This window comes from Peromyscus maniculatus, chromosome 4, assembly GCF_049852395.1.
Source record: "Peromyscus maniculatus bairdii isolate BWxNUB_F1_BW_parent chromosome 4, HU_Pman_BW_mat_3.1, whole genome shotgun sequence".
Lineage (NCBI taxonomy): Eukaryota > Metazoa > Chordata > Mammalia > Rodentia > Cricetidae > Peromyscus > Peromyscus maniculatus.
This window is the reverse complement of record NC_134855.1, coordinates 40,541,769-40,613,857: the sequence shown is the minus strand read 5'-3', so window position 1 is coordinate 40,613,857 and position 72,089 is coordinate 40,541,769. Positions and strand designations below refer to the sequence as shown.

The window sequence follows — 72,089 nt, the reverse complement described above, 5'->3', positions numbered from 1 at the left end:
GGAATTATAACTGAGCCAGGCAGAATGATATGTTTCCATAACCCTGGTACTCAAGAGGCTGGAGCAAGAGGATTGCCATTTTCAAACCAGATTAAGCCACTGGAAGAAAGAGGAGGAAGAGGAGAAGAAGCACAAATTCAATAGCACTTGAGTAACCTTTTTCTTCCTCCTTTTTGTATTTTTATTTCAAGTTCTCTTCTTAACTCTATTCCCTTGAAATATTTTCCCTTGGAGATATCATCTACTAGCTTGCTATTCATTTTTAGTGACTTAAACTCTTCTCTCTTTTGTGTACATTGTGTCCATGTTCTTGCATACGTTATTCCTTGTAAAAAATTTCCATGCCTTTTTGAAAACATACAAACACAAACACAGTAAACATTAACATACAATCAGACCAGACTGTTTTTCACTCACAACAATTATGGTTTGTGATGCGTTTAGCATGAGCATTTTCTTGATCACTTTAAATGCATAAGGATTTTCTTATGGATTCCCAAGGTACATTCCTCTTGTGATATTGCCAAAGCTGCTCTATGCTTGGGTTATTGGTGTGATTATTTTGTTTTGTTTTTCTCTACCAAACTCTAGATTCAAAAAAACAAAAACAAAACAACAACAACAACAAAAAAACTGGTAGATATTGGTTGTCTTGTGTCAATAGTTAAATCATTTAATCAACTCCATAAACTACCCATAAATAGGCAATTTTTTTTCCTGCAATGACCACCTTTATTTTCTTGGTGGAGTTTTCTAAAACAGTACCCCTGATGTCGAGCTGTTTTTCCACAGAGTTAATCTAAGTCCCTCATCCTGATGTTAATCTCTTGGTTTTATCTCACTGGAAATGAAGAACAGTCCGGCAATGTAGCCTATGTACAATAGTTCCCCATAGGGTTGAAGATTTATTAAATCTCCTTTCAATCTTGTTCACTTTCCCCATTCTCAAGGCAAATAATCTCACGTTTATCTTCTGATAAGACCCTGAAATCATGTCACAATTCACACAGTGTTCATGTACCCAGACATTTCTATCGATGTTGAAAACATTCCCTTTAATCGCAGCCATAGTTTATGAGATCTAGTTTATATAAAGTTTAGATAGCAAGAGATTTGCCTTTCTGTATCAGTCTGATATTTCCTAGCATACCCATGTGTTACTGTGAGTTCAACAATGTGAAAATACAATTAATTACCATTTACCAGAGCTTTACAGGCTTTTTTTCTTTGGGATTCCAGGCTGCTGCCGGCAAGTGCAAATTTTGCTAAGAGCAACTTAGTCCCAGTCACCTTAATCTAATGCTCTCTAGGTGGTCAGTCTTCCAATATTTTGTCATATAAAATTATCTTCTGGGAAGAAAAAACACACAGAAGAGGTCAATGTACAATAATAGAGAATTTCCAGAGGATTCTCTGATACTGAACAACCTAGGGCTGAATAAACTAAAAGCTCCTAGGGAATGTACCAATTATTTTAGTGTTAGCTTACTGCTCCTATGAGACAGATCCTTGAATTCCAGGAGTGTTGATGTCTTATGAAATCAACTGGCAGAGACACCAGGGAGAAGAATAGTCCGCAGATAGGAAACAGGCAGACAGAGGTAAAATCTTGCCTGGTTTCCCACTGCCTACGCAACAAGAACCTGGAAGTTCTTAGGTTTTAGCCCTTAGTATGTCCACCTTAGCATGCATAAACAGCATATTTAAAGAAATGGTCAGGACCTCTGCCAAGCCGACTTAATCATAAGGAATTTGTTGATGTGGATAGTTTGTCTTCATGAGCTTCAAATTTATTCTAAGGAAATAAACCCACTTTCCAATAAGAAAGAATTATCATAGAAAATTTGAAGGTTGGGGGTAATTCTGTGTTTAACTTCTGGTACACAGGCACCTAGGATTTATGACTAGGGTCAGCATAGGTAGAGATGCTAGAGTTCTCAAGATGGAAGTACAATCTTCTTGCTACATAAAACGAAGAACAAAAATGATGCTTCAGTGATGTATTCTATTGCCAAGGAAACTGTGATGGCTGGGCAAAATAAACTAATGAAAGAAACAATGAAAAATCACTTCTACTTAAGTGGTCTACAAAGTTGGATTATGCTTACCCTCAAGTGTGCTAAAGTGATTAATTGAGTCTTGGGAATATTTCTTTTAAAATATTACAATGTATGCACTGAATAAAATATATACAATATTAGCACAATGGCATGTAGATTAACACGGAAAACAGTATTATGGATAGTATATTATAAAATATGTAGTTGTGTCTTGGTATATATGTATGTATTGATACATAAAGTACCATTCCATACTCAAGCATTCACACATACATATATGTATATATACCAACAAGACTTACATGTCAAATATTTGGTGTGTTCTGCTCAATGCCTTCTGTAGAACCAATGTACAAAAGTAGTCACTAATAGATGGTTGGAGTACCTATGACATTAGGTAGTTAACAATCTAGTAACAGAAACATTGTTGTGGATGTAAGTCAATCACCCATTCATGTATAAAACAATCATTGAGTGTTTGTTGTGTACTAAATGCTCTTAGGTACTTTACTTAAATCTTTTTTTTTTTTTAGTTTTAAAAAGTTGGTTTCTTCTTATAAGAGAAAAAATTTTCACTAGTTAACAGGCAAACAAAAATTTCTGTATAACAGCTAATGTCTATCTATGCTTTTTCATTTTTATTACACCTGTTTTTATTGTTTAGCAGCAAAACCAAAGATTTCTACTGAATTCTGTAGAACTTGCTTTTCCATAGTTGTAGCAAATGGTGAGCAAGGGAAAAAAAGATAATTTAGAAAGGAGGAACTCTTTAATTGGTTTTACCATTTAGAAACTGCTGATGTTGTGAAACCAACAACCATGACATACTGCACCTGCTGATACTGTGAATTTCTAGGAAAATGAACTGCTGGGGCATTTTTCACCTAAAGCCTGGGTTACCTTGAATCATTATTATAGTGGGAGGGAACGGAAAGTATGAGCCTCCCAAAGACAGATCTAGCTTGACTGTACCTGCTCAAGTTCCCGCTCAGAATCAACATAAATACCTACTTTTGCTTCTACTCATCCTTTATGGTCATGTTCCCTACTTCCTTTTCCAAAGCTTAAAAATAAAAGATATGGTAAATAATTAGCCTCATTTAAGTTTCACTTGAAAAATATGTGGAATCAGAAGGAAAGTAAACATTGTTAGCCAATAGAAGTTCTCCCAGAATCCTAAAGGTGTTTCTAAAAGAGAAATATATATGTACTATGTTGATTTTGTAGACCTAATAATCAGCTCCTGAAGATCAGAGGACTCCGGCAGCTGCTGGCAATCACAACCAAGCTTGTTATCAATAACAAACTTCCAAAAATGAAAAACAGTAAAAAAATAAACAATACAAGAGAAAAATGAGGTGTTAAAAGATGTGCCTATTACAACCAGATACAGGGAAATCATTGGAAGTATACTTATTATTCCCTTCCAGTGGGCGTACGTGGTCCCACATTAAAAGTAGGGAACAGAGACTGACATTTTAAATTAAAAGTTCAGTGTTCCATGGATGCAATCTGAGCACCTTAAAACTATTACAACTTTTCTTTCTACTGACAACTGTAGGAACTATTACTTTGTTTAGTGATTTGTATTACATGTATTTATATTTATTAGTGATTGTATGCTAGAATCTGGCAAATTTTGAAAGTATTTCTCAAAAGAAAATAACATCAATGAAAGTAACTAAAGAAATAAATGCATACATTGCTAAACTTATTTTATGAGTGACGCAGGGTATAAATCTAATCTTTTTTTAAAAAAAATCAATCCTTTCATAAAATTGGCAAAATAATTTGATATCTGAGTTCCAGATTACCTTTCTCAAAAATAAATGATTTCCAGTCGATATGATGTATATCAATAATCCCAGCACTTGAGAAGGGTAAGTAGGGTGATACATTGTTCAAGATAGTCCTTGGCTAACTAGTGATTTTGAGGCCAACCTGGCTACATCTGTCTCAATAAATAAATAAATACCCCTATTAACAAGTAATTATATAATTTGTATTACCTATTTTAGTGGCATGTATGTGAAACCTTTCTTTACAAGATCTTTAGAAGCATGGTTAAAAAGCAAAAGCTGCATACAACTGTGGTATATAATGCAATATTTGGCTATCCATGCACACACACATATGGAGAGAGAGAGAGAGAGCAAAAAGCAACTGCCACAACCATACTTTTCAGCATAACCATTACTTCTTTCCTCAGTGTGGAAAAAATATTTAAGATCTTCTCCCAGGAATTATTAAGCCCCACTACAGGTTAACTGTCATTATCTTGCTTTATTACAGAGCTTTAGAACCAATTTGTCCTAAATAAAACTGTGACATCTCCTCAAATGCATCATTTCTTTCTTTTAGTTTGTAAGGCTGTTTAATCTACCATTTGTATGGAAACCTACTTAAAGGTCCCCTTTCAAGCCTCTGAAGTGACAGAGGGCCTAAGGTACTTAATGACAAGTGAAGAAATGTACTCCTGGCTTTAAGTTCCCAATGAAATGTTTTCCTAAACTAAGTGACTAGAGAGTACTCAGATTACCTCCAAATTGTCACCAGTGGGAAACATAAAACCCAAATGCCTAAAAAACTCATTAAATGTCTCTCTTTGACCAAGAGTTATGTCTCCCTGTTGAGTCTGACTAATAAAAGTTGTAATTAATCTGAAAAGAAAAACTTGTAAAAGACAGAGGGAGTTTAAGTATTTATTCCCTGACTTTTTTGTCATGGAAGCTATTTCTATTATCAATTGTAAGACAGCTGGGTCAGCTACTCCATCAATAAGTTTAATTTCATTAACTTGAATTCATCCTGAAGCTACAGACTCACCTACAAGGAAAGCCACACATGCTGTAGAATTATGTCCTGTGAGGAAAAGAGGAGGAAAAGCATTGTCAGCCCATAGAAATGGGAGGAAATAAAAAAAAAACAAGATTTATAGTCATCTGATTCAGAAAGCAAGTTTGATAATGAAACAAGCAGAAAAGAATTCTTCTCTGTAAAATGATCGGAATGGGTGATCGTTACCTCATTTCTAGAAAAAAGGAAAGCATAAAATTTTCTCAGATCTCTTTCAGAATGTGATCTCCCTATCTTCAATATTTGCCTGGAATACCAATGCAGAATGGGAAGAGAATGAATAAAAACATGCCATGATACTGTTTAATGGCTATCAAATAATTCAGTTTCTCTAGGGAAAGGCAGAAATGGGACAGGCCATCAAAATCTAGTACTTGAAGGCTAATAACAGTGCATTTCAACAGCTCAATCGTGCGAATTACACCTGCCAGCTTCCAGACTAAACATGACAGTTTCTATTTTCAGTCTACAAGTAGATTGTCATTTCCATTTCCATTTTATATGATAGAAAATGAAGTTTTAATTTAGCTAGTATTAAACAGAAAATCCTGCTTTGGGAAGGCTTCGTCCAAGCAGCTGTTCACACAGACTGCAATAATCTAGTGGAGTACAGAAACCGTCAAGAACACCAAACTTTTTCTGTTATTTCATTATTCATGTACCTCCACTTCTTGCTAAGAGGATTTCTGTGATAAAATAGCAGGCCAGTTTGGAGAGGAAAGAGTTCAGTTGGCTTACAGCTTACAGTCCATCACCGAGGCACTGAGAGATGATAAGGCAGTAATTTAGAACAGGAACCTGAAGCAAAGACTAGGCAAGAACACTGCTTACTGGCTTGCTCTCCATGGCTTGCTTAGTTTGCTTTATACAACCCAGAACCACCTGCCCGGGGGCAAACCACTCACAGTGGGCAGGGTCCTCCCACATCAATCATTAAACTAGAAAATTCCCCACAGGCCAGTCCCTCTTCCCAGATGACTCTAGTTTGTGTTGAGCTGACAGAAAAAAAAGTAACTGGCACAAGAGGTAAGTCCTATGTATATGGAATAATTGGCATTTTTAGACTATTGAGATAAATATTAGTCATTCTTTACTCATCACAGTCTGGGTACCTCTCCTACATTGAAATCAGCCTGTTTTAGTTCATTCATGTTAACCAATATATCATATGTCTAAAGAACTGAAATCAGACCATGAGTTAGTAAGTTAAAACTGGGCATTTTAGAAGGTGAGATGGAACGTTTTTTCCACATGTAGAGATTTAACATTTTAAAGGTTTATTCATTTTATTTAATATGTACAAGTGTTTGTCTGTATGTATGAGTATCATGTGCGTGCCTTGTGCCAACACTGGTCAGAAGAAGGTGTGAGATCCATAAACCTGGAGTTATAGGTGGTTGTGAGCTGTGAGTGCTGGGAACCAAACCTGGGTCCTTTGAAAGATCAACAAAACCTCTTAACTGCTGAGACAACCCATGTGGAGGGAATTAAAAATCCACAGACAATGACAAATCAAATGTGACAAAGTAGCTTATTAATCTGTGGTATGTACTGACTATAATTACCCACACTTGGATGAGAGGCACATGATTCAATGACTAGTTTAATTTAAATTTGGATCCTCTAGGAAAAACTCTGTGATCTAGTTACAAAGAATGTCAACATTAAGATGGGAAGCTTGAGTTGATACAAATACCAGACTATTAAATTCAAAAGGGTTAGTTAGGACTGGAAACGCAGGCTGTGAAAATTTGGAACAGTGAAAACTGAGAAAAGTTGAGCTTTTATTCTTTTCTCAAACTTACTAAAATAAAGTTGGTACCTGTTGTTTCCTGAGGATTGAAATGATATGCTCACAAAGAGGAGAATGCAGGTGGTATTACCAGAAGGCTCTGCATGAGACAAGATAAAGAAAACAGAGAGGAAGATGGGAAGGATCAAGTCTGGAAGTTTAAGGGGAGTTGGGTCAATGATACTGGAGAAAAGGACTTCTGCGTGTGCTGATCTGAATAATCACAGTTGGATGGGTGGTTGAGCGGCAGCGTGTAAATCTCAGAGCAGTAGTCATCACCACACTGCTGGAGGGTCTGCGATGTTCACAGCAATGATGGAGTCGCTGAACAAGTGTGATATCTTAAGGAACGACATTAGGTTCTCTGCATTTGCTAGACTTAAACTGATAGACCACAAACTTTCAGAGAAAGTTTATTTTTAAACACTGCCCATTTTTACCTTGAGCTGCTTTCTGGTTTTTAATATTTTTTAAAATTATAAGTTGTTGTTTAAAAAAGGGGGGGTATCTTTGTTTCATTTCATTGCCATATGGGAATTTTGAAAAGCAATTGGAAGTTTCTCTGGAGTGACCTTAAATCTGTTCATCTGGCCTTCTATAAATAACAAAATGAGCACATCAGGCACAGAGTGGATGGGGACACTGTCTTCAAAATTTCTCTAGAAAATGATATACCTCTTGGAGTTTTGTTGGTTGGTTATTAGCAGGAACCAGATGGAGAATTGCACTCTCTCCCCAGGACACTAATAGAAACAAGTTCTGAGATTTGTTTCTGAGTTTTTCTTGCTGAAATATGTTCTAACATAACCTTCAGGGCTCAAATTATCTTGACATTTCTCTATGAAGCAGTCAATATGCATCAGTGGCCTTGGTGTAATTAGGTAAAGAAACTTACCTCAATTACTGTATTTAAGCTTTATATTCTTTGCAATGTGCTACATAGCCAAACTCCCTGGAATGTCAAGGCCATTTCCTGAGCTAAGGTTGAAACTCGGTCTGCCTGACTTTACTGAAGTGGCTTCCAGCTTTGACCTTTACAACGTGTGAATGATTGTCACAGACGATACAGCATAAAGGTTTAAAAAAAAAAAAATAACAAGCTGTATAGTGGTGATATTTTAGAATTAGGACACATTTTCCCTAGTCTCTCCATTTTCCTCAAGAGATAATATGCCTGATTCTAAGACTAAATAAGACTTGACTGTGTGTAATTTTTAATTTTCACATCATTTCTCTTCCATATAAATTCGCTCTTGCTCATTTTCTTTAAATTTTGAAATGATTATTTTACTTCATGAAGATAAGCTAATAATCCTTGAATCTAGAAGTCTGCACATAACTACATATTTCCATAAGTAAAAGGTAGTTTACTTACAGCCATTTAGGATAATGTGCACCAAGACCCACATTTGGTTGTTTACTATGAAAATAATCTCTTTTTGATAGATTTTAGCAAAGAAAACAGCACAAATGACCCTGACGATTCTACAGACACAATAAGACGTTTTCAGAGTTCCAAGAAGCATTTTGAAGAGAGGAAAAGCAGATCGTCATCCTTCATCTCCTCCATCGATGATGAACAAAAGCCACTCTTCTTGGGAACAGTAGATTCTACACCAAGAAAGGTGAAAGCAACCAGACTCCATGGTGAAGAAACAATGCCCCCCTCAGGAAGAATTCACACAGATAAAAGAAGTCACTCTTGCAAAGGTAACTGAGCATCCGTGGTCTCTCCTCATTGCTAGATGGGAAATGATTGCTTTTCAGAAACTAAGAACTGCACAAGCCCAGGTTCATCTGATGTTAGACCCGAAGTTAACCTGTATGTCCCATCTGCCCAAAGACCAGGTAACTTCCTGGGATTCTGGGAACTGTAGTTCTTGGAAAAATAACAACAAAGCATCCTGTAAAAGAACGATGCTCTATGGGTTTTGCCCATGTAAGTTCTTCCAACACTTGTCTCAAGGCCACTTACCTGGAAAGTTGATGGTCAGGTGATGGTCCTGGCCAAGTTCCGTCTTTGTCAGTATTTAATATTTTTTAATAAAAGCTTGCGTAAATTCAGCCAAAATGGTGGCACTGTTTTTTTCTGGAGAATTTCGGGATTAACACTAACCCATTCAATTCATGAAATGTTTTAAATGTCTTAAGATTGAAGGACATCCATAAAGAGTTTGCATAATCCTACAATAGTGTTCCCCAAAAAATTTTAGTTCGGGAGGTTTTTATGGCCAATCAAACTTAGTGTAAGACTAAGCACAGTGTTGTCGGCAGCTTGTTGATTACAGGAAGAAAGGATCAGAGGCTATTTGCTGAAAGCTAACAGGTCAGTTTTTAATATTCACCCTCCATACCAGTTCTTGACTTCAGCATTAATAACTTTATAATATGGAAGCTCCATCCAATTACAGCACAATGTAAACCAAACAGAATTGTGTTTCACTGTGGATTAGAAGGAAGAGAAATGTCTTGACACAAAACATAGTCTTGATAACATTCTTGTTTCACCTCTCCCCTGAAAGGAATAACAAAATACAAAAGATTTGTTGTAGAAAATACACAAGAGCTGAGCAGCATGCTTTATTTTTCAGACTTTATGATAAAGGACAGAGAACAACACTTTTTAAATGCTACAGGAAGAACAATCAATTTTCCAGATCTATATATCTAGCTAGATCTTGCTATTTAAGTCAACTTGGAGATGTGGGTCAGACTACTTGGATTATAAAAATAGCTCTGCCATCCTATATGACTTTGGGTAAATGATTTGACCAACAGCAGGACCCAATTTATTCATTTTTAAGATAGAAATAATTTTATCTAACCAACTGATTATTATTATTAAACAATATAATCTGTAAATAAAATTTTCTAGGATCAAATCCTAAGCTCTATTTAATATTTTCTACTAGGTTTTATTTTCCAACTATTTCTTATTTAATTTAAATGTGAAGATTAAAAAGGCATCATACAGGACTGGAGAGATGGCTCAGTGGTTAAGAGTATTTGCTGCACTTGTAGGGGACCTGGGCTTGGTTCCTAGTTCCCACATCCATCTAGTGGTACATAAATGCATATAACTCCAGTTCCTGAGGATACATTATCCTTTTCTGGCATGTGCTACACATGCATGTGCTACACATGCAGACAAGCAGCACACACATATATACACATAATAAAAACAAACACATATTTTAAAAGACAATATCGTGAAACATTAAAAGATTATAACAAAAAGAAAGAAAACCAGGATGCTCTGCTGGGAGGAAAGAAAAGTATTTTTCACTGAAAAGGTAGACACTACTCACCATCATCATCATCATTCCACAGGAATGCCCAACAACAAAGTGTTGTTGAGTGCAAGATGGTTAGGCTTTCTAATTTCCCAGAGTTCCTTTCCCTATCATGTCACATCAGCTTTTATCATGATGTCACATGGCAATAAGCTAAGAATTTATGCAAATGTCCTCTAGACAACCTAAAATCTTGATGAAGTGCATGGAAATAGTATCTCATTCATCACAGGGGAAGAATAGAATATTAGATGTGATTATCAAATGTCCCATTTTAGTTATTTATGAAAATGGATTCTGGGTAGTACTAAAAATAGAAAACAGGTTGTATCCTGTAAGTCAAAGTTCTGAAGAACTAACTGAACAATAACTACTATGTGCAGAATAATTGTAAGATGATTTTTGTAAAAACATGTTTTCTCCTTGAATATTAGGCTCTCAAGTGACAAGTCATTAAAGATATTTTTGAGGTTTTGACTTTATAATGATTCTCTTTGACAGTGAATTCAAATGCCTTTCATTTCATAATTTTTCTTCTTCCAACTTTTAATTAACTCTTTTTTGTGCCCAACAAATTATATTTTCAGATGATTTTAACATCTCCAAATACCCATGTTTTCAAAATTCATAATGTAATCCACATTCAAGTCACAAATAATTATCTTGATAATGCATAGCTATCAAGATAAGACATGCAAATAGGCATGCCTATTGACAAATGAAATTGATGACACAAAGCTTCAGTCAAGGTGACATGCATTTAACATGACTAATTAATATAATTAACCAGTGAAGAACTTAAAAACTTGATTCCCTGCAAAGATCACTCCACAGAAACTTTCCAAGTGCAATGCTATATATTGTAATGAACTTCAATATGCAAGTGTAACGACTGCAGATCCAAGTGCTGCATTCTGACAGGGTAGTTGCATTAGCAATGGGCAGCAGTTTCACTCCCTTGTGTTCTGAGACTTGTCATCCCAAAGAAGGGTTTATTTAAGCAAAACTTTAAAAAGAAAAAAATGAAATTGACTCTGGCCTTCCTAACGCTGAGGTCAAGTATAGACTCCAGTGAAACTGTGAACCCTGAAAATGAAGGTTTACCCTCTGTTCATCCATTTGCAGAAATGTGTCTTGCAACTATGGCAACATTTTCCAAGGCAACCAGTGCAGATACTGTCTGAGCTATTTTTAGAAAGTGTCTACAAGGATGCTCATTTGATTAAGACAACTAACCAAGGTTTCTCCCTTTGAACTCTTTCTTTTTTTCATTCTGCCATTAAAACAAATTAACCACATATCTCTAAATTTTAATTAAAAATTAAATCGTAATCAAGGAAGCTTCAGTCTCACAGTACACATTTTATTCATTTCTACTCAGATAATCCTTTTTTCAAGCATCAAAGAAAAATACTATCCTCCATAATTTACTGCATGTGATTCACCAGCATCGTTTAAAAATCAATGTGTTACATGATTGTAAAATGAGGGGGCTGTTAAGCAGAGGCAGAAATTCAATGAGGTTACTTGGCATAAAGCTCATGAGGACCTTACATAGCCTTCCATGCAATCCGTTCTCAGTCTCTCTGAAGAAATGTTCCTACAAAAACTGGCTGTGGAGAAAAAGAGGGCACAGTCCCTGGCATCTCCACATGCTGATTTAGCATCACCAGCACAGAGCAGAAGATCTAGTTTACTAGATGTAGACACTGTGCTGTGGTTTTGCATTTTAAGTTGGTTCAAATGTCCCGTGGACAAAAAACAAATCACACTTCTCAGTGAAATCTGTGGCTTTACCTTTGTATTCACATTTCTTCCTGTCCGGCAAAACTTGAAAAGAAGCAATACAATGACACTGTAGAAAAACGTTGAACACCAAGATCCTGCAGGCTAAAGATGCCATAATCAGGAGCCTTCTCTGGATATCACAGGGAAGTCTCTGAGGTCTGTTAGCCATTTCCACAAAACAAGGAACCTGGCCTTGTTTTTCACATGCTGTCTTTGGTTATGTTAATTTCTTCCTTATAGCCTCCCCTACTGAGATAGAAATAAAAAGCACATCATTAGAGACTTTTTTGTGCATTCAGTGATAAATGAGAGGGAGAGAAAACCCAAGGAAAAAGAATAGTTTTCTTTCTTTCTTTCTTTTTTGTTATCTGCTTAGAAAGGGGGAGTACAATGCACCCCCCAGTGTGCTTTCAGAGAAGCCATAGGAAAGGAAGTCTCACAGTTCTGTTCCCTATTTCTAGAATCAGAGCTAATCCTGCCCAATTTAGATACTTTCGGTCCTTTTTTTTTAAAATAGCTGAGGATGTAAATTCCTTATCTTTATGTAATAACTTTCCTTGCCGTTTAATCATAGCTACTTGTTAAGACTTTCTTTTAAAATGTCTCTCCAACCCAATTGCATTCCATAACCCAGAGCTACTTCCATGGGAAAACAAAGACCCACTTGAGGTACATCTTCCCTCCCACCAGCTCTCCCATGAAAGAAAAAAAATGCCCTTTTCTTTGTTGCTGAGATAATCTTCCACATCTAGTTCCATTTCTTCACTGGTTTTATTTTCTTACCCTTCAGACATTTTGTAGAAGAAAGTGGATTCAGAGCATTACAACTCTTGATAAAAATGAGGAAGAAGGTAGTATACAGAGATTTTAGGAGAACAATACTACAAAAGGTTCATAAAATGACTCATTCTATGAAACACGATCACATCATTCTCAATTGAATTCTTTAGGGTCACAGTCTTTGTCTTCAGTTCCTGATGCTTAGCAGAATCTGGAATTTAACACCCGGCACACCAGAAAAGTAGAATTGAGCACATAAGAAGTTTGTTCTAAAGTATATTAACATGAAAAATATTAATAACAAAAGATTCACATGAAGAAAATTCTAGAAAGCAATGTGATTATATTAAATACAGTACAAAAGTATCTTTAAGGAAGTTGAAGGCATGGAACAGTAGCCGAGGACCTTTAAGACTTCTTATCTAGAGACTGTGGCTCCTTGGCTCAGCACTGGGCTCTGTTGGTCTAAGGGAAACACCCTGAAGAGCCACACTTCTCTCTTGACCTTCTTGGGCTCAAGCAGAACCATATATGTGCAAATTACCTTATGGGTAGGGGTGCTAACAATCTTATGTTTTGGGTAAAGCAATGCAAACCAAACGTTATTTTCTCCCAAATTTAATAGTATAACAAACAGCATGGCTGTTGGATCACTTTGAATTTGTCCATCATGTCTTCTCAGCACCAATAAAAAGATGGAAAACATAATAACCTGAAAAAAAAATCTGTTACAGAATTTGAATCCTATGAAAAGAGATGAGGGAGGTAAGATAGGCAGCTTAAGGCTAAGATTCTGCTACAATTTGGAGAAGGTGGTTGTCATGTCCTTGAAATCCTGTGGTTCTCTCTGTTTTGGATTATGCCTGGAGATACTAATAGGTATCTTTGAATCTCCAGTAGTAGGTTTCTCTGCCGACACAATAAGCCAGATGAAGCCATATTAAAAGTCCATGTTTAATAAGCAAAGTGCCCTCAGGTGACTCTCCAGCCCCTGCCCCCCAGAAGTGAGGTGGGGGAGGGAAGACGAGAAATCATATGGCAGGTGTAGGGACCAGAGCTTAAATACCATGTAGATGCAGTCTTGAGCAGCTCCTGGAAAGGAGCCGCAGGTTGGGGAGCTTTCTGAGAAGAGCGGGATTTAGAATGGGGTGGAGGGTTATGAGGCAAAGGGGAGCTTCCAACTGAACAGATCCTCCTAGTCTGCCTTGCAGGTGTCTTTGTATTGCCAAGGCAAAGGGGCTTCCAAAGCAGCTGACATCTGTCTTCTCTCTCCCACAGATATCACTGATACACACAGCTGGGAAAGAGAGCCTGCCTGGGCTCAGCCTGAAGAATGCAGTCCCTCAGGACTTCAGAGAGCTGCCTGGGGGATCTCTGAGACTGAAAGCGACCTCACCTATGGGGAAGTGGAGCAAAGGTTAGATTTACTTCAAGAGCAGCTTAACAGGTAAATGAGTAGTTGAAGCAAAAGCGGAATTTATTTATGTACATTATGTTAAATAAAGAATACCGAGGAACACTAAATTTAGAAGACTTTTGCCATCAAGCACCCCATATTTGCTTACCATTTGTATATCATTTGCACTGGTTGCCTTTAAAACTCCTTTTGCCCTCAAAATAATTTACATTTCACTTCTTAACTGACAAACTTCCTTCTTTTAATCCTTGTATATTATTTAGTTGTTCCTGAATTAGTCCTAAGCTATGACATTTTAAAAAAAAAATAATTATTAAGTCAACTTTTCAAAAATGTTAATGTTTTTAAAAGCTCACAAGCTAAAGATGAGGGACTTGCTCCCTCATCCTTTCCTTTGATCTAGACAAATATAATATGAGGAATAATTTTAATTTTGGGGAAAAAGGTAACACTTTATTCAAGCCTGTATTAGTTCTTTAAGGTTATATTGGTCAAAAACATCTAGAAGAGACAAGCAAGTCTCTGAGTGCTAACCCTGGTTGATCTGCATGGCGAGTTCCATACCAGCCAGGGCTACAATGGAGTGAGATTCTGCCTCAAAAGAAAATGTTAGATAAAGACTCTGATAGCTGCCCTGAGTGTGTTTGGAAATTTGCTTTATATGGTGTTGACTTCAAGGTAAGTATCTCAAAGGCACAACAGGATTTATTAAAGAGGCAAGAATGGGTAATTAATGCATTTCCTATAAGCCTTGTGAAAAGCATGCTACCTGAAACCTGATTATACAACTTTTTTTCCTCTCTGACACACTGGTCTTCCCTGTCTGTAGTGTGGACACAAGAACCAGAGTTTAGCTTTCCCTAGACAGACCCACAGACAAAAACTAAACTCCTATATAAATGGCATCTGCTGCCTCTGTCTAAGATAAAAGGGATGGAGCACCATGCCATGACTGTCGCCTCTTCTACAGTCACAGAATTTACTGGGCTTTTATGGATAAAGCACACAAAGAGTCACGATAAGTGTTGCTGGAGGGCTTCTCTCCAGGTTCCCCAAGCCCCACAGTCCCACAATCCACGTATAAAATAATCACTCAGACGCTTATATCACTTATAAACTGTATGGCCGTGGCAGGCTTCTTGCTAACTGTTCTTTTATCTTAAATTAACCCATTTTTATAAATCTATACCTTGCCACGTGGCTGGTGGTTTACCGGCGTCTTCACATGCTGCTTGTCCTGGTGGTGGCTGCAGTGTCTTTCCCCTCTGCCTCCCGCTTCCCAGAATTCTCCTCTCTCCTTGTCCCACCTACTTCCTGCCTGGCAACCTATTTCTTGCCTGGTCACTGGCCATCAGTGTTTTATTTATATAGAATGATATCCACAGCACTTCCCCTTTTCTTCTTTTTTTAAAAAGTAAGGTTTTAACTTTAACATGGTAAAATTACATAAAACAAAACAATTATCGAGCAAGAATTACAGTTACAATACTAAAGATGTCCTATCTATCTTATATTTGTGAGTTTAAGGTTTTATATCTAAATTATCTTTTATCATAACTGAGGAAATTACAACTATCTAGTTTTCAACCACATCAAAGACCTGAGAAGGAACATAATGGTACCTGAGAAATGGTAGATGGATGCAAGCAACTTTCGGGAATCTTGCAAAAGTAGACCAAGACAGCTGGCAGCCTGGACAGTCACCCAATGTTTCTCAGCATTGTTGGTGCATTTAAATTGGCTACAGGCCTAGAGTATCTGACAGACCATTTTCAGAAGCAGGAATTCTGAGAGACCATCTTACCCTGTCTTGGCAGAGTAGAGTGGTCGCTTTCCTTGTGTCCCGCTTGTCCAGAAAGGACAGTATTATATTTGTACTGTCAGCCGTCAAGGCAAGGGTAGTTCTTTGCCCAGTAGGCCATTTTGTGCCAAAAAGACAAACTTCCAAATGGAAATGTCTTAGAAGCCCAACATTCTCTCGGGATCAATTGGTGCAGCCAGGAGCAATTGTGTCTCACGTCAACAGAATTCTAAGTTATTTAAATGCCATATTCTCTAGGTCTATGAAGTGTTTGATGATTACCTATCTATCTGAAATATATTTATGTATACCTAGAAGACTCAACTAACATGGCTACAGATATGATTATCATAGATGACTAATTATTAATCTATTTTTTAATTATCCATTACAATTTTAAATGAGTTACATAAACATAATACCTCAAACAAGAATAGAAATATATATACAGTGTAACAAAATTAACTTCAAGTTTGTATCAATAAACTAAAATTTATACCAATGTAAAACATTTTAAACATAAACTAAATCTATACCAATGTAAAACATTTTAAACAAGTTGTTCTTTAAAAGTAGGTTCATTAATCTACCCTTTTATCTTATAATCTCTATATCCTCCTATATATCTATATCATATCCCCTTTTCTTTTTTAGAAAGAGATCACATTTATAATCAACCTGTTTTAAATAAAAATATTGGGTTTTTCTCTGACCCACACCAGAGGGCTCTTCTGATTTGGGACACAAGAATCTCTTAACCATTTTTTTTTTAAAGCAATATGTCTGGGTTTAGAGGGGGAGTGAGCCAATTCCACCTCTAAAGCCAGCTTGGTATATTTGGGAATTTGGGCGTAGCATCTCTTACTACTTCCTGCTGGAGGGGGGCGCTGTATCTTATGGGGACGCAAAGAAAATTTTAGGCCTATGGGGTAGTCCATGAGGCTGTATTGTGTGAACCAGTTGCCTTGAAACCGCTCTGGATGTTGGATCATCTGGGCCATGGTGTCATCGGAGACCTTTCAGGGGGTCTTGGCTGGTCAAACCTGATGTATCTTAATCTGGAACAAATCCACAGCCTCTGGCTTTCTGTGGAAACAAAAGCAGAATCTCTTTTCCAAAGCAACATATCCTTAAATCCAAATTTTGAAGTGAAGGTACCTTTAAAATATACATTTTGGCATAACTCAACAGCTTTTGTAATCAAATGTTTTTCTTCAGTTACGAATATCAAAGAGAACATAATCCAGATTCTCTGTGTGGTAGCCATCTTTACGTGGCTTATGTTTTATATTACCTCGAGCCTATTGCTTTAAGCTGCACCATTGTAAGACTGAAACAGCGCTGTGGCTGCTGGCTCCACCCACTTCAGCTTCCCAACATGGTGGTGGTACATTTTCTGCCAGCTTGAGGAGCCATCAATTCTCAGAAATAGTAGGTCTAAGCTTTTATCAAAGCAGCATGTAGTCCAGAAACCTCTCTCTCTCTTTTTTTTTTTTTTAATACTAGTAAAGACTAAATCTACCACACAGTGTAATGTGCTGCTGGCAGACGCCTCATTCCCACCATACTGTCGGTCAAACACACACGCCAGGAACCCGCCAGTGTTCAAACCTGCATCTTGCGCTGTCTAGCTGCCGGTATGAGACAAAAAGCAGGAACCTGGTTTTGGCTCTGTTTAGAATTGGTTATTAAATATTGTCAGATTTAAGGTGGAAACTCAAGCCGTTGGGCGCCATTTGTTGCTGGAGGGCTTCTCTCCAGGTTCCCCAAGCCCCACAGTCCCACAATCCACGTATAAAATAATCACTCAGACGCTTATATCCCTTATAAACTGTATGGCCGTGGCAGGCTTCTTGCTAACTGTTCTTTTATCTTAAATTAACCCATTTTTATAAATCTATACCTTGCCACGTGGCTGGTGGTTTACCGGTGTCTTCACATGCTGCTTGTCCTGGCGGTGGCTGCAGTGTCTCTCCCCTCCGCCTCCCGCTTCCCAGAATTCTCCTCTCTCCTTGTCCCACCTACTTCCTGCCTGGCAACCTATTTCTTGCCTGGTCACTGGCCATCAGTGTTTTATTTATATAGAATGATATCCACAGCAATAAGAATACATCAAGTGCAATTAAAAAGTCAGCTTAATTTGGGGAGAAAGTTATCAACCCAGAGCTGCCAGGATATTAAAGTTCTTTCCATCTTTTTCATAACTGTCTATCTTCTTATTATATCACATTTCCATTCAATCTTTCATACACCTTGGAATTACCTAATTAGTGTGTTTGTGTATATTGTGTCCAAAATACTTGCATACTCTTCTATACTCAATGTGTCTATGAATTTTGTCCATATGACATAAATTATTTGCTTATAGAATGGCCTGGATGTGTCATGGCCCCCCGCCCCCCCCCCACTACCACCATAGGCTTATGTGCTGAACACCTGGTCCCCAGCAAGGGATGGTGTTTCAGAGATTGTATAACCTTTGAAAGGTGAAGCTTAGCTGGAAGAAGTGAGTCCCTGTGGGCAGGCTATGCAATGTATAGCCAAGCATACTTCCCGACCTACCTCTGCTTCCTGGTCTACCCAGATGTGAGCAAGCAGCTTCATGTACCTGCTGTCACAGCTGAGAGCCATTCTTACCGCCAGGCCTTCCTTTCCATGATAGACTGTACACTCAGACTCTGAGCCACAATAAACCTCCAGTTCTTCAAGCTGCTTCTTCTCAGGTATTGAATCACAGCCATGAGAAAGGAGCTAATGGAATTCACTTATTATCTGTACTTAATTCTATTGATTTTGTCTATGCTGGTAGTAGTGGTCATTGTTGCTCTTCTTGGAAGAGAGAGTAAGTAAATGATGGAGACAACAGTGCTTTCATTAGCTCAGTAGTGTGTAGAATTGGTTAGCCTAGGTGAATCTTAACTATGTATATTGTCTGGACCAAGTCATTTAACATTCCTAGAATCAAGGTTTCCATATCTACCAGCAACATTGCTCCTTTACAGTCATATCTTGGTATCCACAAAGGATTGGTTCCAGGATATCAATTAGATACCACAACCCACATTTGCTCAACTTTTTACACAAAATAACACCATTTGCATGTAACTTACCCATAATCCTCCTGCATACTTTAAATCATCTCTACATTACCATAAAGCATAATACAATGTAAATGCTATATCCATAATTGTTACATTGTGTCTTTAATGAATAAAAACAGGGAAACGTTTATCCATGTCTAGTGCAAATACAGATTCTTCTCGATGTAGAATTTATAGTCTGTTTGTACATGCTGTACAAAACGGAGAATGTGTGTGCAGTGAGGTGATGCTTAACTATCGTTTGACTTTATCTGCTTTACTGTTATTCTCTTGCTTCACATACACCCCTAGGTTTGCACCAGTCTTGGGGACTAAAATCAAGATTATAGTGTTCCTTTGTTGTCTAATCATAAATACCAAGAGTGCTTATAAGACATAGAAAGATTACTATAAAAAATATTTTCATTGTGTCCGAGAACTGAAAATAAAAACTTTTAAGTATTTACATCTAGAACACATTTGAGTTTAACTGCATGTTAGTGATGATATTTGTTGTTTTTCTTACATTAGCATATCTCACATATTTTTCCACTGATAAAAGTAGTACTGTCTCTTTTGATCTGCTTCCAGTGTCTGAGGACACTTCTGACCATGTTTTGAATTGTTACCACAATTAGTTGTTCTTCTTGACTAACTTTTCGGTTATTTCTGACATCTTTACCTATGTTTTATGGCATGTCTTCTTAGCCGATTTTAAAGCTGGATGGGTGGTGCTTTCATTGCACTTGATCCCCAACAGCTTCTTTTCCAATTTGTTCTACAAAGTAAAATACATAGAAAACAGAATTGAAAAGGTCAGTCTAAATCGGACTCTACTCTGCAGTGGGAGTCCTAGAACTCTTCTGAGAGCTGCATCTGCCCCGGTTGACAGGTCTGCATTGAAAAATGCAGACCTGTGAATTCTTATATTGTTGTCCAATACAAATACAAATATGAAATCTAAAATATAATCAAAACAAATATAAATAATATACCTTGAGTGGTCTTAGCTTCGACCTCTTTCCCCCCCCCCCAGCATTAATGACCAATTAAGCTACATGTAGGCTTAAAGGGTTACATAAGTGTTCTTAAATATTTACATTGTGTGTCTAGACATATACATAGTTGGGGAAATTACAAATGCTTGATCCCACAGGAGAACTTCTCAAGCTTTAATGTGCATTCAGATCACTGGGTAAGTTGTAGAAATACAATTATAAGAGAGTAGGTCTGGATCTTGCAGAGTCCACATTTTAACAGGCTTCCAGGGATACTCAAGGAACACAAATAAGATGACCTAAAAATGTAAAACTTGTTGGCAATGGCCTTTCTATTGCAGAACACACAAAGCAATGTGTCTGCCTTTCACTACCATGACATTCAGTACTGCTTCATTTTTTGTTACAATTTATTATCCATGTCCTTCACATACTTTTTTTTAGTATTTATATGATATGTGTATGTGCAGATATGCAATGTGTCAAGATGCATATGTGAGGGTTATGCTTATGTACATATGTGTACATGTATAGAGGTCCAAAAATGACACTATCTGTCAATCTTGTTTATTTTCTAACTTACTAATTCATTCAAAGTTTCTCAGCTGAACTCAGAACTTGTCAGTTAGCTACCATAGCTATCCAGGCTTGTCTGGGTACCTCCCTTCTCTGCCTCCTGAGTGCTGGAATTACAGATGGCAGCCACATCTGCCCAGCTTTTCATGTTAGTTCTGGGAATCCAAATTCTGGTGCTCACACATGTCCTGTCAATAATGAGATCACATTCAATTGTCATTCATCACGGTATTCTGATTTCTCCTTCCTACCTAAGGTCATCCTGATTGAAAGCAGGTATTTGAGTAAAACTGTTCTTTTTCTACAACTTTATGCTATACTAACAAAAAAAAAAAAAATAACCTAAAACCAGGCTACTTTGAGCTTTAAATGAGTCTTAAGTTTAACTCCCTGTAATTCTTTCAAAGTACTTTATTTATTCTAAAAAGACTCCATTCTAATTCAGCAAATAGACCCTTGCCATAACATGAAAATAAATATTATGCATTGTACAGACACTTACTATACCCTCCTTTGCTGAAATGCCTAACCCAAGTATCAATCATCTAATTCCTTTTTTAAAGTCTTGAAAACATGTATACAAGATTGTACTTATATATTTAGGAATATATATATAAAATAATATGTATGTAACAACAATTAATGCAAAATGAGGCCATGGATTTGAAAGAAAGTAAGAAGGAGTATATGGGAAGGTTTGGAGAGAGGAATAGCAAGGCAAAATGATGTAATTATATTATAATCACAAAGTAAAATAATAATTTTGTAAAGTGTTAAAATAATATAGGAAAGGAGACTGAGGAACATCTCAGAAAGGGCACTATGAAGTACAATGTTTATAGGACTTTGGAGTCTGGGCCTTCACAAAAGGGAACTGTGCTGACTTTTCCAGACTGTGATAAATATGCTAGAGGAGCGATTTCAAAGGAGGCAAGTTTTACATCAGCTCACGGTTTCAGACGTTGTCTTCTGTGGTGATGAAGGACATGATGGCAGGAAAACCTGGTGGGCACAGCTTGTCTCATGGCACCCAGGAAACACAGAGATAACAGGAAGGTGTCTAGAGTAAGATCCATCCCCCACGGATACACTCTCAGTGAGGCACTTCCTCCAACTTAGCCCCAACTATGAAGGTTTCCATTGCTTCCCAATAATGCCTTCAAATTCCAAATCTATCCATGGGTTAATGCAGTGATTAGGTTGGATTCCTTGTGATCCAGTCATGTCTCCCTGACTCGATTAACCTGCCTGAGACTAATCCTTCAACATATAAGCCTTTTGAAAATACCATTTATACCCAAACCGTAAAATTAAAAAACTATACAATTGTGCAAAATTCATGACATAATACTTTGGAATTTACGGGAAAAGAGAAGCGAGACTTAGCAAGACTTGGTGAAGTTTGATTAGGAAGCTGTTCCGATGAGCTGATTTGTAGCTATTCCTGTGCTGATAAACCTAGCTCTTAACCTAGTCTCATTTTTCTTATGCAAAATTTCCTTGCAACAAACAACTAAGTCAAGTTGATAGAGAAAGTCCTTAGTCTTATGTGAGTAGTGTTAGCACAGATGGTGTCCAGTCTCACTCTACACCGGCCACTTGACTTTTCATGATGTTCTCATGTGAGAAGTCCCACTTACAGCAGCAGACTGCATTATCGGGAGTATAGCTGCTGGAGCCCTACTTTCCTGTGAATGTGTCTGACATACACATTATTTAAATGGAATCTGTTTTAAAGACATTTTTTTTTTCCTCAAAGACTGTTGCTGTTTAACAAAGGCTTTACAGGACTCAGAAATATCATCATCTTGAATCTGACTTGTCAATGAAGCTTTTATTCCAGTATCCACAGATAAGTCATTTTACATTCAGTAGTGTATCTTGGCAACGATAGTAAAGAGCATCATGTAATCCATTCACTACTTAGATGTTGTCATTGATAGGACAAATCTGTACAGAGATATTCATAAGATGTTTGAATTGGAATTTTATTTCAGGGCTAGGGAGAGGAGAGAGATTGTTATGGAAGCTCATCAAAGATGATACACTCAGACTCAGTGTATAGCCAACTGAAAGTCTTTATTCAAGCCAGCTGGGACCACACCCAAGGGTTTGGGAGACCAAGGTGTGGCCCCTACTGTCCAGAATATAGAGATTTTTAAAGGTGGAAACCACATCCTGGCATCTCACTGGCAGCTGCAGGAAGGGCTTTGCAGAAACAGGCAGTTTAACAGAGGCTAAGTTAGCTAAGACATCTTGACCTTGGGTTCCTAGAATAGAGTTGAGTGGTTTCCCATGGGGTCTCCATCAAGGAGATCAAATTCTAGTTAAATCTGAAATGGCCTCAGCAAGAATGTAAGACCTCTCTCTGCCTTGTCTTGCCCCATAACAAAATAGTTCTGAAAGAGTTAAATGCGGGAAGAATTATTGGTGCAGAAAAAAATTTGTGTTGAACCTTAAAGTATGAGATGAAAAATTGATTCATAACGACAAAATAATAATTCTGTTCTATTTAATTTGTAACACAATTACATAAGGCATTTAGGCATCAACCAGTTGATAGATGTATTTTTTCATTTTCAGGGTGCAGCTGCGACACAATATGACAAATCAGACATGTTTTATAAGCTATTGGTATAAAGAATACTAAGGCACTTTCTGGTTATATTTACCAATGGAAGAAAATCTATAAGACTACATTATAATTCAAAAAGACAGCTTTTGAATGTTAATATTAAGAGGTAAAAAGAACCTATTGTCTGGCACACCTGTAATTCCACTAACTCCAGAGACTTGAGAAGAAAGTGCTTGGCTAGCCTGGTCTCCCTACATAGGAAGATACTATCTCAAAACTAAAATTAGAAATAATATATAGCTTTTCTAATGTTTCCCAGATTTTTGTTTTCTTTAAAAACAAAGCTAATATCCATAAATAAGTGTATTTAACTGGGCAAATAGTTCTAAGATTTATTGCTCTCTTTTAAAAAAAAATTCAATTGGTAAATCATAAGCACAAATACGATAATTCAAAAACCTTCTAAAAAGGCATATGGTCCAAATTTTGTTCTTACACCCATAAAATCCCTTATCTTAAGCTGTCCACACTGAGGACCCAAATTGTCGGTGAGAGTTTCAGCACCAGATGTGTGTGAGGGAGCACAGTAAAGTAACTGCTGACATGAATGCTCCATCGTACGGTTAAAGGGAGGGGGTTTTGTTTTGTTTCTTTGAGATAGAAAACAGCCAGAGTCCAGAGCAGCAGACTGGACAGGTCCAGACCATCTGCAAGAGAGGGGAGAAGAGCAGGAGATAGAGGGTAAAGAATGTATGGTGAAAATAGCAGGAGGCTGGAATAGTGATCACTGAGTTATAAGGAGAATGAGTAGCTGGGGGGAGAGAGGCCCATCAGCAGAAGGGGTTTAGGGTACAGGAGGAGGTGAGAAGGCCTAGGATGTCAGCATCAACTTTGAGATATATAACAAGTACTTGTGAGTAGGGACTGAGGGAGCCTGAGGCTACCTTGATATACTGATAGGTGCTAGAGGTATAGTCAATGGAGAGCCACATGTTCTTTCTGCCAGAGGTAAAGGAAATGACTCATTTTGGCAGATGGGGACTGGTTTCGCAAGCGGTTGAGGAATGCTGGCCTTTGTCTAACTGCCAGAAATCCTCCATAGTCCAAGTTAAGCTCCTTTCTGGATATTTGGACAGCCTTTTGGAGTTTGGAGAATTGGAGTTTCCTTTGGACCTGGCACAAACCAATTGTATTTTGTGATTATTCTCTTGAAATTTATTTTAAAATGAGTGGTTGACAACTCGTGAGCTTTGGAGAAAGCAATGGTTACTTTTACATTGTGCAAGCCAGATGGGTCATAGAACCAAGTAAACTTGAAGTTTGCTTGGTCTCTTAAATACCAAAGCTCTGGACCACAGACAGGAAAGGTATTTAACGTTTAACAGCACTGAACATTAAACAAAATAAAATAAAATGAACAATAAAGAAAGCATGATGAGTGTAGCATCAATCTTAAAAGTTCTTATTAATAAAATCAAACCTGAGCCAGGTATTGGGGTGAACTGGAAGATCAGAGAACCAGAACAAGCCACAGCTATCTCACCTTGCCAATTCCTCAGCTGGTCCTGTTTCCTCTGACTGGAAGCCTCTGAGTCCTGATCGAGAATGAATCTCAGCTGAACTGTGTTGCTCCAAAGCCTGGAAGCTTAACCAGCCAAATGCTTCTTGTTTCTGGTCTTCACGCCTTATATATCTTTCCTTTCTACCATCAATCCCTGGGATTAAAGGCTCACTTTCTGGGATTAAAGGCTCACTTTCTGGGATTAAAGGCGTGTGTCACCATGCCTGGCTGTATCCTTGAACACATGGATTTCTGCCTAGCTCTGCCTCCCAAATGCTTGGATTGAAGGCATGTGCTACCACTGCCTATCCTCTATGTTTAATATTGTGGCTTTTCTGTCTCTGACCCCAGATAAGTTTATTAGGGTGCACAATATTTTGGGGAACACAATACCACCACAGATGAGTCATGTATAGAACTTGCTTTGAAGAAGAAAGAGGCAAGATAAAATAGTATGTCTTAGCCAGGGTTACTGTCTATCCCTGTGACATGTCCCTGCTCCCAGGACCAAAGCAAGTTGGGGAGGGAAGGGTTTATTCAGTTTATGCTTCCATATTGAAGGAAGTCAGGAAATGAACTCAAACAGGGCTGAAACCTAGAGGCAGGAGCTGATGCAGAGGCCATAGAGGAGTGTTGCTTACTGGATTGCTCCCCATAGCTTACTCAGCCTGCTTTCTTATAGAACCCATGACCACCAGCCCAGGGATGGCACCATCCACAACTCTCTTGCCCCTCCCCCAACAATTACTAATTAAGAAAATGCCCTACAGCCAATGTCATGTACACATTTTCTCAGTTGAGATTCCCTCCTTTCAGGTAACTCTCGTTTGTGCATCAGAACATAGTGAAAATACAAATTTTTTAAGAAGTTTTCCCGAGATGTAGTAATCTTAAAGAAGTATGTTACCGGAGCTCAGCAGTTAAAAGCACTGGCTGCTCAAAGTACACAGGTTCAATTCCCAGCACCTACATGGTGGCTCACAGCTGTAACTCCACTTCTAGGTGATCTGACACCCTCATACAGACAGGCATATAGGCAAAGCACCAATGCACTAAAATTTTTTTTACAAAATTTAAAAAAGAAAAGAAACATGTTACTGAGTTCTTCTTTAAAGGGGGGAAAACAGTTCACAAACAGTTGAGTAAAAACCTAAGCAAAATTAGATAATTATTGACCACAATATTCCACATGTGATTTATACTTTAAAATCAATAAAGTTTTGGTTTTGGACTACCAGGTGAGTTCCAGGAAAGGCACAAAGCTACACAGAGAAACCCTGTCTTGAAAAAAAAAAAGAAAAAGAAAAAGAAAAAAATCAATAAAGTTTTGTAGAAATAAAGTAGTATATACTGTCTGTTTTTCTGTTAGTTCCTGCATAAGAAATCAATGGTCTGAGTCAGAGTAATTGATTCTAATAGAAAGGATCAGGTAGGAGAGTCCCTCTGCCACTCTCTTGTCTTTCCCATTCAGGGCAGCTCATCGTTCTGTTTGTTGGCAATGCTGATGCTTTCTCAGATGCCCTTACAAGTCATGACTCTTTAAGACTGTCTTTCCCCTTCCTGCATGTCTTGCAGACTTGAATCCCAAATGACCACGGACATCCAGACCATCTTACAGCTCCTGCAGAAACAAACCGCAGTGGTCCCTCCAGCCTACAGCATGGTGACTGCAGGAGCCGAGTATCAGAGACCTGTCCTCCGTCTGCTGAGGACCAGTCACCCCAGAGCATCCATTAAGACTGACCGGAGTTTCAGCCCCTCCTCCCAAGTGAGTGTGGATATTGTAAAGCTGGGGTGTCTCTTTGAGTGTATCTCCAGGATAACCTGAGTAAGAATCACATGTGGAAAATATGGACTTCTATTCTCCTCTGTTTCTGCCCAGGGTTTCTGTAATCTGGACCTGTGATTTTGCATTACATGTCCTTAAAAGTTGTGAACAACGGATTTAAAGAAAAATTTTAAACAGTATCATTTATGTGTACAAGCTTGTGTGTGTGTGTGTGTGTGTGTGTGTGTGTGTGTCTGTCTGTCTGTCTGTCTGTCTGTGTCTGTGTGTGTCTGTGTGTGTCTCTCTGTGTGTGTGGAGGGGGATATGCAGAGGCCTGAAGATAAGCACTAGGTTTTCTTTCTAGATAGTTCTTCATCTTATTTTTTGAGACAGGCATATTATTATATAACAATGTATATTATTCTTAAGATAGCTCTCTCAATGAACAAACATCACCGATTTGGCCAGACTTGCTGGCAGTGATCCCCAGGTACCCTTTTGTCCCTGCCTCTCCAATGCTGGCATTACAAGTACACAAAACCCAACTTTTCATATGGCTGCTAGTGATCCAACCTGTCTTCATGCTTGTAAGAAAAAGCTCCTTTCCCTGAACATGAACAGTCATTTCAAAGGAAATGCTATTACTCAAGAATCAACCTATGCAAACTAGCATACTGTAGAGATTTTAATGGTAAAGAATCGCTCTTGGCTAATAGAAGAAAAAGAAGAATGTCAGAGAAAAGCTTGTAACTTGCTACAGTGCCACAAGGCAGGATAGGTCTTCCAGAAGAAAAGAGATAGCAGTTAACTGGACTAGCTCTGAGGCTCAAAGGCAGTCAGGCTGGCAAACACGTCTGTGCCCTACTTGCCAGCAGACATCTCAAAGTTTTTATCACTTGAATGATAATATACATGGCGAGACAAGACAAGTGAAGTGTCCGTATCCCGACTAATCCTTTTAGTAGTGCCCCTCTCAGTTAATTAAGCATCATGGGCAGCTGAACCTAAGAAAGATCATCTCAGTAAGAATATATAGACAGTCTTGTGTACATTTCTGTATGGGATGTAAAATTTTCTAGAAAATGAAACTTGATAAGAGAAGTTAGTGTGTCAAAAGGAAAATAATGACAATCTTTCTAAAATATAAACATTAATTCCTCTCTTACTGGTTTTTAGTGGATGGGAAATACATACAACTATGTGTCTTCTTTTTTGCAGTTGGTTTGGGCAGTAATTTCTGATAGGAATGGTGATTTTATTTCCTTCATCACTTTCCTTCTTAGATAAGACTAGTCACTAAGAGTCATTTCTTAATCCAGCCTTCATTTTGCATATCAACCACAGATTCCCCTGCCCTCCCTCCTCCCAACCCCTACACATTTTGATTGTTAATAGTTATTAATTAAAAGAAATTAAAATTATTTTATTAGTAAGAAAAAAAAGAAAAAAACTCAACCATACACAGCTCAAAGTGAATACTTAAAAAAAAAAAAAACCTGAACTTTTAAATCTGGCTTCAGGGTGAAATTAAAATTCTTTACTTGAGATAACAGACCCCTTAGTTTAGGGGTCCATTTTAGGATAGAGATATTATGTATGTGTTAACCACATACAATAAATGGGGAGAGCAAACACATACGAATTATGTGAATATGATTTATTTAACTATTGGAACGAATTATAAAAGCACATTTTCTCTTCTTTCTATCAGTGTCCTGAATTTCTAGACCTTGAAAAATCCAAACTCAAATCCAAAGAATCCCTCTCAAGCGGAAGACATCTGAACACAGCCTCAGAAGACAACTTGACTTCACTTTTAAAACAAGACAGTGATGCGTCTTTAGAGCTTCACCCACGGCAACGAAAAACTTACCTTCATCCCATCCGACACCCATCTCTGCCAGATTCTTCCCTAAGCACTGTAGGGATCTTGGGTCTCCATAGGCATGTTTCTGATCCTGGTCTACCAGGAAAGTAATCATTTTGTACTATTTCCTCCACATCCAATGTAAGTGCTTTTAATGGCTGTTTTCCTTTTTGTATTTAAATCCTCTCTACTTGACTCAGGGGCTCACAAGGTACCATTATATGCAAAAGTACTGTATATTTTTCCTAAATTGAAGCTTGTAAGGTAAAGTTGAGCAGTTAGGATGTAAATATACATAAGAGCTTTTGGTTCCAAATGTTCAAACTGCCAGCATCTCAAGGCACCTTATTTTTTAATTTTATTTTTTAAATCATGTGCATGTTAGGAAACTCCAGTTTCTCTTGCATGGAGACTCCTATTTACCGCTTTTACTGAATCAGTGCTTGATTATGAAAAAGCCTTCCGAGCAAATAAGAAACCGAGGAATGAAAGTGTTCATGAACGCAACTCAGATGATCCTCCACTTAGGGGAGTTCAAGGGGGGTGGGGATAAGGGAAGTTAGTCACTTTGGAGAACAGATTTCCTTCTGTATTGACATGTTTGTAGTTACTTACCTTCATTTCCTATAACAATTTAAAAGAAAGATGCAAAGTTTGAGTTATACATATCAGTCAGAAAGGGAGCTAAAATCCAAAAGTACCAAAGGATATAGTTCTTTCTTAATAAATATGTAGAACTTCAGATCATGTGGAAGAAAAGACATGTGAGGTTTCAACGGGAACTCAGGCCCTGGTTTCATGTCCCAGGTTATGTAAGACCTTTGACAAAAGCTACTCATTTTGGAGAGGTGACAGGACAAAGATGTCCCAGGCTTCCACTGTTGAGGAAACTGTGGGAAGCAGTCACCTACCCCCAGCTTTCTGGGAGCTGCAGTCTCTGGGCGGGTGAGCAATCTGTCCCCAAGGAGTCTCAATACCCTGCTTTTAGGGAGGGTATAGAGTGGGAGGAGAACGGAGAGACCTTTGTGGATTTCTGCCCCATTTTCTGACAGATTGAGGAGTCACAATGTTTCCCTGAGCTTGTCTTCAGCTAAACAATTATGAATATAGGACAACATCAGTGAGAGAACAAAATTATCTCTCTAGTAAATTCTTTCATAGCTTCATTCACAAGCTACCTAAAATTTTTCACAGTAGTGCATTTTTCTGAAGTCATAAAATGAAGATTATTTTGTGTTGGGGTGGCTCTTAACATGCCACTTACAAAAAGGACAGCCACAATTTTTTCAGATTTATATGTGAGAGCAATCTTGCATTTGATTAAATAGTACATACCCACATTTTTTAAAATATGCGATTTCAGAGTATTTGTCAGCAAAACTCTTTCATTAAGAATGGGTTGTTTCCTTGCTTTTCCCAGCTGTGACAAACAATGTTCATTGGTCCACCTAGAAAATTCTTAAGTTAATTGAAAATTAAGTAAAAAATCCATTACATATAATTTGGGCTGATTATATGTTGATTCTATCCCAGGATATATATAGTAGAAGAATATAGTCTAACACCTTTTAGTGTTAGGTATTGTTTGGGCAAAAGAGGTGGCATTTGGATCATAAAATCAACACAAGAAAAAATACAATTTATAATTCTGATTGGTCAAACTCTAGTTAAATTCTATTTTCAACTCAATTATAATTTAAAAAATTATCAGAGACTAACCCTTTGTGTTCTTTCCTCCTGAACAAACATCTAGAAAATTTGTTGAAGGCTTCTTAATTTTTCTACTAATTCTTATACTCCAACAGAGCTTTAAATAGTAGTTTATGTGTACATTATTAAATGGTTGAATTTTTCTTCACCTTCAACACTAATCATTAACCCACTTCAAATGCAAGCAATTTATTAAATGTGCATGACACTATTACTCTATTTAAAACGTGATTAGAGTGACCTTAAATTGTTCCCTATATACTTTTAAGCAGTCACAGAATTTGCCAGTCTGACCTGAGTGGTAGGAAATCTACACATAGGCATGTTCTTATTCTCAATTTAAGAAAAGTAATCGTAAGTGATTGAGTACCTATGGCATAAGACCAGTCAAGTCAACCAAAAGTATAATAATTAGAATGGTCTTCCCAAATCATTTGATATGGTACAGATACAAATGTGGACTCCTGGCCACTTTCATTCACTCACTCAGCAAACATTCGAATGAGGTGCCACACACTGGAGAGTCACGCAAGTAGCGAATGAGTTAGGTGTGGTGTGGATTTAGGGATCTTCTTTTCATATTGGGGCACATTCTGCAGCTGCAACACATTTCCTGAGGACTATTCTCCCTTAGCTCCACAAGCATTCAGCATAAATTCCCAGCTATTGCTCATTTGTAAGGAGAGAGGGTTTGGCAGGTGAGGAACTGAGGCTGATTGTTTGATCTGATTAGTGGATGCTCCAGCTGCAGCATTTGGTATGACATGCATGCAATTTGGTCTATTGGAAGCCTCCATTTATATTTCTTTATAAAAACCTAGCATGCAGAAAAGGGAAGATGGTATACAAGCATCCAGCCAGTTTAAATTCTAGGACAATCAAAACTCCTTCCCTTCTCAATTCCTCCACATAAAATAATTGTATGCTGTTTAAATCGTAAGTCTGAGAGAGTTGTGTAGGAACATAAAGGGACTTTTTTATCCTATAGTATATATTTTTTTAAAGTGCCCAAGCAACATAAACATACACATAGTCATAAATGTCAGGTGAACAGACAGTTTAACTGACTTATGAATAAGAAAATCAATCATCTTGATGTACAATGTGCATCCCCTTGTCCCAGCCTAAAAATAACTTTAAAATTGCATTACCCTACCTATCACTTACAGCAAAAGCAACCTGACACCTCCAACTTGGGGTCCTGCCTAAGGCCACATCCAACTACTGCCCCAGCCAAAAGGCAGTCCGGCAACTGCTTTCCTTAGAGGGACTTAGAAGCACGGACACAACACCTTTCGGCTTCAACGTAAAATTATCATCTAGTCCCATGTCCGTAAAAAACAAACTGCTGTCTTAAATCTGACTTGGCTGAGCTGCTCTCCTACAGCTATTAACTGCTGGTCAGAAAATTGCCTCTCAGACGCATCGCTTTATCCCAGCGGGGGGTCCCATACTTCAATTAGCTGATGAGAAAACCAGGAATAAAAAATACAGAAGTGATCTTTTTAATATAATAATCACTAATTCAACAAACAGGGCAAAGCAGGGAGCCAGTCTGAGACAACGTAAATTTCAAGTCCATTATAATGGACTGGCCGTCAGAATTAAGTTTTCTTCTCTAGTCAGGTAGAGTGACATTGGGAATCAGGGTTAATATGTGCATATTAGAACTCAAGGTTGTACGGGCTTGAACCTGTGCAATGGCTCCAAAATACCTAAGAGAAAAACATTTATATCCAAATGTCATTTTCAAATCACAACTTACACATTATAGGCAAGGATAAAAATGTATCACCTCCTCAGTATATATAAAAGAGTAACTAATAAGAAATAACATGTTTTATAGCCAGGAAAAAAAGCAATTCAGGAAATTAAATCAATTAGAAATGAACTGTAACTCTGGCTATAATTTAATATAAGGGGCTCTATATTGTTTATTCATGGGTAAAACAAAACCAAAAAACATGTTCTCAATGTTAATTGGCCTCTTATTCAATGTTAAAAACCTTTCGATCAAAAAATTGAGTTGATTTCTCATTTTTAATCACAGTTGTATAGTAACATAAACATAAATGTCAATCCTGTACATTCAAAGAGGCCCTTGGGGGACAGGTTGCTGTGGAGTGGTCTTAAGCTGTTGTCCTGAGGTTAGCAGTGCTCAGATCACCTAAGAACTCAGAAACAAATGGTCCTGAGTCTCATCCCGGATCTACCAAATCAGAAACAGGAAGGCTGGGACCCAGCGCTGATCCTTCAAGGAGCTCTCCTTAACATGGTCTGTATGCACACTAAAACACAGAGGTCCAAAAACCATGTTCTGTAGTTAGGCCAACTCGATCCTAACAGTAGCTCTTCCATTCACATGCTATGTCACCCTGAGTGAATTACCTTCTGAGAGTTTTCTCCAGAGTCTTTAAAAATGAAATTATAGTCCTTGCCTCACTAAAGTCTGAGGAGAAACAAAACCTAATTTTAAAAAAAGTGCCTGGCACACAGTAGGTGCTTAAAAAAAACATCCTAAAATGCACCCCTGACCCCCTGCCAGGAGCATGACATTAAAAACAACTAGGAAGAAAAAAATTTTCTTTTGAACAAGTGCAAAGTAACCAAATAGCTGCTTCCAAGACTGAAGTTTTTGATTCTGAAAAACTTAACTGTAGCTCAATCTTTCCCTTAATTTTGTGCTATTAACTCGACAGCTTTCAAGTAATAATATTGAGACTATTGGTGGTGAGGATGTGACTCCCTCTGTTGCTCTGAATTAGTGTTAAATTCTGCAAGGTGAATTTCTGTAAAGGTGGATTCTATAAAAGCTAGTTCACCCACTGTGCAGTGTCTCCTTGGACATGATAGAGTTCCCAGATGGGTTATCTGAAACTATTTACAAAATACAATTCAATTCTGAAAGTAAACACAATTGCTGTTTTTACAAACCCCAGAACTTCACAGGGGTAACGGCACTTTTCAGGCACCCAACTCCTTTCTCTCACCGCACACATGCAGCCAATAGATGGCAAACACCAGAGTTCTCCGTGAGGAACGCTGAAAATGGCGGAAAGGCTTGGTGTGGTAAAGCTGAACTCAAATCCTACCTATTCCATGTATGGGTGGGGGAAAAAACCCAAAGTGAGCCTCAGTATCCAAAATCATGTAAATACAAGTGATTTTTTTTGAAATAGCTCTCTGAAATGTCCACGTGGAAGTGTGCAGAAGCCATGCTCCAGGTAAAGAAGCAAATCCATCCTGTGGTTTGCACATCACAAAGCAATGTTCAGGAAGTGGCGTAATAACATTGATGATCATGTAAAAACATGTTCCATCATTTTTTCCTCCACCCAACTCTCCACATTGACACTCAGTATGTAACGGAATTCTACAAAGTGGTTTCATGCCCCTGCCAATGATGAGGATGTTAGCAGGAGACAGTGTTTGTGTTGGGGCCACCTCTTCTGCATCAGCACCCAGGTGTTCAGCCAACACCTGTAGAGTGATGCATCCACAATACAGATGTTTTCTCGGTTTGAGATCTTTGCCCCATCTCTCCCTGATTCCCCAAATGTTCTCTTTCAGATCTGTTTACTTGTGTCTCTTCTTAAAGTGGTGTTGTTAGCCTTTTAAAAACTAATGGGATATATTTCCAATGCTTTATAAAATATTAGGCACCATGACTGGGCAAGGTCCACCCATGCTTAGGATGTCATTATAGAGACTATAATGTATTTCGGTAAAATATACTTTGTTTTAATGACCAGTACAGAAAAACAAAATGCATAGAAGACACAGACTGACATTTGACAGCAAGAAAAGAAACTATCACAAAGATTATTTTGTTAACTAGTACATGAAAGTTGAGAAATGACTAATTGGAAGTTATTTTAAACTACCACATTATAACTATAAATGAATATAAAAATATTAATAGAAATGGAATGTATTCAAAACTATATACTCAGTTGTCCTGGTCTATCACTTTACCAGCCATGATCAAACTTTTAAACATGCACAGCAAGAACTATTACAACAGTGTTCTCAATTAAATCTTTTTATTATGAGACGTAGAAATGTGAACATGGCTATTCTTTTTAAATTAATGTCAAAACTTAGATTAATTCCTGAACTGTATTCATGTCATCTGTGATTCCCATTAGTTAACATATTTTCAAAGATGTGAAATAATTTGGGGCACCTGTGATTTCAAAGCTTTATATGTTTAACTCACATTCTTTGGACTTCTGGTATGTTATGATGCAATTTAAAAACTCACAATTGTGAGTAACCACAACTGTGAGCATTTTAACTGTATCAGTTTTCATTTTTATTTATATTGTATGTGAATGCATAAGAAAAGTCCACACCACATTCCTTATCCCTAATTGGAAGGAAAATTGAAGGATCAGTAAAGCTGTGATGAGCTCTTCCCACAATCTCCTCAAATGCTTACAGAGTTGCAGTAGCAATGAAATGGCATGGCACCCTTCTCCCAATGACACAAAAACACAACAAAAATATCAAGAAGTCTCTACTCCGAGGCTCCCACTGATTTTAAAGAAAGGCAGATGGCCTTTTTATAGCTGAAATTTTCATTTCATAATTCTGATGAGAAAATATATTATCCCAGAAGGCTTGCCAGTCAATGAATAGTGTATTTCAGAAGAGAATGTGTGTGATCACTTGAAAATGTCAGTCATCTGATATCCGGAAGCTCACTCACACCCTGTTACACAGAACTCTGGAATGCTTTAAACTACAGGAAACAATCGACCAAACACATACTACTTCATAGTCTTTATGCACATAATGTAGCATGGAATCACAACGCTTTTGAAATATTCTGTGCAGAAATCTTTATTTTTTAGCCAATATTTTCCTCAAAGGTTGGTATGTGGTGTTGACAGTGTAATCTATTTGCACAGCTAGTTTTGCAATAACCTTCTACAAATAACTGTACATAAGAAAAATGTAAATTTCATGTAAAAATGGTTGCAAAATTTTGGTAGCTGAAAGAACTATACAAGTTGTATTGAAAATATAGTATATATACCTAATTTAAGAATGAAACATAATTTCTCATCTATTTATACATGAAAAACTCAAGAATTTGTAAAAGAATTTATTTTGGGGGAAAAGAAAGTAAATCTTATTAGCTAGCTAGTGTACTTTTAATAGCGAAGCCAACAAATTCCAATGTTTTGTTAAGTACAGTACTAGATATAGGCATGGTGGTGCTGATCAATTCGAAATTCACGTCATTGTAACAGTGCTATGGTGTTACCGAGTTCCAGTAGACCACCAGCAAGCTGGGCTGAGTGGTGAAAGCATTAACTCCTAATTTAAAGGACTCAAAAACATTTTACTTTGTCCCATCAGAACCATGGTAGTAAATGGCTGAAATGTTTATTGTTCACCACAATTTTCTGAAGGATAAATGGCCTTTAACATACATTCAAAATAGCTCATTCATAATGAAAGCTTGGCTCATCTTTTCATTCAAGAATGGAAGTATGCAGCTATTATTTCCTCTCGCTGAAGTTTCAGACAGGCTTAATTTCTCCCCCTGGTTGCTTGGGTGTCATGTAAGAAAATTCGCACTATCTTCAAAGACACTTTTCAACAAGATTTGTGGGCGCTGACAAAGCATGCACTAAGGGTGGCATTGTCTGTGCAGTGACATAGATTCCTCATGCTTCCTTTTTAAGATTTAAGAAGCCAAGAGCAATGGCCCCATGCGATAAATGTAAAACCAAAGTTATTACAGACAGCAGGAAATATTACATTGCCCTCTGTAACTGGAACTGATTGTGAGATCAGCGTCAAAGTACAGACGGCAAAATACCTGGCAACGTTCCATAACATATTATCTCTTATCTTAAGACATACTTGAGGGTCCTGCATTTACACAACTGTAAGAAATTAAATATGCATTTAAAAGTCCAGTAAATTCTAAAGTCATTTTTAAATGGCCTATAATTTACAAAATAACATGAGTCTTTAATTAGTATATTTCTAGAACACTGTTCAGGTTATCTTTTGCAATTTCAGTAATCACAGAAAAATAAGACAACTAAATAAGCAATACACACAATTAAATCGAAATGGTTATATGCATGTGTCTACATATTTAGATGTTTATGCTTAGAGAAAAAGGTTAAATCCAACCCCCAATACATCAGAATTGGAAATCTACCATTCCTGGTTCACACATCTCTCCATGTAGCTATTAAATGATGTTCTATAACTTCTTGATGTTAATGAAGGGGCACACCCGACAACAAGACCAGCACGTGGGAAAAACCCCTGTCTGTATATTTTCTAATTGTGGTGCATGGTCATGAGACAGAAGCACTCTGTATGTCTACTCACTGTAGGTTCGGACTGGCAGAAGCAAGCCTGGGTTTTAACATACTGCACGATGTATTATGAAGCTACTTGGATAAAGGGACTGATAAGAACATATGCTTTTTTCATTGTAAGATGGGAAAGAATTCTTTAAAAATAAGTGGAAGGAAACATAACAAGAAGGATTCAAAGCCTGGGTTTTCTAGCATTCAAATGACAGACAGGTCTTGAGTCTGAAGGGTTCCCCAAGTTCTCCAAGTGTTTCACTAGAAAGTTTCTTTCTCAATGTTCTAAATTACAAGGAAATTTTAATTTAGTATATGGAGAGATGTCTTGATCTTGGTCTAAATGAGAAATGATAAGACTGGTATTCCTTTGAAATATTGTCTGCATTCACCACCTCACAGACGGTTAAACATTTGCATTTGTATCCTCCAATAGTACACAATACTCTCCAGACATATTTTAGATGATACCTTAGCCTTAGGAATTTATATGAAGAAGCTTAACCCACTACATAAATGATTACATTCAAAAAAAACAAATGGAATCTTTTCAAGCAAGTACCAAAGTAATAAAAGAGCCACAGTTGTGTTTTACACTTTTAAGCAAAGGATGTGCTAACTGAAAGCAGTCTGGGATTCTGAGAAATGGGTTCAATTTATAGATTTTCAAAAACATACCCCTATCAAATTTACAGAAAGCTGTTAACAAAACAGGACAAAACATATCCACTTTTGTTTGTCAAAGATAAAGGACATTAAAAAAAAAAGCACATTTCTCATAAATAGTATTTATTTTGTTTGTCCAATTAGTAATATAAGAGTACAAGTGAACTTGATTTGTATATTTTAATTAAAGAAATATCACAAATTGATTTTGTTATTTTTTTATTTGCACAGAGTTTAAACTACCTTGATAAATTCTACTTTCTTCCAGGGTAAATGTCTTTTCTGGAAATAAATATATAACTTGAATATATATTTGTTACTTTCTTTTTCTGATGCATGCCTCAAATAGGTTAATGAGCACAGTCCTTAAAATACATTTAAAGTGGACCAAATCAAGATTCCCATAGTATCGATTTTCCCTTGATGTAATTTAAAATGTGTAAACTGCCACTCAAACTAGAAGTACACCTGACATTTAATCATTTGACAATCTTTTAGATAACAGCTGAATTAATTAATGCACTGTTGTTTGAACCGACGCATCTCATAACAGTATATATGTAACAAATTTTGTATGATACAAAACTTTACAGCAAGCTATTTGAATGTTTATTAAAAAATTCTCAAAATGACATGGAAACATGTTTACTGTATAAATAAAAGCACTTATACATCAAGAGTGTTCATTACTCAATAATTTATAGTATCATAATGTGGCTTCTTTTTCCTACAACAGCTTCAGATTCTGTACATTCAATGGTTCAGTAAATACTCTTTCAGGTTATCAAATATGTGGTCATGAAACAAATATTCAGAGGACAGTGTGTGTGGAGTATTCATCAGCCAAGTCTTATAAAACTGACAAAATGGATTTGACGGCAAACTATAGAGTAATCAATATCAAGGACATCACTTCTTTTCCAGGATCTTTTCAAGTAAAAGCTGTTTGTAAGATTTCTGTATTTATAAAAGAGGTTTGCCTGTTAAAAAACAAAAAATAACAAAAAACAACAACAACAAAAAAAAAACCCATGGTGTTTTCTTTAAAAATATTCAATTTGGTCATTAGCTAAACCAAAATTATATCTATTTGCATTTTTCTTCAACTAAATATATGTTCAGTTAGAATATATGAAAATTCAGTGGTCTATCAGATCTTCATTAATAAAGACAGGGTGTTTTCCACGTTGGAAACTCAATTAACTCTAACATCTTATATCAGAGAACTTAGTGCAAGGAACCTGGTGAGTACTTGAAATCACTATAGAAAATTCACCAGAAATGCTGCTGATAGAGTCTCCAAAGGAAAAAAAATCAAAACACTTCTTGGTACACACCACACACACACACACACACACACACACACACACACACACACACACGTGTTATCGATCCAACAGAGAACTTCTGAAAAGTAGCAGATTACACGATTTTTTTTTTTAATTAATTAATTAACTGTGGCCAACAGCTAGGAGCAGCACCTGGGTTGAAAGAATAAGAAAGAACAAACATGAGAGAAAGCTGACACTTCACTAAAATGTGTCATTCTCCAAAACTGCTTGATTTAGAGAAAGAGGACATTTTAGCTTATCTACACCATCACTAATGAAAGAGAAAGGTATCTTCATTTTAAAACTTTTAGGTGGGCACAGGTGTGCAAGCCTTGAATCTCTGCACACAATGGGGGATGGAGGGGGAGGCAGGAGGACCATGAGTTTGTGTGCTGCTGTGCTATGTAGTTAAAATCTCATCTCACAAAACAAAGCTAAACAAAATCAAAGATTTTTTAAAAAGGAAAATAATAAAATATACTGTAAAAAAATAAACAGTGAAATAAAAAAAGTAAAACAATACCTACTACCATAGGCTGACAGACCCAAATTTGGATAAAGTTTTAGGAACGAAAGTTTTCTTATTCATAAGCCAAGAACAGGAGGTTATGTTCTCTGATGGTGGAATCAAAAGCCAAAGACAGCAAAAAGGGCAGATGTCCCCTATGACTGATTCATTCCCAGAAACACCCACAGGCATGAACAAAATCAGAAGTATAACTTGTAGCCTTTAGATAATATAAAAGTTTTATCTAGACTTTTGTTATTTGGCTTTGTAGACAATCTGTCATGTGACTACATTCTTATACACTATTATTGTTAAAAAACAAGGCTCAGATGTGCGGATATCAATTAGCTACATATCATTAGCAACACTTCAAGACAGTGTCCATATATTTGCAATATCATAACTTTTCCAAAAATAATGTATCCCAAATAAAAAAGTTATTGCATTGAACTGTGCTTTAAGGTTAAATAACAGAAATGGCAATAGGGACTTGAACAGGAAGGGAGAGGAAAAAGTTCTTCGAACTTTTAATTTTAGGTAGTCCAGTCTGTTTCGGCGAAGCAGAAGGATTCTTCAGTATTTCTTCACCTTTTGAATGCTAGGCTTTCAAATTGTCATAGTGCCCTGCAGAAACTAAGACACGAGGAGCATTATCACATGGCAACAAATGTTTTTTGTTTGTTTGTTTGTTTGTTTAAATTAACTATATTCCATGAGAACTTTTACTGTAAGAAAAAGGAACTGTTTAAGACTTATAATTCAAACACGCATGTATCAACCAAGTATTGGCTACCCCATACCTTCTAGTAAGAAATATAACAAATCCAAGACAATAACCTCTAAAGCACCAAAGCACATATGAAAACCATTAGCTTCAATCTAGAAACAACTGGAATTGGGTACACGGAGAGTGTATTTGAACTGAGAAAGTAGCAGCTTCATATTTTGTCACTGAAAATATTAGGAATCTCTCTCTTAGGAAAAGATAATCATAAGTTAGTGTTTACCATTAAAATATTGAGAAATCAACTACCAAACACAAGTCATGCAATTTTACAGTATACCAATATTAACCTTATATTAGTATTACTGAAAAACATAGAAAATAATGTAGCCACCCAAAATATTATTTTCAGTTTTTGTGCTTTGAATCAGTTAATGTCTTTCAACTTTTATTGCATTTATATATTTGCTAATTAATTTAGTGGGGGAAGGAACGCACACGCACACGCACATGCATATATGTTCAAGACCTCATGCCATAAAGCATACATGGAACTCAGATGACGACTTTCAGGAGAATGTTTTCTCTTTCTACCACATGGGTCCTGGCACTAGAACTCAGGTTATCTGATTGGTGACAAATGCTAAGCTACCTTGCTGGTCCCATCACTTACTGTTTTCAATAACCAACAATAAAGTACAAATGTTACAGTGAACTCAGAATACTTACATCCTCATACATGAAGTTCACAATCCCTTGCTGCAAGTGATCTCTTCGCCTAAAGAAATCTTTACACACAAAAATTATGTTTCAGAATTATAATTGGAAACCCATTAATTCCCAATACTGAATGTCTCCTGGTACTAGGTCTGACTGTATCTTAAGTGTCTTAACATTCTAAGAAATTTAAATATGAAAATCTTCTAAAACTCTGAGCTTTCAATGCTTCTCTATCAACATTCATACTTTAAATCCTTAAGACTATTTAGATATCATAGTGAATAAAGAAAACAGTTACAATTTGCTGAAAGAAACAAAGACACTATTGAAGAAAAATGGCCACACAAATTGAATCCACTTTTAAATGCTGAATACCTGTTAGGGCACGAAGCTTCACGCAGCAGGCAACATAGTCATCAAAGAAAATTCTGCCATTCTTGCTGTAGCGTTTAACAATAGCAGCTAATGTCTGAGGACTCAATCTATACCCTAAGGAAGAAGATTGACACATTAAAACCTTCAACATTAAACACCATAAAATGCCAAAACACTGCTATTAATAAAGTCATGATATAGATTAACTTTCAAAATTCTTTCTGCACAAAATATATCCTACTTATTTTTGGCAGGACTGAAGATTGACTATAAGTGCTTATACATGGGGAAAGAGGCAAGGACTCTACCACTGAACAAAAGCCTTCAAAAGTATAATTTAAAAATCCATTAAATTAATATGAAAATGGTAAGACAACAGACTCATTAATAATTCCTCCAAGTGTAAATAGCTGACACAATTCTAACTTTGTAACAAAAGCAATTCTAAAGGAAGAAAACAACTATCTTCTCTGGCATTTAAAATATATTTTTATGCCAGGCAATGGTAGCACATTCCTTTAATCCTAGCACTAGGGAGGCAGAGGCAGGCAGATATCTGAGTTTTGAGTATGAGGCCAGCCTGGTCTACAGAGGGAGTTCCAGGACAGCCAGGGCTACACAGAGAAACCCTGGCTTGAAAAGCCATATATATATTTTTTTTGAAATTAATCCTGGGGGTATTTGGTAGGGGTTTTAACATTTTGATATTGCAGTTTTTAAAGAGTACCAAAGGAAGAATCATTATTAATGTTAGTTATCTTTCAAATGCTGTATTTCTGTCTGTTTTTTTTCTAAAGAATATCTGAAAATCAACCTGCTTAAAAGTGGTAGAAAATGTTATTTCTTCTGTAAGTTTTTCTATCCTCATGCGTATTTATTACTTCATCAGTTCCTTCTTCAAGCCCCATTGTTACTAACATTGCTGAGTGTATACCCTGTCTATGTACAGTTTCTGATCACGCACTTCCCAGGATAAGTGCTTTGAGTCAGTTTTAAGTTCTACCTATGACGTCTTGATTGCTTTCATTTGAAAATATTTTATCTGAAAAAACGATATGTTTAAAAAGAATGAATATAAAATGATAGAAGCAGAACTTTAATTCTATTTGCTACACTCCAAGCATGATCCTAATTATTTAATGAGACGTGTACCTATAACTCAGGAGAATGATGCATTATGGTCAGCATATTAATGAATCAGTAGATTTAGAAATAAAATGACACCAATCCAGCCAAAGGTAAAAATCAGTACCAGAAGGAAAAACTCCACCTATAGTTATAATAAAATATAACCCACAGGGCTAGGGGCCAAGGCCAAGGCACTTGCCTAGTTTGATCCCCAACACTACAAAACAAAATGAATCATATATATAACATTCACATATGATTTCATATACATATATATGATACATATATATGTGAGATCATGTGTGTATGTGTGTGTGTGTGTGTGTCCCAGAAAACATGCTTAGAGTAAGAGCCACACCAAAACACACAAACTAACACAACTATGTGAAAGTGCATTTAAGCACCCTTCTTCTAGTGAGTTGTGATCTACATGTGGTATGAATAGAATTCCTAACACTTTCCCATGACTTGAATGACTTTAAAGGTATCAGAAGGTGTTAAGTTTGAATGCTACTGAGTAACTTAAACCTTTGATTACAGTTTCAGGGGCACACAGGACACAGCAAGTGTCTGCAGGTCAGAAGACAACTTGGCAGGAGTCAGCCCTCTCCTACCCTTGGTGTGGGAATCAAATTCAGACCACCCAGCTTGACCCGCTTGACCCGCCTTCTTGCAGGCCCCACCCAAAACAATCTTTTCTTCCTCTCTGAGGCTTGCCTGAACCCTTTCAATTTTTGAAAACAAAAAAAAAAAAAAAAAAAACAACACTATTTTTTTTTAATTACACTGTTAAAAGTCAAGTTAAATCAATTATTATTATGTATCTACAGTTAAACATGTTTATATGGCCAGGATTTTCCCTAGATCTGAAAATAAAATGTCTACTTATACAACTAATTTGAAAAAAAATCACTAGTTTGAGCTCTCTGACATATAATTTAAGCCCATGTGCCTTGAGCTCACATTTTAATTTTCAAACAGGTAATTTTCATGTATATACATTTTGTTTATAAATAACTGCATAAAATTACAAGAGAAGAGACTCAATAAAACTACTTAAAACCAGGCAAAACTACGTAAAGTATGGCTCACGCTTATAACTCAGGAGACCGAGGCAGAAGGGTCTCAGTTCAGTTGAGGCAGGCCTGGGCTACATAGTAAGTTCCAGATCTGCCTGGGTTACAGAGTGAGCACAGTAAAAAACCTGTCTAAAAAAAAATATATATATATATATATATATATATATATATATATATATATATATAGAGAGAGAGAGAGAGAGAGAGAGAGAGAGAGAGAGAGAGAAGAAAGGGGGAATAAAAGATGAGAAAGTGCCACTGTGTTACTGGCTAGCAAATTAAGTATCATGCATATTACCACTCTGCAAGAGAACCAAGAACCTTAGCCTATAAGAAGTACAACGAAAATAGTTACATCTTTTAAACGCATCTGAAATGCAATCTTCCCACTTTAAAGTTTTTCTGTACCTGCCTTGTGTGTTCTATACTTTGTAAGAACAAAGACGGCAAACCAAACAAATTATTTTTTCTGTTGAAAAGCTGGACTCCAGTAGAGACACATGTGATTGACTGAGATAAGCCTTTCATGAATAATTAAAGCATCCACCAAGTTACAGAACAGTGGAATGCAGGTGGTGGGTGCTGACATTAGAGATGATAATTATACTCAGGGCATTCAGAATGAATGAATGATTGTCTTTGTAAGAAATCTCAAACAAATTTATGGACTGGAGATAGGGCTCAGTGGTACAATGATGGTCTCAAATATGCAAGACTGAAGATTCAGTCTTCAACACTACAACAAACAAAGTGAAGAAATAATAATAATGATTGTGTTAGTGTCTTTGATCAGGATTTACTTATAACTGTGAGCCTAAATTAAGGGACACACTAACAGAAAACAGTTCTGTATTACTTAGCAAATTAAAACAAACAAGATTCATAATTTGTAAGCTGAAAAGATCACTCAGTGGTTAAGAACACTTTCTGCTCTTGCAAGAGGAACTAGGTTCTGTTACTAGCATGCACATGGTAGCTCACAACCTTGAGTAACTCCAGTTCCAGGGAATCTAACACTCTCTTCTGGGCTCCTAGAGCAACAAGCACACACATGGTACACACACATATTTGCAGGCAAACATTCAAGCTCATAGAAAATAATAAACAAATCTTTATAAATATAAAAAAAATTCATAACTTGGTCAATGAGTACAGCTGATCCTCCTGGATTCTAAAGGATGTTAATAGTCTTACCCATTAGAGTGATGGCTTGACTCAGCTCATGATGTTCTACAGTACCGCTTTGGTCTTGATCAATTGTCATGAAGTTCTGCTTCCAGGCACTAAGAGCTGCCCATAGCTCCTTGAATTCGTTGAATCCCATTTTTCCTGTATAGTCTCTCTAATAGTCTTATTAACGAAAATAAGTTTTGGTAGCTGAGAGGATTTATCTGATCCTATACCCCAAATTACTAACCAAAAAGAACATATTCTTGTGTAGTTAGCTAGGAAGACCCAGTCTAAGAATAGATTTCTATGTGAGAATGAAACTATGTAGACTTTAAACAGGATCTTACAAAATACAGTTAGTTCTAAAATTAACAACTGGTTTAACATTAAGAAAGCAATAACTCTATATTTTGGTATTTTCTATTTTTATTCAAGGATACATCCAACATGGCAATCATAATTCTGCAGGTTTCCAGACTGAAGGCTGAAAAACATATTCAGTATTCAAATATTAGACTCTTCTCTATTTTATCTATGTAACATTAGTATATTCTTCACTTTCAAAAAATATTTTAAAATTACAAACAATGTAAAGTCACTATAATCAATACATATTTATTGGCTGTTAAGCATTTAGAATAACAAAAAAAATATTTAAAAATGACTGTCTCCAAACTACTCACACTTATTGAAGTCAGTAACCAGGTAAGCAGTTATGGAGTAGCCTAAAGTTACTGTGATGAACACTTTACAGGCATTGGCTTTGCCAGGAGTCTGGCAGAAAGCCGGTTTCAGTCTCCTAATCACCAGAGACAAAGAGAGGGAAGTTTACCTGGATATCTGCTATGTACTCAGAAGTCAGAAAATGTTCAGGACTTAGAAACCATGTGAGGGGGTCATAAGAAAGGCAAAGAAGGGTCAAATCAGAAATTCCTACATGTTACATATTAGACCAGTGAACATCCCTAGAGTGATTGAGCAGAAAAGAAAGTGCAACACCCCCTCGACTTGAACTCTAGTTTACAAGGAAAGACTCGAGGTGAAAAGAGGTTGGGGGTATAGGTGATCCGTGTGACGGCTTAGTAAAGAGATCTGCTGAGAAGGATGAGCCTCGGAACTGATGCAATGTTTTCTTTTAAGAAAGGGGAGAAAGGAAGATGAACACAAGCAGTCTTAGGAGAGGGGTTCTGGAGGGAGCGTCTGACATTCCTTGGAGACACAGTCTCACAGCAAATTCCCCGGTCCTCTGGCTCCTACTAACCTTCCCCCATTTTTCCACAATGGTCCCTGAGCTGAGCTACAGGCAACTGAGAGTGCAGAGAGCAGGAGGTGCAGTCTTCCCATGGGAAGAACACACCAGATAGTTATCCAGTACAAATGGTCAGCCCTGAACACCTACACACAAGCAACTTGTACAGACTGAGAAGGGTATATTTATGTATTTAAGAATATATATATGTATATATATATATGTGTGTGTGTGTGTGTGTATATATATATACACATATGTATACACACACACATATACACACACACACACATATATATCTCAGTAACACAATTAATGAAAAACAAAGGCCATGGATTTGAAAGACAGAACAAGGATGGGGTACATGGGAAGACTTGGAGGGAGAAAAAAGAAGCTGGAACATATGTAATTATATTATAAATAAAAGGAATAATTAAAAATAATTGGGTTGCTAAAAAACATTAACATTACATATTTATTTACAATGAAGTCACTAGAAAAAAAGTTCAGTTTTCCCAAACTTTATTACAGTTACAGTTGGGCTGATTTATCTAAACTGGGAGTATGCTAGCAAAACTCAGGTAAGCTTACAAGATTCCTTTAGTTCCTTGATATTAAAGAGAGAATAAATAATTTAGATTCATTTTATTTTATACTGCTTACTTGATAACATTTTGAAATCCTTTAAACCAGTTCAATGAGATAAATTTCAAAATAACCTAAAGAAAAATTGTAGAATCTTCTGCTAAGAACAAAAGCTGATGTTCTTTAGCTGTTCTGGATGGTGTCAGGGCCGGGGTTGTTGGTTATGGTGTTCTAGGAACAGCACTCAACAGACCCTCTGTGAGTGCTTACTGGTACTGAAGTGTGGGTGTATTACTTTGTCATTGTTATACAAAATACCCAAAGAATGGAGCATGTGGTGCCTGGTTACATTTTGTCTACAGTCAGAAGCAAAGAGAAATGAATGCTTTCTCCTTTTCTCCTTTTTGCTCCGACTCTGGACCTGAGGTGGTATCATACACACTCAGGGTGAGTCTTCCTATAAATGCCCTGATAAACTCACGGGGTGATGTGTGTCCTAGGTGACCCCAAATCCAGTCATGTTTGTGATGAAGACTAACCATTACAGTGGGTTACATGATTTAACACAAATGAATCAAATGTATAACAGTTCTAATTTTACAAATAAAGAAATTTGAGCCAAGACAAATGGTTTTCTAAGTTCATAAAGGTAGTAGGTAGGACCACCAATACTGGGGCCTAACGTTCCTCCATAAAAAGAACTACATGAGAAAAAAATCTGTAGTAGGCCATCTTTTTATCAATTTAACTTAGTTCACATTTAGGAAGTGGGATAGTCTAACCAGATTTAAGCAAAAATTAAAAATTAAATCAACAAATAAGCATATCTTTGACCTTAGGATGGGACTAGGTATTTAAAGATTAAATGTTTTTATAGAGTGAAGAGACAGACTCTTGCAGATTTTACTTCTTCCTCACAACCCACTGCAGTGGACAGATTTTGTTTGTTTGTTTGTTTGTTGAAGATTTAAGCCCCTAGAGGAAAAGAGAAAAATAATAAATATACATTGCAAGTTAGAAAGTGAAGAGATGTGGCTATTTAATGTATATGCATAAAGAGAAATGCTGAGAAACAACCTAGTTACCTTGGGAAAGATGCCAGATATCTAAGAATTGGCAACTTCTGAACATGTGTGAAGGTGGACCTAAAAACAGAACTGAGTGAAGGGCTATTTTAAGGGCACGTGAAGACCCAACCCCTCTCTACCTCTATTTAGTTGGGTGGCTGTCACACCTACTCTCTCACCCAGCAGGAGTTTCACTTTCTGGGGATGTCTCTGAACTGTAGGGCACTAGGCACAATGGGATGAGTTATACTAAAAACAAGCCAATTAACTACAAGTCTGCACAGACCTGAGAACTCTGAAACAACCACAGAAAAGGCAGCCCAAAAGTAAACAAAGGAAATCTCCCATAACAGTGACCCCTGAATCCCACAGTGAAACTGCCCAGCTTCACCTTCCAATGAAGCCCACAGTCAACCAGACTCAGCATCAGCATGAGATATGAGCAACAAAGCATCATCAGACACCCAAGAAATGACAAGGAAGATAACCAAATAAGCTAGAAGAATAAAAATAATGTTGAGGAAGGAACGGCTACACATTGGCATATCAATAGTTTCCGAGAGATAATGGAAAGCATAACATTTGTGAAGAACAGAGGCTCTTAGCTCTTACAAAACATACACCAGAAAGGAAAGACACAGAAGGTTTATAAAAGAAAGCTGAGGACATTCCAGAATAAGGAGAACAGACGACTCAGCCCCAGGAAACACAACTGAAGAAAATTTCCCAGAACAAAAAAGTACAAGAGATTCCAGACTGAACACACCCACACAGTTCCCCATGCAAGACCACAAGGCACTACACTGTGAAATGTCAGAGCAGCAGGGGCCTGTGAGGGACAGAATGATCCCTGAGCTTCCAGAGAGGAAAAACAAATCTCACCATAGGTGAGAAAGAGACAGAGATGATGGCAGAGGAGACCGGAAGTCCTTCTGAAAATGTGCGTGAAAGCAGCAACAAGAAGAACAATGGCGGCGATGTCAGGCAGGAGCATTTAAAGCCCCCAGACCCTTTCCCCGCCACTGTGTAGGTGGATGCCACACCTTGAGAAGCAGCCATTCAAACGACTGAGACAAAATGAAAGCCTTTTCAGACACTTAAATTCTCAAAATTTGATGGTAAACCATGTACTCTTTCATCAGAAGCTACTTAATGAAATATCTCCACGGAAAAACAGATTGAGCTTGAAAATATTAGACAACAGAGATAGAATAAAAACAAGAGATGCGACTCCAGAGTGAGAACGAGTTGCAGAATGGTGGCGAGAGGCTGAGACCACCCATAAAACACAGAACGTACAAGGAGGCCTTGGGACAACCAGAGGGATGCAATACCTAGCTGTCAGGTTTAAACCAAACACAATTTCCCAAACTCCAAAAGGCAGTGCATATGTCCAGAAATGGCAATCTTGGCTTAGCTCAAGCTGGACTATAGAAGGATTTCCGGTCGTTAGATAAAAAGCAGCATGTCTCGGGAAATTTTAAAACAGGTTCCCATCTGCCAAAAGGAGTTATTTCCCTTGTCTCTGGCAGCAGGAACATATGGCTCTCCATGGACATATTCCTGTGGTTGCTACCAAAGCGCACACTAGCCTCCAGGCACCTACAGGGCCTATCCACAAGTACCTGTTGCACCTGCCTAGGGCCCCACACTAGCATTCTGGCCCTTCTCACCTCCCCAGGCTTCCCTCCTCCCAGACACCCATCTGTTCTCTACATAAGGACAAAATTTTTCCTCCTCCCCACCCCATTCTGATATCTCCACTACCATCCTCCAGCCCCTCAAACCCTTACCCCACCCCCACCCCGCTACTCTGTACTAGTCCCCCTCTCTCTATTCCTTTTCATTCTTCCTTCTCTTGCACACGGCCCAGGGCCATATCCAGTGTCTTTTTTTTTCTCTCTGCTCTGGACTCTTCCAGATGCCTCTGGATATTTTCTCTCTCTTATCCACAATAAAAATCATCCCCTTGCAGGGTGGTGATGGCACACACCTTTAATCCCAGCACTCAGGAGGCAGAGCCGGAAAGATTTCTGTGAGTTTGAGGCAAGCCTGGTCTACAGAGCGAGATCCAGGACAGGCACCAAAACTACACAGAGAAACCCAGTCTTGAAAAAAAACAAAAAACAAAAAACATCTCCCCCTAATGGAGCAGCCATTTCATTTCAGCAGTTTCTTTACTGGACCCCCACAATACACTAGCCACTGTGAATTTGGGGGAAAACAAAAAGCTACACACACACACATACACAAAGTAATCGTACACTGTCATAAGACACAACTATAAGCAATATGCAGACAGTAGAGAGAGGTAAGTGCTGACGATGGTTCCCAAATTATAATCCATCAGCAGGACAAAGGATGGAAATTTTTCACATGGAGGGATGGAGTGGTTTTACAGTTGGAAGACAGTTAAATACTCATTTTTTCATAGCAGGACATCAATTGATAATCACAAAGCTGCAACTACATAGTAGTAAAATTATGTCACTTTGAGGTCTGTAAGCAAATTTTGAGACTAGTCACTTACAACCAATTAACTCCTGAGTAGTGAATGCTGAAAGTCAGGAGCGCAAATGAACAGTTATTTTCATGATACCTCGTACAGAACTATCTGATTCCTCAGACTTGGCATATCTACATATAGTTCATAATATTTTTAATATTTTTGGTGTGTGACTAAAATGCTGGAAATGAATTCCCTATTCTAATCCCCTGTGCCACAAGGAAGGGAAAACAAAACAACACATGGTCTCACGAGCATAAGTCCCGCTAATTCCAGACTGTGTCAAGCATCTCTGAAGTTCTTCTGCATCCACCTCACCATCCTGCAAAAAAAAAAATCAAATAAAATGGACATGGGTTTTAATACACAGTGATACCAAACGACATTAAAAGCTTAAATGTGTGCTGCTCTAGGGAAACCCAGAAACCCCAATTTTCAAAATGGTATAAACCACAAAATTCACAAGGTAAATATTGCCAGCCAAGGCACAGCACAGACCATGTAACCTGGTGAACCTATTCCCTGGTCTGAGGGTGTGAGATGCGAGGCAATGCCCTTGTCTTCACACGGTCAAAACAATGCAAAATGCTCTGTCACTTCATTCATGGTCATCTTTGTCATGCTTCCTGGGAGCATCTAAGGGCCCCTTTCACATCTGCATCACTGTACTTGGAGGGAGTTTGCCAAGTTACAAACTCCATAATTATCCTTAAAACTACAGGTTAGGAAAAATTAGTAAATCTTCAAGAGTGAGGCTGGCTTAGAAAAAGTATTTCTTCAATAACATGGACATCAGCCAGGCCTTTCTGTCACATTCTACTCAGGTAAACATTACCAATAATTGTCTATCCTGAAGAAACCGTTTCAAGCCAATATTGTGCTTCAAGAAGCATAAATTATGAATAGTTGCTTGATGTATTGTAAGCAGTGAAAGCTGAGGGGGTCCCTGCAGGTGTCATGCAGAGAAGCAAAACACATGAAAAGATAAGAATAAAAACCTGGTGCAGATTAACTTTGTCAGCCTGGATCAGACTTTGGGGAGTCGCATAAAAGGCTGTTTAGTCCCGGTGTATTGAAGCCCAGCACAATTTGGAAAAATTCCTAGTGTAATACAATCCCCATCGCACAAGGAAGAGTAATTACATGAAAACTCAACTCAGGGTACCTGTCATTTCTTCCAAGAAGATGGGTTCTAGAGAACAGCTACCTGTACCAGCTTAAGGGCCTAAGGGTCTGGCCTGGCCTTGGTCATTTGAGCTATGAGCCACCTCTGGCTCTGGCTGTGGGTGCTTGGGGGAGCCTCTGGCTATAAGAGTCATTTAGGTTACTAGCCACCTCCCATCTTGGTTGTAAGAGCTTGATATGGCCTGGTCCAACAGGTTGTTAGTCACTTCCAATTCTCCGCTTTCTAGATGGAAGAACGGTTTTTCATCTTTCCCACTGGAAAGACAATTTTGTGTGCGTAACATTCCTGGTTTCTCTGGAGATCTGTGGACTCGAGGACCTTCCTGCCTTGCTCCCAACAAAGGCCCACCACACTCAAATCTGACAGCTCTACAGCTAGGCCACTGCCGTGAAAGTTCCAACCAAACACCAGGTGTGCTCAACTACTGCGCAGTAAGGATTAGAAAACAGCTTTTGTTTTTTCCTTGTTTTGATTTAAAAAACTGTCCTCTCACACACTGACGGTAACAATTATACTTGTTTTTCTCTTTAACTCTTCAGTGGTAAAGTACTGTTCCAGTTGAGAATAAAACTAATAAGAATGTCTAAGTCTTGTCAGTTTCTGCCCACTTACTAATCAATGCAATATTCAGGCAGTATAATGACACACAGGATTCAATAAACAGACAACATAAAATCAAAACTCTCAAGAAAAAAACATGTGAATATATAGAAAATTTCCACCAATGTAATTAAAAGTATAAGAAATAAATCCTGTGCAGTCTGATGTTTTCTGTCCCAGTATTACCCTCTTTTGCAACATTCACAAACAAGTCTACCTACCCCCACATACTAGGGTTATTATATTTTACTATATTTTTATGCTTCTAAACATAGTAGACAACTTTGTAGCGTTATGGAGTTACTTTAGTGGCAAAACTAGCTGACAAAGAAAGTATTGTGAATTTCAGTTAAAGAACATAAAAAGTATTTTCGGATCTTATTTGTTCTGAGGGAATGATCAGGAAGAAACATGTCTGATGAAATAAACCTGCACTTGGTGCACCACCCATGACACTTGCGCTTTCTTCACACACCGCTGTGCATAGATACAGTGTGTATCAAAGGGACTTGGTGTTTTATAACTAGAAACATGTACCACCCTGCCTATGGAAAGTACCGACCAATTCACCCATTGAAAAATGAAAGGCTATAGAACACAGAAACCTGTCTGGAACTTCCTCAACACTTTGGACATATTATTTGTTTTCATTTTTATTTTGTTCTGAGATGAGGATCTTCTTATGCTCCCCAGGTTAGACTCCAATTCCTAGGCACAGTGGTCCTCCTATGCCAGCCTCCTGGCAGCTGGGACTGTAAGCAATCTACTGCACCCTGATAACTGCATGCAGATTCTTCATCTTAAATACCTTTCTGTGCTGGGATTAAAGGTGTGTGCCACCACGCCTAGCTCTGGTTCCATCCTGTGTGCTCTTGAACTCACAGAGATCCGGATGGATCTCTTCTTCTTGAATGTTAGGATTCAAGGTGTGTGCCACCACTGTCTGACCTCTATGTCTAATTTAGTGGCTGGCTTTGTCCTCTGATTCCCAAACAAGCTTTATCGGGGTACTGGCCAGAGCTTCCAAAGAGCACTTGAAATGTAGCTAGCATGATTTCAAATGTTCAGTATATATAAGGCCTCTGCTAGATTCAAAAACTCAAAGCAAAATAAAAGTAAAACATTGTACCAGGTCTTATGTTGATGACATGCTGCTGTGAAGAACAGCATTATAAAAATGATTTAGGCTAGAGGCAAGTGTAGCTCTCTGAGTTCAAGGCCATCAGGGATACATGGCAAGACCCTGTCTAAAAAAATAAAATAAAATAAAAAATAAATTTAAAAAAATAAAAAAAGGTCAATAAGGGTTCATTGCTTCATAAAGGAAACCTAGGGCTGGGTACAAGATTATGTGGCAACTTAACTGTGCCATCAACCTGCATTTTTTATGTTCTCCACCCACAGGCCTTTATCTCAACTACATTTTTCCCAAGACAAAGATGGCTGCTGTAACTTCAACCCTCAAGTGCCCTTTTGAGGCAGAAAAATAATGAGCCAAAAAAAAGCCAAGACTGTCTTCTAACAAGGCCTTTAAAATTATTATGGTTTAATTTTGTATTTTGTAATGGTGTGTGGAACATACATGGATGTCAAAGGACAACTTCTGGAAGGGAGTCTGCTCTCTCTCCTCTCATTTGGGTCCTAGGGTTTGAATTCAGGCCATCAGGTACTATTTCATCTTACCAGTCCCCAAGCAATGCCTTATTTGGAAAAGAGCATTCCAAAGAAATGCTATCCACCTGATTATGTTTTATCGTATAGCAAATGGATACATTCTGTAGTTATGATTTCCAGCTTCTACCACAGACTGAAAAAAAGTTGTCCGTGGGGTCACATTTGGTAATTGTACAAAGCCTCTGTTCTTAGAAAAGCAATGGAATCTGAAAGGCACTCAAGTGAAGTATAGAATGTAAGATGTTGCCGGTGTTTATGAAATGCTACCTACTTTATTTAGTACATCATCTATTGCTATAAAAGATAGGAAGATGGTTATAGACTATAACTAAAACCAAGGGAGAGTTTCTGCTTGTCATCAGTCCAACATTTGAATTTCCAGTGCACGATTTTCTTTCATATTATTGATCCTTTCCTCTTCAATCCGTTCCCAGAAACAACCATAATTTACAAGTCACCATTAGATAGCCTGCTCCAGATTTAGACGTTGTTTTCTACTTGAAATTCTTCCCTATACTCTTGATGCACCATCCTGTTATATCCCATAGACACAAATCATAAATCCCTCACCCCAATAATTGTTAAACACATAGACATACACCAAAAAAATGTTGTGCTTGTCTAATATACATATAAGGCCATGGATTCACATACTAGCCCCCACCCCTCTCCTGAGTTGGAATATAAAACACCACTTTCACCATTGTCTTAGTTAGGGTTATTATTACTATTTCTGTGATGAAACAACATAACCAGAGCAACCTGGGGTGGGGGAAATGGTTTATTTGGCTTACTGTTGTATATTTTGTTTATGTTCTGACAAATAAAACTTGCCTGGAGATCAGAGGGCAGAGCTAGCCACTAGTTAACCATAGAGGCCAGGCAGTGGTAGCATACATTTTTAATCCCAGCACTTTAATCTCAAGCCTTTGAATCCAGCACTTGGGAGGATCAAGCCTTTGATCCCAGCACATGGGAGGCTCACACCTTTAATCCCAGCACTAGGGAGGTGGAAACAGAAATATAAAGTGGGTGGAGACAGGATCTCAATTCATTCAGTTAGAGGATTCAGGGAGACAGGATGCCCTACTCAGTCTGAGATTTTGTAGAGGTAAGAAGTTTCTGGTGGCTGGTTGCTCTGCTTCTCTGATCATTCAGCTTTCACCCTCGATATGTGACTCTGGATTCTTATTGTTAAGACTAATTAGACTTGTGCTTCAGCCTGCATTTCCATTTCACTGTCCATTATTGAAGGAAGTCAGGCCAGGAAGTCTAACAGGGCAGGAACCTGGAAGTAGGAGCTGATGCAGAGGTCATGGGGGAGTGCTACTTACTGACTTGCTTTTTTTGTTTGTTTGTTTGTTTTTTGTTTTTTATTTTTGTTTTGTTTTTCGAACAGGGTTTCTCTGTATAGCTTTGCGCCTTTCCTGGAACTCACTTGGTAGCCCAGGCTGGCCTCGAACTCACAGAGATCCGCCTGCCTCTGCCTCCCGAGTGCTGGGATTAAAGGCGTGCGCCACCACCGCCCGGCCTGACTTGCTTTTTAATGGATTATTCAACCTGTTTTCTTATAAAACCCAGGAACACCAGCCCAAGGATGGCACCGCATACCACAAGCTGGGCCTTCCCATATCAATGACTAATTAAGAAAATGCCCTCCAGTTGGATCTTATGGAGGCATTTGAAGTTCCCTTCTATCAGATAACTCTAGGTTGTGTCAAGTTGACATACAACTACCAGCACAACTATCTTTACCATACCCTGAATCTGAGAATCAGCCTTTAGATTCCTTGCTCTTTTATTTCAAATGTCTATTTTTTAAATAGAAGAATCATACTACTGTAGTAATGTAGTCCTTTGCCACAACACAGTTTCAGTCAAGAATGGACCACATGCAAGGCAGAGGCCCCGAAGATCACAATGGAATTGGAAAATTCCTGCCACCTAGTATGTATTTGGGGTGAATGTCTACCAGAGGTGAAGTGCTAATGCTCTGGTCCCCAGGCAGATGGAAATAGAGAAGGTGGGACCTACGGTAAGGTCCTTGGTCACTGTGGCATTCTCTCAAAGTGACTGTGGGCATCTAGTCTCATCCTCTGCTCTTTCTGCTGCCTAATATTCCAGAGCACAATACTATTGTCAAGTAAGGCATGACTGTGACTTTATAATTTTTAAGATCCACTTATATATACAAAATATATTATTATAGTATGTTTCGTATTGTAGCATGCATTCCCAATGGAACAGTCTACCAGAAAACTTTTGATGCATTTTTGACAAGGGCCAAAAGAAGATAATAGGAAAAATAAAAGTTTGGAAATTTGATTCAAGTGATACTTGGAAGAAACAGATTATTTAATATTTTGCATCTCAGTTTAGAGAGAGACATATTCCTTTGTTCTCACATATTCACTGCATCCATCTGCATCACACAGCAGAACTGTTCTGACAACTCACCATACAAACTGTTGTGACAAATCACCATACAAAATAAGGTAGATAGGGAATTTCTTTATGGCAATCTAAAAGCAGGGTAAGACTGGGTTTCTTTTCTTTTCTTTTTTTTTTTTTTTTTTTTGGTTTTTCAAGACAGGGTTTCTCTGTGTAGCTTTGGAGCCTGTCCTGGAACTCACTCTGTAGCCCAGGCTGGCCTTGAACTCACAGAGATCCGCCTGGCTTTGCCTCCCGAGTGCTAGGATTAAAGGCGTGCGCCACCACCGCCCAGCAAGGCTGGGTTTCTATGATCTGCCTATTTTTTTCTACTTGAAATTCTAACTTCTATGTCTGACTAGGACACGGATTTATGAGCCAGAAAACATGGATGGAAACACAGGCATGTATTTATATAAAATAAAGGTGATTATATATACACATATGTATCCATATATAAAATACAATTGTGGTTTTATATGTGTGTGTGTATATAGGTCCATGTTATAAATATGCATAAAATTACAGCTGTTAATTTTCTAACTCTAAATATTTTTTAAACATTTCTTTCATACCACATGCAGTCAAAACTAATACCAGTAAGTGTAATACTGTATGGATTACTTCATTTCTATGCCTCAATACTACTTTAAAAAAATGAGAGGTTTCACTTTGATTCACAGTTTAAATAGACAGGGTCCCTCATGGTCAGGAAGGCATGTTGACTTGGGCTGCATTCGTGACACAGGAGGTTGTAGTGTGGCTCTTACATCTAAACGAATCAGGAAGTGGAAAGCTTTGGGCAGCAGACCTGGTCTGTACCTGTCAAGGCCCACTCCTCTGGTCCTGTGTCTACATCCATGTCCATTACCTTCAAAGCAGCACCATAAGCAGGGGACCAAACATACAAATGCATGAGCCTGTGAGGGTGTTTGCATTCGAACCATAGCAGATGCATACGTTTTTTATTTCACTTCAAATTTTATAGGAGAGTGCGTATAAAAGTACTTAGTAAGAATAAACTGCAATAAAAATTAATGTATTAGTGGTAAGAGTAAAAGCAAAGCTTCCCAACAACTGTGGTCACATATTGTCAATAACAGCTCATATGAAGTCGTAGACCTGAATTAGCAGACTAGAAACTGCTCTGTGGTCATAATAAAGCCGGTTTGCAATATTTACTCAAATGCATTAGAGGCTGACATGCTAACAGCACAGCGCACCATTTAAGGAAACATTTGCTTTCATTGTTTTTGTATTAAGAAAAATTAGAAAATGTCTCAACATGATCATTTTGATAATCTCTGTAGAAAACGTGCCATCGTCTTAAACCATATATTACTAAAAATGATATAACTTCATCTGTGAGAACACATGCAATTTCTCAATTTGAATAAATGCATGACAGTGGGACTGATTTCCTATCACATCATTAGACATACTTACATTTTAAGTGAGATACATGCATTTACATTTAATGGAATTGGTGCCAACGCTGAAAATATTGTTCCTTTGATTATTAACTCACAGCTCTAAAACTTCCTTGTATTCAAAGTGTGAGAATTCATCCTTTTCTTTCATAAATTGACTTAGTTTTGTATTATAAAGTCAGTTAAGGAGAGTAAAGTGTGTCCCAGTGTGAAACATAATGAAGGAATTTATTTGGAAATAAAAATATAATTCAGCAGGCCTGGAAAGATAACTTGATGGTGATAAGCTCTTACTGCTTTTCCAGAGGACCAAAGTCTCATTTCCAGAATTCAGTCACGGGGCTCACACTTCCCTACCTGTCACTCTTGATTCCAGTTGATGAGAAGCCTCTGAACTCCCTGGGTACCCTCATTCATGTGCAGACACACACACACACACACACACACACACACACACACACACACACACAATTAAAAATCAACAAATCTTTAAGAAAACATAATTCAAAATAAGACAGTCAGTAAATACTAAAAACATTTAATTTGGGGTGTAATTATTTACTACTAGTAAGATAAGATCTTTGTTAAAGAATTTCAGAGAAACGTCATATATTCCATTGTCCGTAGCTATAACCGAACACTCAAAACTGGCACATTTAGAGAGGAAACAAGTTGAGTTTGGCTCACAGTTTTGGAAGCCAGGAAGGTACTGGCAGTTTCTGGAGAGTGTCACATGCTTTTCTGTGTGTAGCAGGTAAGCATAAGAGGGAGGCATTGTCTAAAGAACAAAAGCATTTGCTCAAGAAGAAAGAGGGAGGTGAGTTGCTTGCTTTCAAGCCATCTAGTGGAATCCCATTCATCCTGCCATGAGGATGGGACCCTTAGAATCAAATTGAAGGACTCCACTGTTGCTCAATAGAATTATATTTGCAATTACACTTTAGCATGAACTTGAATGAGACAAGCCATACCCAGTCATCACAGTAAGCACACAGTAAGGAAGATTCAGATCCACCCCCTTTGAGGTCGCTGCCCCTGTCAGTCAAATGAGCAGTACTCTAGCCAGCATGCTTACAGACGTCTAACAGTGAAACCGATGGTCCTAACTAAAGTCAGTGCATCTCACAACAAAAACAAATAATGACAACAACGGAGGACATGCAGGCGGGAAGGGGACTTGTAGGGAAGATGGAAAGGTAATGGGAGAGACGACGGGGGTTATATGATATGAATGCACATTGCTCGCGTGTGAAATTATCAAGAGCAAACTCAATACAAGTTAAAAAAAAATGAGGCAATTATGACTACCCTCATCTTTGATCTCAAGAACACTATGATCCTACATAAGTTTCAGACATAAGCATTATAAACATTTTAAATGATACACAAAGTGGAAGCAGTTGGCACATCTTTGAAATAGTGATCATTTATTGACTAGTATTTGGTAAAAGATTTGTCACCTCACCTGTCCAGCAACAGCTGTGAAGTAAGTCCACATAGAGTCGTCAGCAGGGGAGTAGCTGTCAGAGTACGCCAGGTACCCAGGGTAACCGCCAGAGAACATATTGGGACCTGCCCCTGGCATTGGCTGCCCCATGTGCATCTGCATCCCCGGAATCTGACCGCTGAAGTTTCCAAACTGTTGAGAAAAAAGATGAGGTTGTAATAAAAAGTTGAGCTATAAAACTTGTTAAATTATTTATTAGAAATCACCTAAAAACTAAAAAGTATCCAGTGGCCAAATCTTTCAAACATATCCTCCACTAAAGCTTTAACTACAAGATGCTAGAAGGTCTGGATTAAAACACAGTTCATCAACACGTTACTCAACAGCAAAAGAAGTATAAAAAAGTTTCAAGCCTTCAATTATGGGAATGTTTGTAAGGGAGAGGGTTGTGCATGGGGGCAGGTACCCACAGATGCCAGAAGATGTTTGATCCCCTGGAGCAGAAGCTACATCAAAAAGCTACATCAAAAGCTGATGTGAGTACTAGGAACTGAGCTTGGTCCTCTACATGAGCACTATGTGCTCTTAACCACTGAGCCTTCTCTCCAGCCTCTAGTCTCCAAGAACTTTTAAAACAGTGGTTCTCAACCTTCCTAGTGCTGCAACCCTCTAATACAGTTCCTCATGTTGTGGTAACCCCAATTATAAAATTATTTTTGCTGCTACCTCATAACCATAATCTTGCTACTGTTATGAATCATAATGTAAATGTCTGTGTTTTATTTGTATTTTCTGATGGTATTCAGTAACCCCTGTGAAAGGGTGGTTTGACTCCCTAAGGAGTCATGACCCACAGGTTGAGAATCAAAGCTTTAAAAGAAGAATGTGTACGTCTTTAAGCAAAACTAAAAGCAAACATAAAACAGAAAGTAAAACCTAGGGTTCCACCTATAGTAAACTAAGAAGTACATTTCTAGACATGCGCTTAGTTGAAAATCGGTCAAACTATGACCTACGCGTGGGAAATCATAGAGCTGAAGCATCTTCCACTGTACCAGATGCATTTTTTTTCCTAAAAAGTATAGTGACCAGAAGAAAATAACACGATGATCCCAATCAAAGTCCTCTTCCAAGCCCGCATAAAAAGCTGCAATCCTACTGATGGACAGCTGACGGTCACCGGGGGCCTTGGTACAGCCTGAGCACCACCCTCGGTACTGTCCATCTTCTGTGCTGATTTTCACCAGTCGGTGAGATATGAAAGTAGTTTGTCCTTTTTACCTTTGAGGATCTGAAACTTCAAGGACTCCCGAATGGTCCGGTACTGAAACATTGTCTGAGCACTGAAGCTATCCACGTACGTGTCTCCTATTATGGCTATGGCTTCTTCCTTTTTACTTAGTAGAGATTTGAAAGCCTTAGAAAAGCACTTTACTTTGCATTTTTATGAGTCCAGAGGAGGAAGAAGCATTGAGGCTGTTCATTACTCAATTTTGAACAAAACTGTCTTGCCCTGTCTCTTCTCAGCAGGAGCAAAGACTGCCGGGGTGGGGGCAGAAAGAGAAAGGAATTACAAGAATGAGGGAGAAACAGAGGCATGACTTAGGAACCTCCTGTAGACTGTTCAGGTGCCTCTGGGCTATGGCAAAGTCAAAGGCATGAAGGATGCACCTGGGACTGTAGGAAATGCACTTGGGAAGGGGTCATGAATCGCTGACCCCAGCTCCTGGTACCACGCTGGAATGAGTTATCAGAATTGGCCATAGCACTTTTAGATCCAACATGCAATAGATGAGTGTGACTCCAAGCAGATTAGTTCCTTATGCCAATGCTTTTTTTTTTTTAACTCATTTATTTTTATTTTATGTGTATGGGTGTTTTTGCCTATATGTATGTAGGTAATACATGTGCAGTGCTTAAAGAGGTCAGAAGAGGGCATTGGATCCTCTGGAACCAGAGTTACAGACAGTTGTAAGCTGCCATGTGGGTGCTGGGAATCAAACCCTAAATCAATCAGCCACTGCTCTTAACCTCTGGGCCATCTTTCCAGCCTTGCCAACTCTGGCAAACACAATAGGTTCATGTAGTATTCTGTCTAAGCTTGAGTCACCATGTGTGATAGTTTAGGCAAAGAAAAAAGACTCTACAGAGGAAGACCCCAAGTACAATCCACCAAGGAAAGAGAAAAGGAGTCTAAAGCTCCTAGAGGTTTTGAGAAAGAAAACAAAGAAAAAGAACTTCAAACCAAAGGCAGAGGCCAGAGGTGGAAAGGAGGTTCCAGTGCTGCCCAACCAGGAGTGGTTTTTCCAGGTGACAATACCATCCAATGGCTGAATCTAGCACCTGGAGCTGTAAAAAAAGTCCAGCCATTAAGGAGCTTAACAATGGCAGGAGGAAACTCGGTGTGCTTGGATTTATCCAAGATATATATATATCCACCATCAATCGAAGAGTTGACTCAATTGATAGAACTTTATTTATACAGTAACAAATTGCAGACTCTCACAGCAGAGAGCGGATGTTCAGTCAACCTCCTACTCTGACTCTCAGTGGAAGTTCACTGAACAGTTTGCCTACTTCTTGATAACTTGAAGAATGTTTGTGGATGCTTGATTTTCAGCATAATAAACTGAGGGGTTCCTTCAATGGTTTCTAGGCCAGATTCTCTCACCACTCTATACCTTTGTGGAAAAGGACACTAAAAATAAATAAATAAATAAATAAATAAATAAATAAATAAATAAATAAATAAATAAATAAAAATAAAAAACTGCCTAAACTCAGCAACTCAGCACTCAAGAGGACAAAATCCTAAGCTAACTGTTGAAACTGGCAAGTGATATAACCTCTTTGTGCTGGATGTACTCACAATCATCTTGGACACTTTCCAAAGGAGACTGGAAACTGCACCCAGATAATCAACCTTGACTTGCAGCACAATGAACAAGGAGACCGCCCACGTACAATTGAAAAATCTGTCCCATTCAAACCATCTTGGCCTGAGATACAATAGACTGTCAGGAATACCCAGGTCATTAGCAAAATGCCATAAATTTGAGGATTTAAAATTAAGAAACAGTAACATTCTACACTACACCTGAGAGTCTTCTATCCAGCCCCATAAAATTGACTGACAGGACCTTAGCTAGAAATCACTTCCAGTTATATCCAGTGGGTGGTCCATCTCAGTTTTCCACAATTTAGTCCCTCAACATGAAACACTGTCAAATCAACAAGATCTTATTTTAGAATTCTCTCCAGAGCTGAAGTGTAAATTAATTGAGTTGAATATGAAGGACAATCACTTCCTTGAGATTTTGGAACTTGGACCAGTATGTTAGAACTGACTTTAGGCACTTCACTAGCTCTCCAAGGCCACTGTTCAAAAACAGGCTCTTATTAGTGTTTCATATCTACATTCTATATCTATTTGTGTAGATATTTATACATGGCAGATTTATAAAGATTGTATTAGTTGTTTCTGCAAAGAGAATAATCATAGTCATTTATATATTTTTTAACTGTTAAAAGAAGGCTTATATAATTTTTCTTGACTAAATTTTGATGGGTGCTTTCCTGTTGTATAATTTGATATTCCAGTCTGCTTAAAATGTTACCAGCAAATTATAAAGTTATTAAATTTTTAAGGGACAAAGTAGTATAGTTAGATATGTTTCTCTTAGAAAAACAGGCCAACATTTTTCTTGCAACTGAAATGTGAATACATACATTTTCCCCTTATCAGTTGTCAGATGTTTATAATAGAATAGATGGAATCTTTCCTTCACTTATTTTGAAATCTGAAATTTAAAATTTACATGTTATTTATAGTTAGAGTAAATCCCTGGATTTTTTTCATGTTTTGATTTGCTGTTTAATCAGTCAGATCTAGAGTTTATATCCTCTCTTAAATATTCTGCAGCTGCCAGTTTAAATATTTTTAAAAATACTTGTTTGTTGAAACAACTGGCAAACTGAAAAAATACACTTGGAAATGGAAAATTCCATTAATTTTATTTATCTGATGAATTGTAGAACAAAATATCTGAAGTAAGTCTTTGGGTTGAAAGTACTGAGATCTTTCCTAGTATAAGTATCTTTTCCTAACTTCGGAGGAGTGGAAACTTGCAATGAAGAGGACATTTTTTTTCTTTCTTTCCTGGAAGTTGGAGAGCCACAAAAATTTAACTGGGAAAGTTGGCAAATAGATTGCACTAAACACATTCTATACATGCATCTAACATTATGTGTGTGTATGTGTGTGTGTGTGTGTGTGTGTGTGTGTGTGAGAGAGAGAGAGAGAGAGAGAGAGAGAGAGAGAGAGAGAGAGAGAGAGAGAGAGAGAGAGAAAGGGAGAAACAATGATGGGAACTTTAAAGACTTCTTTCTCTATCCTAGTACAATGAGATGAATGCCTTTCATTAAAGACTGCAATATATTTATGTCTCAAAGTTATTTAACCATGTACTACGGTTTTATATATTGATTTGCTTTGTGTATCTTTCTGTTCTAGAGTTTCTGTGTCTAAGCACAATATCTCCACACTGTGCTGTACTGCTGCTGAACTACATGCATTTTCCCTATATGTGGGGCACCAGACTCAAACAATTCAGTTCAGTACCATTATTTTTTTTTCTTTCTTTCTTTCTTTCTTTCTTTTTTTTTTTTTTTTTTTTTTTTTTTTTTTTTTTTTTTTGTTAATCGAGACAGCCGGGGCTCGAACTCACAGAGCTCCATCTACCTATGCCTCCTGAGTGCTGGGATTCAAGGCATGTGCCATCACCACCCAGCTACCCAGCTAGTACCTTTACTTTTAATATCATCTTTCCTTTGTTGGCATGTAGTGATTCAGTTAAGAAAAGAGACACATTGCACAGATGCTGTTGGTAGTTCCATGGAAATGATGTAAGATGCACATGCACTATTTGATTGATAAGACTTTATTTTTCTTTCGGCTTTTAAGACTAGCAAAACTGTAAATATGTGCCACTTATGTAGTACTCTTATTTTTGGTAGTGTTGGTTTAAGTCAGTTTAATTATTGAGGAGACCCACAAAATAGCTACATCTCAAATGCCACCCTAAAATACACTTCTCATATAATGAATGATTATTACATGTAATTACATAATTCTGCTTGTTTCTTTTGGTTTGTTTTGTACCCCTGCCCCATTTTATTGGGCATTGTGTTTTAAACAGCTTCTAAAAGTTAAAACCATGATGTCAAGATAAAAATTTGGACTTTTGCTTTTCCTGGCACTCAACCTTAGGACTGGGTTTGAGGTCAAATCTGTGTTTATAATTGGCAAATTGGTAAGAATCCACTAAGAGATGAAAGGCAAGCAAAGACAGAAAGCACTACTGTGCTTGGATGTGCTGTAAAACAATTGCATATTTTCACTGGAATTTTCTTCTGTAGTTTATCAGTTAAAATATTGTTTATAAAATGAATTTGTTTATTATAGTTCTACATAGAGCTAATGTATATGTGTGTTTTTAAAACAAATTTCATATCCAAGTGTACTTATATATTAAGATTATACAACTTAAATTTTAGAGGTAGTGCTCTAGTATCTTCTCTTAGAGAAATCTAGTTTCTCAAAATGAAAATATAAAAATTATAACAATTTGGATTCCCTACATTTTTGTGTGTTTAATGCTTAAAATTTATTTAAAAAAATACAGATGATCTTCTCATACTTATAATATAATAGGCATATAATTGAAGTTCATTTATTTTGTTTTCTTTCCTATGACTAAAAATTCCTTTAGGTCATGTTATAATTTTATTAGTATAGAAGTAATAAAATATAAAATGATACAACTTGAAGATTCTTACTTTATTTTGGTCTTTGGACTTTCTGGGGACAAGATTCTGTACTGTGTGTACTTCAGGATAGCCCGGAACCCTTTATAGTCACAGGCTGGCCTTGAATTCTCATGAATTACACCTTGGCCTCCAAAGTGCTGGGATGGCATAGTGAACTACCAGAGTCAGCTGGTTCTAGCTGGGTTTGCTTCTAATTTATACAAGGTCTCATGTGTTCAGACTAGCCTCAAGCTGAGGATGACCTTGAAGTCCTGCCCCCCCCCCCCCTCAAGTGCCAGGATTTCAGGTCAGGCTACCATGCTCAGTTTATGTGGTTCTGGTAAGCCAACCCAGGGCCTTGATTATGCTAGGCAAGCACTCGACTAACTGTGCTACATCCTCAACTATATTTGGTAAATAATTATTAAACAAATGAAAATTTACTGGAAATGCATCTCCTAAAGTCACAAATTACATACTTTATTAGATAAAGACGTACTATCTAGCCGAGAACATTTTCTATTTTATTAAATATAACAAGTGTTAAGGTGTAGGCTGATAACATTACCTTAAAGGCATTCTCGGGACATTCAAAGGACTAATGGGGAGTGTGTATTGGAAAGTGCATGGTGTTAGATGGAATTCAAGCAACTAACGTCAAGCAAACCAGTTTTGGTAATGTGTGTGTGTTGAAGCCGAGGGCCTGGAATTAAAAATTACTTTAAAAAATAATCATCACTTATTCTCAGGGGTAGAAATTATTCGTCTGAGGACCATAATCACAGGCCAATGTCAACTCCTATTTAACTGTAAGAAAACATTAGTTTCTCTTTTTTTAGGGAAAAACAAACAGGACTAGGCATAGAAAGTGCGGCGAGCAAGGCTCAGTGTGCTCTCTTCTGTCCGCGCTGCAGTGACCACTTGATAGCCCGCCTCGCTGTGCAGGTCACTGATGGGAGGAGTCAAATTTGGCTTCTTTCGAAAGAGGAAAGGTCTACCCACAAGCCGTAATAACTACTTGTAACTCCCAGAGGTACTGACGGTAAAGTTACATGAGAGGGAATAACCGGCCTCCCTCCAAAAGCAAAATCTGGAAAATCGGATTATGCTTGTTACTACAGAAAAGTTTAAGAGGCCCTGAAAGTTCGTCTCCCTTTATTCACCAGCAACTAAAAAGAAAAGAAGTGGTCATAAGAAAAATAAATAAACTCAACTCGGGATGAGGATCGCTAGAAAAACTCCTTGGGTTGGGGGCAAATCGCAAAAGGTGACTGGAACAAGACATGGTATTGTGTTCCTCCTCCATTCTGAAAACAAAATTTACAAATCACGAACACTTCACACCAGGGGCCGGGCCGTGCAAGGACGCTTCTCGGTGGTGCTCGGCATCAGACCCCAGCTCGCCCTTCTCCCCCTAGGCGCAGGGCCCCGCCCAGCCCCAGCTTCCAGCAGCACGCAGAGTCCCGGCGTCGCCTGGTACCAGACCGAGGACACTGTCCGGGCCAGAGGGTGAGAGTCCGCACCGCTGGCGCGGCTCGCAGGGTCGCCACAGCTCGCGAGGACTTACCGCGCCTCCGTATCCCGGGTAGGCCATGACCAGCCGATCACGAGTCACGAGCCACCAGTCAGTCGGCGTCAGCGCCGCGGCGAGCAAGGCTCAGGTGTGCGACAGGTGCAGAAGGTCGGCTCGCAGTGCCGCGCACCTCGGCTCCCCGGGAGCCGGCTCCGCCTCCGGGGCCCCGCCCCTGCCCGAGTCAAGCCCCGCCCATCTCGGCTATGATTGGCTGCAGCCTGTCTCATGGATTCCAGTGCCTCTCTCTAACTGGCTCTTTCAAGTTCTAACCAGGAGCCTCCTCCGCAGTCATTTCCCCACCTCCCTGGAAAGATTCTCTAGACCCCTCCACTCCTAGAGTTTCTTTCCTCCGGAAAAACCCCGAGCCGGCCAGTCTGTGACTTCTTTTAACCTATTTAACCTTTTAACGCTCTTTTGACCAGGTAGTTAGTTACAACTTGGCAATTACTTGCAGTTCCATACAGTGTGGCAGCGGCATCAGAACTTTGAAACCATGGCCGTTTAGCTATGCCGCATTTGATGCCTAATGTGAGAAAAGGTTATTTGTAATTTTGTAGTGGTGGCCGCAGTTGCCAGAAGTAGCCAATAAAAATAGAGGGTATCTCGTTGAATCTGATTTCTGAATAGATTTTTAAAATCTTGTGTGTTCCAAATACTGCGTAGGAATACACTTGTTTTGTTTTTGTTTTTAGAATGCTGTTTACATGCCTAGGATGCATGGGGTCTGCCGCTATTTGTTAACTTTATCCGTGATTCGACTTTTGAGCAATCTCTTAGGACGTGCTGCCTGGTTATAAACATCAAGAGAACATCCTGGTTTTTATCATTTGATAAAAAAGCAACAACCAGCTTGTTTTTCTGTGAAACTCAGGAATTTTGTGTCTCCGAGTCTAGAATTCAGAAGAACAATGCAGCTGTTAGAATCAGCTTACAAAAGGATGGAGTTGATACCATTTCTCTTTCTTTCTGAAAAAGGAAGGTCCTAACATTAAAAAATAAATAAGACCATCAAAAAATGTTAAGTATGAACAGAGGAAATCAGCCTTGCAGGGCTGAGTAATTTAACAATTGCTCTGCTGTACTAAAGCGGAAGAACATTCTGGACCTTGTGAAACTATTTTATCAGAAGAGGCAGAAAGAAGCCAAGTTGCTAACATCCACCCTACTATTGAGAAAGTGCCAGTTTCTGCAGCTAATACTGGGATATATTAAAAGAGAAGTAGAATAAAAACCTGCTTGATAAGATGAATGAGTGTGACTCACTGGGTACCAACTGATTAAACTGTTAGCGGAAGAAATCCATGCCAAGTTTTATTCTAATTGACAAGCTGCATATTCAAAGTGCTTGGGAGGGTAATTTGTAGTTAAAACACTGATCCAATTTTAAGATCAGAATTCCTTTGTACTTTTTATTATCAAAATAGTTTCACTGATGCATTCATTGTCTTTCTTTATGCTGGGAGTCAGATCTCCACAGGTCTGTTGATTTCTTCATGTCTACTTTCAAAGACAGTACCAGTGCCCCAGGATAAAATTTGGATGAGTTTGCTAACAGCCCTTTTAAAGAGACTACCCCTACCTAACCACAGACTTCCTCCAGTGTGATAGCAAGCCCACTGCTTACGTAACTGAGCGCTCTCTGGGAGGCTCCCACGGATCCAAGGGAGCTTTGCCCAGGCTCCTATTGTACTTTGGGTAATGAAGTCCTTTGTCTCCGACCCAGGCATCCCAGGCCACTGCCAACTTGTATGAAAACTGGCAAGCTTGTTGTTAGCTTGTAAGTAGGACAAAATACCAAATCCTGATAATGTATCTTCCTTAGAGAAAAGGGGTGGAGATAGATACAGAAAGGATTTTCAAACACCACAGCCTGCAGCAGGCTTTCTAAACGCAACATTTAAACTACAAAGTTTCCATTGTTATAAACTATGTTTTGGAGAAACTCACATTGGCCCACAGATTTTTAAAAAACAATAATGTCTCCATGATTTAGTTAGCATTGTATAGGCAATGGTGTTTTATGAAGATTATATACATATATATTTAAATATCAAACAATATGAATATATATATATATATATGAAGCATTTGGTAACTTTACCAAATATAGATGTGTGTGTGTGTGCTTTAAAGCACATGCTTTTCTTTTCATAAGATGTTCGCTAATCGTCAATATGCTTTCTGTGTAGATTAAACAACAAGTAACAGGCACTGTAAGCTGTGAAGTCTTATTCTTCAACACAGGACAACATCAGGCATGTACTGTCTTTTTTCTCATTTACTAGAGCGAAAAGGAAGGTGAGTTGTAATTTCACTTACCCACAGCTGCAGAGCTGGTATCAGCGATGAAGGTAAAATTCAGACAGTTTGCCTATGTGGTCTCCTAATTTTTCCCTTCCCTCTGCCCCTCCAAACTATAACACTTCAAAATGTAACAAAAAGTATTTACAGGAATAAAGAAAAGAAAAGATTTGAAGAATATAGACAATGACAGTAGTTGGTGGCCCACGCCTTTAATGCAGAGGCAGAGGCAGAGGCAGGAGGATCTCTGAGTTTGAGGCCAGCCTAGTATAGACAGTGAGTTCCAGGACGGCCAGGGCTACACAGAGAAACCCTGTCTCAAAATACAAAAACAAAAACAAAACAGAAAAAAACAACAAAAAACAAACAAATAAAAAAATAATGGCAGTAGTAAAAATAACTAGGCAAACAAACAAAAAAAGGAAAAGAAAACAGTACTTTGACCAAGGAGGAAAATCAGCCTCCAAATAATCAATCTAACCACTTCTCTAATATAAGATACATGTTTCCTGGTGGCCATGGCGTTCACATGATTACAGTAATCTAGATGATCATGTATGATAGACTACACTTCTAATGCCAAGGAGACAGAGACAGGCAGATCCTGGGGCTGGCTAGTGGGCTAACCAAACATAAGAGGCGAGCTCCAGGCCAGTGTAAAACTCTGTCCCAAAAGGGCCGGGGGGCACTGACTGAGGAGGAGTACCTAGGTTGTCCCTTAGCCTCCTCATGCACAGCTCACCCTCAGGTCTGCCACACACCCACAGCACACATGCATGAAGGAGGGCACGTGCGTGCACGCGCGCACACACACATACGCATACACACAGAGCAAGACTTACTGATAATTTTGAACTTCCCATGTAATTGTGCATTGAAGACTGAAGAAGGAGCTGTTTGTTTTAGATAGGGCCAAATCAACAGTCAACACTGGAATTGTGAGGTCTGAGCATCAGTGAGAACAAGAATATACTGTGTTGGGTATACTGTTGAATTTAGACCGCTTGGAGCGACAATTTAGCAGGTGAGGGTGACTTCCAACTACCCAGTCTCCTAATGGACTCTGTTATTCTCCTCTTCAGATACACTACCTGTGAGAAAAGGCAGAGAACTGTATTTTTTAAGGAGAGGGGACTTCTCTAAAATGGCCCTAATAATGAAAATGAATTGTTAACTCTTATAATGGAAAGAAATGAGATCTGCAAAATTATTGACTTTTTGGCATTATTGCCCATAAAAATAATGAACAAGAAAAACAGCACTGTGACCTGGTAGGCTGAAAGTATAGCCTGTTAGATATGCAAAGTAATTCTGACAACTTTTAAATCTATGTAGAACTTGAGAGATTACACACACAGCAATTCTGTTAGCTCAGGCTTCTGTGGAAATAGATCCAAGCCTTGTGGATCAAATAATAGGAATTCATATCTCATTGTTCTGGAAATTGGCACTTTCAAATCAAGATGCTCTGGGGACAATGGTGAGTGATAGATTGATCCTTGAGTTGCAGAAAGCAGTTTCCTCCCTGTGTCCTAACATCACTCAAGTTTAGTGAGTGAGAGTGGAAAGAGAGGAAGAAATTTCCATCAATTCTCTTCTTATAAGAGTACTAACCCAACAGGGGGTCCAATCTTCATTACCCATCTAGATAATTACCTCTAAAGACTCAGTCTCCAAATGCTATCACTTTAGGGCATATGATTTAAGTTACATGCATTTGAAAGGGGATACAATTGAATCTGAAACACACAAAACCTAAAAATTGAAGAAGAGACCCTTAGTTATAATTTCTACTGTTATATTGTCGCCCTGGCTCCACCATGCTGTTTATTTACATTATGCTAAAGGTCACTCTCATGGATTTCTTAAATATGTATGTATGTGTACACACAATTGTGCATACTTTAGAAATTAATCCACATAATTTTATGTACTATTGGACAATACAAACAACACTATAAAATGAGGCCACTCAGTTACAATTTTATTAGATGTTCACAATGGCTTTTTCCAGCAGCTAAATAAAGGTTACTGTCCACCAGTGAAGACAGAGAGAGAAAAAAAAGCCCCATTTTCCATTTGTTATGTCAACCAGCCACTTGAAAACTGACCTTTCTAGAGCAAAGCTTTCAACAACAGTTTTCTGCTTCTAATTCTAGTAATATTAAGTACTGTGTTGGCAGAAGCACAAACTTTAAAGCAATTTAGCAAATCGTGCACATATGAGAAGTGTCAACAGGGCTCCTCACAAGGCTTCGGAATACACACATCCTGCCTCGGTTATTTAGCCCTGTTAAGCAATTTGGATTCAATGCAAACTCTTGAGAAATATTGATCACAATATGTGTATACAACTAAGCCGCAACACTATAATTAGTAATCCTCAGAATGCGATCTGCTGCCTGAGCAAGACAGGAAACATATCTAGGGGAACTTTTAAGTCCAAGCTGCACGCTTGTGAATATAGATTGTTTGCAGATGCTGTACCTTCCTACACTGGCAAAACTGAGTCCATAGAACCATGTAAGTTAAACATGTTTTCAAGTACTTGTGCTCATTTGTTAGTGATTTGCTTATGATTAAACAAGTCAGTACACCTATACAGAAACATTAAAACCTGTTCTGATTCTTAAATAGATTATGAGCAGACTTACAAAAACCTCAAGCACTGTGTGAGGCATGTGAAAAAAGATCACCCCAACTTTATAGGACCCCTTAGTGGGAATAGCCAGGCAATAAGAATAAATTAATTGCAACCCACTTATTAATATAGCATTCAATGACCATTTCAGCCATGTGTGCTTTGTCCTGTTTGACCTTTACATAGCCGTCTTGTGAAATGAATAGACCTAGTGACACTGTAGAGAGAAACTGGATGTTAATAAGTAGCCTTACTGAGGAAGACACAGATCAGAACAGTTAACCAATATTTTTTTAAAAAATAAAGCATGGCCTGATTATTCTTTGTGTGAAGAAAATGGCATCCTGTGGTGCTTATGTAGTTTCAAATAGGTAAGTGGAATCCCATCCTTAGATCTTTTAAAGTAAATTAAAATGTGATTAATATTGTGATAAGATATTTAATTGCTCAAACTATCCAAGGTTAAAATTTGAAACTAAACAAAAAGAAAAACCTAGCTTCTTTTCTTCATGAATATAGGCATAGGTACTGATGTGGCCCGGGAGCCAGGAGCAGAGCAGAGCCAAGACACTGAGTGTGCAAGAAACCCACCAAAACACCAACCAGTATCCACTGAATTTAGTTTGCCTTGGACATTTGCTTTGCTTTTTGGCCTCCAACCATAGCCTCAACTGCTATTTCTTCCACCAAAACAAAGTCCAAGAAAACGACACCCCCCTCCCAAAAGTTTTCATTTTCTCAGGGTTATGGTCAAGTTGTTATAGGTTTGGGGGTGGAACAATAAAATTTAGACTCAGAATTCTTTTGTGGAAAAGAAAAATGGGGAATGGAGAGGTACAGTATATTAAGTTAGATTATTGTATCTACTAGTAAACTAATTTAGCAAACTATCAGCCTTAGATAATTTGCACTGATATGAACTTGCTGTGGGATGTTAATGTATGTCCTGTGGGAGCCCTTCTTGGGTTCCTTGTGGCGTTACCCAGCAGGTTTGCATAGAGGATGATTAGGACCATGGGCCTGAGTGCAGGTGTATGAGATGGTCTGCACTTGGTTGTACTGGGGGATGGTCTGTATGTCAAGTTGCTCTGATTGGTCAATAAATAAAACCTGATTGGTCGTGGCTAGGCAGGAAGTATAGGCGGGACTAACAGAGGAGAAATAAAAGAACAGGAAGGCAGAAGGAGAGGCTGCCAGCCACTGCCAGGACAAGCAGCACGTGAAGATGCTGGTAAGCCACGAGCCACGTGGCAAGGTATAGATTTGTAGAAATGCGTTACTTTAAGATATAAGAACAGTTAACAAGAAGCCTGCCATGGCCATACAGTTTGTAAGCAATATAAGTCTCTGTGTTTACTTGGTTGGGTCTGAGCGGCTGTGGGACTGGCGGGTGACAGAGATTTGTCCTGACTGTGGGCAAGGCCGGAAAACTCTAGCTACATGAACTCTTGTATATTGATACAAATGTAAACCATTTTTATATTCCTATTTAAGATAATTTGTATATTGAAACAAATTCAAAGCTATAATCATCATATTGTACACATGTTCCTACTCCTATTTGAAATATTTTGTATATTGATACAAATGTAAAATTATATTTGCCATACTGTATGTATGTTTTACTT

At 38.0% G+C, this 72,089-nt stretch overlaps 2 protein-coding genes and 1 pseudogene across 3 annotated transcripts in view; 2 read left to right on the top strand and 1 right to left on the bottom strand.

Moving 5' to 3' along the window:
* The window catches only part of Kcnh7 (potassium voltage-gated channel subfamily H member 7), a 446,649-nt gene extending 416,812 nt beyond the window's left edge, over positions 1 to 29,837 (top strand). For both annotated transcript variants that reach the window (XM_076569567.1, XM_006984601.4), the window contains 4 exons: positions 8,155 to 8,418; positions 13,848 to 14,016; positions 26,153 to 26,345; positions 28,057 to 29,837. In XM_076569567.1, coding sequence (XP_076425682.1) covers positions 8,155 to 8,418; positions 13,848 to 14,016; positions 26,153 to 26,345; positions 28,057 to 28,323 — 893 coding nt within the window. In that variant the 3' untranslated portion in view covers positions 28,324 to 29,837. The remainder of the gene's footprint in view (positions 1 to 8,154; positions 8,419 to 13,847; positions 14,017 to 26,152; positions 26,346 to 28,056) is intronic.
* A 7,198-nt stretch (positions 29,838 to 37,035) lies between these two features.
* Positions 37,036 to 65,718, bottom strand: Gca (grancalcin). Its single transcript, XM_006984603.4, has 8 exons — positions 65,514 to 65,718; positions 58,157 to 58,330; positions 49,624 to 49,693; positions 44,405 to 44,448; positions 43,989 to 44,136; positions 40,588 to 40,701; positions 40,222 to 40,280; positions 37,036 to 39,401 (listed from the first exon to the last, which is right to left on the bottom strand). Exons 1-8 carry the CDS (start codon positions 65,538 to 65,540, stop codon positions 39,375 to 39,377), a joined length of 663 nt encoding a protein of 220 aa, XP_006984665.1. The 5' UTR covers positions 65,541 to 65,718; the 3' UTR covers positions 37,036 to 39,374.
* On the top strand, positions 59,245 to 61,541 carry LOC121829183 (uncharacterized; annotated as a pseudogene).
* Positions 65,719 to 72,089: the final 6,371 nt, after the last annotated feature.

Bases quoted from the DNA above. Each gene is read 5' to 3' on its own strand.
- Gca (XM_006984603.4), bottom strand. From the start codon at position 65,540: ATGGCCTACCCGGGATACGGAGGCGCG. The intron at 49,694-58,156 runs GTGAGGTGACAA...TTTTTTTTGCAG, and splicing joins TCACAGCTGTTGCTGGACAG to GATGGTGAGGTGGATGCAGA. The intron at 40,281-40,587 runs GTATTCAGCATT...TTGTGTGTAAAG, and splicing joins GAAGCTTCGTGCCCTAACAG to ATTTCTTTAGGCGAAGAGAT.